Below are 72,089 nucleotides of genomic sequence, written 5' to 3' on the forward strand. Positions count from 1 at the left end.
TGTCGTGTTTGCACTTCATAAAGCGCCACACATTTTCAATGGGAGACAGGTCTGGACTATAAATAAGGTTTATCAGATTGAATATTAAATATCTTGTCTTTGTAGTGTATTTGATTGACTATAGATGAAAAGGATTTGCAAATTATTGTATTCTGTTTTTATTTACATTTTACTCAACGTCCCAACTTCATTGGTAGTTTGAGTTTGATAAGGAGATTTGTTCATTTCAAAATAGAATTTTCCAATAGATTCAGTGACTGATGTCAAATTGTAAAACAAAGTTCATTTAAGGGATAAAACTTAGGTAAAGAGGATGTCTAAATGTTGAGTCCCAGTAGCTGGGATAAACCACAGAAGCACATTGTCCCATATTTCCCGCTCTCTGTCCCTCTGTCTGCAGAGTCCTATAAAGGTCACTTTGGTCCAGTGCACTGTGTTCGCTTCAGCCCGGATGGTGAGCTGTATGCCAGTGGCTCTGAGGACGGCACCCTCCGGCTATGGCAGACTGCTGTGGGGAAAACCTATGGCCTGTGGAAGTGTGTCCTTCCAGGTAACTCTCCAACTTATTTTTTTTCTTCTAGCCTCGTAAGCTCCATCCACGTGTGGCCGTAAAAATTAGTAAAAAGTTTGACCAGTGACCGAACCAATCAGCGTTGGATTAGAGGTGGATTTAAGTGAGGAAACGTGAAGAGACTGTTGAGCGTAAACAACATGGCGGCTTCCATGGATGAGATGAGTGCAGCTATGGAGCAAGCAGCTCACTAACTCTTTTTTCTCTGGATCCTTCTGTTGAATATGGACCGGGCTCCTGAAATTGGGCCTTTGATCTGTAAATTCACGTTACACAAACGGAAAATATCCTTTACAGAGATGTTGTTTCCTTTCTGAGCTTTGCCTCCACGCTGTATGTAGTACACTTCGTTGATCTGATTGGTTGATTTGGCCCGTGTGTTGGTGATTGTTTATTCAATCAGCAACCAGTATTTTTACCACTTCCTAAGAGATCTCCAAACCAGCCTTCCAAACCAGATGGATATGCTGAGACAATGAGAACCATAGGAATCAATCCATCTGGTGGAGTCAGGTTAGCTTTTTCCCCCTTTACAATAGAATAACAATTTTTACCAACATTTCAATTTTGAAGTGAGAATATTAATTGACAGCCCTACTGCATCGATACAGTCACGTGACGACATCACATAACTTACAGCTGACCCGGCCAGTGGCTCAGCAGCCTCCACCTCAGGCTACTTTGCTTCTTTCTTTTATCAGTACTTTCCTGAGCCAGTAATATTGTGGCATATGATGTTTCTGATTCTTCCTCTTTTGACTGAATCAACAGAGGACCTGGGGGCAGAGAACTCTGAGCAGCTGTATACTACGACCCCTGAGATCAAAGCATGAGGAGAAAACGGGGCTGTTTGGAAACAGGTTGAGCAGAGAAAAGAGAGACAAAGGAAACGGGCGGAGGAGGGTTCCAGCGTTCTATCTAGCCCCAGCAAGGAGCAGAGTCCAGATCATCGTCATCCATAAGGACCTGATGTGGATGTCACAAACTGATTTTCTGCAGTCATACTGACAGTACGGACAGTACGGGCTGCAGAGTAAAGCAGTAGAGCTGTGAGTGTCACCGCTGCCTGCTTTCTCTCTGATTAGCCCAGTTCTGTCTGTCTGCTGAAAGACCCCCCCCCCCCCCCCCCCCCAAAAAAAAAACAAACAAACAAAAAAAACACATGATGCTAAGATTGGTTTTGGTTTCAAAATTAAAGTATTTGATGAGCTGGACCAAGGCTTATGTTTTCAGTTCATAGTTCCAAGAATACTATAGATAGCTGCAAAGTTTATGCTTACATTTCTTCAAAGGCATTGGTTTAAGTCTGGGCTGCTTCTGTACTGGTTGAGTATATGAAGTGTCCAAATAAATGAAAATATTGTTTTGTGACAAAGCAAAAAAAAAGAGAAGATGCGTCACTGTTTTGTTTTTTTTTGTCCTATTTTGGTTTCTGTCTTCATTTGTGTTCAGTGATGAAATAAACAAATGCATTACTGTTTTATTTTATGTAATGCTGAAAGAAAACGTGTTTTTTTCTTTTTTAATCCGTGCCAGATAGTGATGTCACATGGTTTTTTTTCAGAATTTTCAGAATGAATCACAGTTGTAATAGAACGAAAACTATCACAGTAGGGGTCATCTTCAATGAGCTAGACATCACAGGGCAGTAGCCGGTGTTATTTTCCACAGTCCAGAAATAATTTTTCAACAAATAAAAAGAGTGAAAAATTAAGAGACAGACGTATAATAAATGCATGGTAATATCGTTTGTTGATGGTTTACATACAGGGGGAACATGCTTTTTCCAGTGCCAGTGAAGCTGATAATCCTGTAAGCCATACACTAATACTTGGTTTAGTTGTGGATTTCCATGATTTGGCTATAGTGTATTTTGGCTTGTAGCATGCAAAAAATAATCATAGGTTTGCCTTGTCATGGTTTATCGGAAAAATACCAAAGATACATAGTTGGGGGTCTAGATTTTATACCTGCAACCTGCAAAATCCTATCCAACACCTCACTCCAAAAGGCCTAAGTCAGTGGGCAGTCCCATAGGCAATGGTATAGTGTGCCCTCTCGTGATTTCACTTTATTTTATTACAAACGTTATGTACAAACTGCAATTTATTCACCCTAAGCAGTAACTATTGTGTAACACGTAAAAGAAAACTACATTTAAAATACTGCAGAAGCGGGGCGGCCGGTGGAACAGTGGTTAGAGCAGTCACCCCATGTAAAGAGGCTGAAGGTCCTCGAGGCAGCGGCCGCAACTTATAAATACTTGCTTTATTTTGGAAGACATTTCTTATTGATCAGAATATGATAGAATATCAGCTGTGTCTGTGTGCACCAGTGGACAGGATTATGAGAAGACTCTCTATGGAGAATCAGTTCAACATTGCAGGGATTGTTTTTGTCAATCTCCAGCTATACCAACAACATACTGAAACAATGAAATGACCAGCCCAGAATCCAGATCTAAACCCCATAGAGAATCTCTGGAAAATCCTTGGCAACAAAGTAATGTGTAAGAAACCCACTACAGTTAGTGAACTGTGGAAGAGACTGAGTCAGAATGGACCAAGATCAAACCAGAGCAGTGTGAGAAACTAGTGATGTCCTGTGGGAGCAGATGTGCTGAAGTCATTCAAAGCTGTGGGCTTTACACTTCCTGTTCATTTCTGAATCCTATAGAAGAAAACATTGTTGAAATATTTTCTTCTGACACAATGGTTACTGTTCTCTAATTTTTTAATTTATTTTTTAACAAAATAAAGGTTTTTTGTTGAAGTGCCTTGGTTATTTAAAAAAAACATGCTGGTACAGCAGTGGTATAGACACAGTGGATATTACATCAAATTATGGACGATAAAAAATAACAGTATTTCAGAATAAATCAAGTATTTATAATTTGTTCTCGAATTGTGATTATATACAGTATATCTTGATTGAACAGTGTCAGTGAGGTGCGATCCACTTTCAATAGTTGCATTAGTTCGTTTAACCAATGAGGTAGGTCTTTGTAAGGGCCTCTGACCAGTAGAAGCCGGTTTCTACAGCCACTTCCGGCCTCCCCCCCCCGGTCCCCCTAAGTAGCAGCAGCCCAGTGCTTTACACACAGCCCGCTTTCATTTCTACATTCTTGTGAGTGGAGAGGGACGATAACACGTCATATTCATTTTCCCATTCCGCTCCTTCTTATTTCCCTCACATACGCCTCTCTCCTCTTTAGCTCGTATTGTTTTGCGAATGGAATCCATTTAGAGACGCCAGTTAGCCGTTCCGCTCGGACCAAAACCTCCTCTCCTATCCCACTCCCCTTCTCGGTGTTAGCTTGCTAACTTTCCCAGGCGTCGGTAACTGTCCCTCCATTCGCACGTCGACATGCCGGAGTACATGGACGACCCGTCTGTGCTCACCAAGGACAAGTTAAAGAGCGAGCTGCTGGCCCACAACGTAGAGCTTCCGGGCGGCAACCCCACCAAGGACGTGTATGTGCAGCTTTATCTGCAGAACCTGACCGCTCAAAACAAGAACCATATCACGGCCGCCACTCTGGACGTGTTCTCCAGCGACGAGGAGCTGCCGCCGCCCGTAGTCTCCAGCAGAAGTCGCTCCTCCGGCAGAGTGAGTTTTTTTCTTCCTTACTGAGGCAACGTTATCTTAATTGAACGTTATGGAAGCTAGCATAAGGAAGCTGGACGGTCCAAGTGTCGGGACTTTACTCCGAGTAACGTTCGTAGCGCAGGTACCGGTACACAAATATGAACTAATCACGGCTGCAACTAGCTCCAACTGTCCAAAAATAATAACAAAGAACATCTCAAAATCTTCACTCTTCCTGCAGACACCCTTATTTGATCAATTACTCATTTGTTTCAGTTTAAGTAAAGTCTGTCTCCCTTCTTCCCGAGGATTGTTTTCAGGGGTCTCCTCCAAAAAAAGTCTAGTGATGCTGTCTACACCACAGCCCATTGACATGCATTTACTTGCCACAATTCATAGTATCCTCAATGACATTCTTTTTCAATTGGACCCATTCTATACTCCTTAAGACCCCTGATGCCCCCTTGGTCCCAGTATGGAGAGTCCTAGCTTTAAACAAAACCCCTATAGTTGGGGAGCCAAAGTCTCAAAAGCTTAATAAAATGGGTGGAACCTTTTGTGTCCATTTTAGTATAGGCATCCGTCAGTGGGTCGGGTAGGGTGTCAGTAATTGTATTCCATTATTTTCACCAAACAGTATACTTATTACATAGAAAAAAATCAAAATCAAAGGATCTGTGATGTTTCACTACGAAGTGGCGATCAAAACGGTCAGAACCTCAACGATTTGAGGGGGGAAAAAATCATCTTTCACAGGATGCATAAACTTAAATGGACACAATTTTCATCTCATCTCATCTTCAACCGCTTATCCGGGGTCGGGTCGCGGGGGAAGCAGCTTTAGCAGGGGACCCCAAACTTCCCTTTCCAGGGCCACATTAACCAGCTCTAACTGGGGGATCCCGAGGCCTTCCAAGGCCAGTGTGGAGATATAATCCCTCCAGCGAGTCCTGGGTCTTCCCCGAGGCCTCCTCCCAGCTGGACGTGCCTGGAACACCTCCCTAGGTGCTGCTCCGATTCTCAGATTCGCCGGCCAAACTCGCGTTCCATCGTCCCCTCACTCGTGAACATGATCCAGAGGTACTTGAACTCCTTCGCATGGGGTAAGGACTCATTCCCTACCTGTAGTAAGCAATCCACCGGTTTCCTGCTGAGAGCCATGGCCTCAAATTTAGAGTGGCTCATCCTCATCCCAGCCGTTTCACACTCGGCTGCGAACCGATCCAGTGAGTGCTGAAGGTCACTGACCAACTATGCCATCAGGACCACATCATCTGCAATATTTCCAGCAGAGCAGACCCTGCTATTATTGGCTCTTAGGGTCACAGTTAACAGAAAAAAACACAAATAAAAAAACTTTGGCTCCCCGACTATTATGTGTCTGTTATAGTTTACACTGCCCCCCAAAAAGTTTTCTAGTTTGACTTGAGTCCAAACTAATGGTTTTCTAATGGAAACTAAGACACCTGTTACTGTGTATAAAAAAGGATCTTTTAGTGCAGATACACATCATTATCAAACAGTGCATGCAGCTGGAGATTGTTTTATTTTAGCTAAAGAGAAAACCAAATCAAGTCGACGTTTAGTCACAAACAGAGCAATGTGTGAATGGAACTTACTCCGTAATAATAATAAACAACAAAACACTCAATATAGGTGTAAAAAATCACCTAAAGAATATTACCTTCAACAAAAATTCAGTTTCTAATGCTAGTTCTTGTAGTGAGTTGGTTGCTTTTCTTCTCACTAATTCTCACTAAGGTATAGATTCATTTGGAGTCGTGTAATGTCTGTTTTGGGGTTTTTTAAAGCATCAGATAAAAATACTACTACTAATAATAATTCTGTCACTATTTGAGTTGTATTTTGTGTGCTGTAATGTTTAATGTTTGACTATTGTGTATAATGTTATTGTGTAAATTGTATTGTCACAACATAAAGCTATAGCACCCCTGGAAGAATAGCTTCTAGCTACGCTGAAGCTAAAGGGGATCCAAACAAACAAACATGTTGAGGTCTGCCCTCAGTGTTGTTAGTGACAACAAAATTACAGCAACCCTAGATATCTCTACTGATTAAAACATCTCAGTGGACAACGGGTGGGCTTTCTCCTCTCAGCCTCTTCATCATTAACTCTTTCACATGGTAATTGAATCAGTGTGTGTTTACACAGCTTTACCTGTTCCATGAAAGGAAATCACGCCCAGAAACTGTCAAAGCACAGATAAAGATGCTCATAGCTGCTGCTTTTGTTGGAATGACAACAATGTTGAGACTGCTTCGCTCCAACTGCAGGTTTTTGTGTTGGGTGGAGGGTCTCAGTTTCTCAGCAGTCCTCTCTTGTTTTAATAAAGACAACCCCCCTTCAGCCAGTGACTGGCTGCATACTTCAATAACCTTCTGAACTTCGTTTTAGGTTTGATTTCTTTTTATTTCAGGGGCCGTTCTTCATTGTGACTTTGTGTTTATGGTACCCAGAGCTACAAATATTTGTCATTGGGCCTCACTGAGTGATTGTGGGCAGGGTCAGAAATGACTGCTAACTTCTTCACTCACTGGCCAAGGTGGTGAGAAGATGAAAACAGGCAAAGACACTTATGGTTTCCAGCTTGCTCGGGGCAAGTAAAAATAATATTTGGGCAGGTTGAGCTTGTTTTCTGGTTGCCCGAACGGCCAAGTGGATTTTTAAGGGATTATTGTTAATATACAGACTTTTTATTGAAGTGTTTTAGAGACTGCGAAACAACCTGTTTGGATATATAGACATAGATTTGATATATTTGCAATCGAACAGCGCGCCACGGCCAGCAGCTCTCTTTTTCTTGCTCTCCTCTACCTCACTGCAGCCTGTGTGTGTGCTGAAAGTCTACGGTATGTCACACCGTGTGTGAGTGTTTGCGCAATTTCACTCTAACTTCTGGTTGATGCTAAACTCTGAGCTAGGGGTGTAACGTGTAATGTGTGAAGTATCAAATTAGTTGAGATGAAAAATGATCGGTCAAGCTTTGTTTTTACTGGCCAAGAAAAGAAATGGCATTTTTGTGTCACAAGGCTGTTGGTCATGTATAACCCTCCCTTCACCATAAATAACCATATTTTATTAGATCAAAAAAAAAAAAGAAGCAAACTGCCACATTTACCTACTGTGTCCTCTCTTCTAGAAAATCAAACACGACCAATAACAATTCCAGCCCTGGAACAAAAATAAGATGCTTAATATTCCAGCCAACAGTGGCGTGCACAGACTTTTTGAAGGGCAGGAGCGAAAAGAAGAGGGCCCTTTAGCACAGAGTTTAGCTTTGAAGAGCACACTTTAGCACACGTTTTGGCTCCCAGAGGGCACTTTAGCACACAATTTGGCTCCCAGAGGGCACTTTAGCACACAATTTGGCTCCTACACTTTAACACACGTTTTGGTTCCTAGAGGGCACTTTAGCACACATTTTGGTTCCTAGAGGGCACTTTAGCACACATTTTGGCTCTTACACTTTAACACACGTTTTGTTTCCTAGAGGGCACTTTAGCACACGTTTTAGCTCCTAGAGGACACTTTAACACACGTTTTGGTTCCCAGAGGACACTTTAGCAAACATTTTGGTTTCTAGAGGACACTTTAGCAAATGTTTAAGCTCCTAGAGGACACTTTAACACACGTTTTGGTTCCTAGAGGACACTCTAACACACGTTTTGGCTGCCATGAGGGAACTTTAACGTGTGTTTTTCAACAATGCAATGAGCAGCCCTTCTTACATGAATAACAAACAGTCCCTTACTTGCTTTGCATTGACTTTTGATGTACTATGCTTCTTGGCACCTTTTGACCAAAGGTTGAATTTATGCCATACACTACAAAGTAGGGATTTATGTAATGTTTTTTTATAAGAATGCTTGTTGCGTTGTCTTGCTGCTTGTAGTTTAGATGTTTACATTAATGTCAATCTTTTCAAATGCAGAAACTATGCATCCTATTTTCTGAACTTGTGAGTTGTGAATTTGTTTGTGTACTGTTAGGTGTGGCTGGTGGAGAGGATGAATAATTCTGATGAGGAAAGGGATCGGTGTTTAACACAACCTATGACAATTCCAGCCATGGAACAAAAATAAGATGCTTAAAAGTCCAGTCAACTGTGGCGAAAAGGGCATAAGTAGCACTGAAGAGGGCACTTTAGCACAGCGTTTAGCTTTGAAGAGCGCACTTTAGCACACGTTTTGGCTCCTAGAGGGCACTTTAGCACACATTTTGATTTTGGTTGAAGAGACGTGTTAACCAAGACAGCCCCTCCGAACCCAAAGCTTTCAGCATTTCTGGACGAATCTCATCAATCCCTGGGGCTTTGCCACTGTGGAGTTGTTTGAGTACCTCAGTGACTTTCGCCAGAGATATTGACATGATTCCCCATCAGCCTCCAGCTCTGCCTCAGCAGAAGAGGGCGTGTTAGTCGATTAAGGAGTTCCTCAAAGTGCTCCTTCCTCCGCCAGATTACCTCATCAGCCGCTCGGATTTAGATCAGGGAGGCCGTTCCTCCCAGGTCTGGTCCGGCGAGACTGCTCACCTTCACGTAGGCATTTGGGCTTGCGTTTTAATGGCATAACTCTCCTTTCTCTCAGTCCATGGAGTGAATGCTTGGCCTATATTGACTCTGGTTTTTGCCCGTCTCCGCTCACTCAGCTGCTGGGACAAATAACGCCTCCTTCACTGAGGCTCCAAAGCAGCTGCAGGATTGGCAAACTCTATTTCACCCAGTGCCAGCCTACAGTAGCTGCACCCAACAACAGACAACCCTGGCAACCAGCAACGCCCAACGCTATTGGCTGCTACAATGGAAACAGAACGGGACAGAAAGTCATTGTCAAACTTTCCCCTCAAAACGCCCTCCTGGGTGTATTTTATTTTTTTTAAATATGGCTTTTAATAAAGTCCCACGTATTTAACCTTTAAATCAAGAATCGCCCTCTTGACTTTGTCCATGTAAGTGGAAGCTTTCTGCCAGTGCCCATGTTGAAATTAATACAGGCATGAACGGTGTGTGATGAGTTTCTTCTCAGTTTAAGATTGTGTTTTGAACTGATAGAGGAATGTGTTTTCTGTGTAAAATCTACCCAGTGTAGCTTAAAACGGCAGAGGAAGGGGAAGTTTAACAGCAGCTGGGACTGTTATCCTGCCGGGCAGGGCCTCTTCATTGAGGAAATACTTTTCTCAGGAAGGTGTGCGTGCGTGCGTGCGTGCGTGTGTCTGTGCGTGTTTACAGGCTGCAGGTAAGGGGTGGTGGAGGCCATGCAGTTGAAAAGATCATTCTTAACATTTTTGAAATGCTTTGGAAGGCTTGAAGTTTCTCCCTTGTTATTGCTGTCTGTGTTTGAGACTTAGAAGAATTCTCTGTGTATTAGGAATGTGTGACAGCAATACAACCTGTGGTCAGTCTGAGAGTAAATGACTACACACAATCCATTGGGTTTGTTTTTTGTAAAAATGTGGGCGCTTTAGTACAGCTAAAGATTTCAAGGAAACTGTGGAGAGAGAGGGGAGAGGACCTGGGCCGCTGTGGCGAGGACTTTTAGAGCCTACCCACACTGTCCTTCTGGCCGGGGCCAAAACCGTTTTTTCAGCTAAAGCCTAGTACCTTTAAGCAGTGTGAGTGCACCCGCTCCGCGCACAACTGCGCGGAGCGCCGTCCACGGCCCGCTTGAAAGAGGTGGGCTTTAGCGGAGCCGTTTGCACATGTACGAGCATGAGCGTGCGCACGTGTACGAGCACGAGCAAGAGCCCTACGGCAGTAGCGTTATGTCCGCCTGTTCGGACATGTAAATAGAAGGAGGGACCATGCGCGGACATTTAACAACAACAACAATGGCGGTGAAAGGTTCACGATGGTGTGATGCAGAGGTGGAGTGTTTACTGCAGATTTGGTCGGATGAAAAGATTCAAAAACAGTCCACAAGACGCACAAAAACTCAGAGGTCTACGGAAAGATCTGGAAACAAAGCCACACACACGCGACCAATGCGTGTGACGTGTTACGGCGTGATGGCGTATGGACAGCAAGAAGAATGGGCCGGCCCTGGCGGTGTGAGTACAAACGGGGCTGGGGCGCGGGGGGGAGAGGGAGGGGGGACAAGTACCCTAAAGTCTGGGTCGCGGTCCGGGAGGACAGTGTGAGTACGCTCTTAGGCTTTTGACAGTGTGAACAGCACAAGTCCCATTGAATCTGACATTTTCCAATCACAATTTGCCAACTTTTAAATGTGCTACTGAATCAGAAACGTATCGGATTTTTTTGAATGAGACCGCAATCTGAACAGTCAGGTCGCATTTATTGTGACCCGCGCTGCACATGGGAATTGTGCATTAAGACCTGCAGTGTGAACGTAGCCTAAGCCTCTGTATAAAGGGTGCCTGCTCTTACCACTGAGCCCGTGAGCATGTCTCACCCTCCCACTACTCCAGCCAGGCTGCAGCGAGGAGTTGTAAAGGAAAGTCTGACAGTTTGGAGTGCATTTACTCCAGATCTCAGGCCAAGTTGAGCCGTGAGCTCATGGTTTAGATATGCCTTTAAAGGCCAGGGTGTGGTCTGCAGAGGAGGGATCACAGATGCCTTGTTCCCTCCTCCTCTTCCCCCGCTCTCTTGAGCTCAGGCTGCTGTTATTTAATATGAAACAGCCCGGCTCACATCCAGACCAAACCCCGCCCAGGGCCCACTGAGAGCCAGACACAGACCAACACAACCTTTCTCTCTGTGCGTCTCACATTTGTTGCATGCTGTGAACCTTGCAGCAGCATCCTCACCACTGAAGTTGAACATATCCTCTTTGCATTCCTCACATTTTCTGTTGATGAGTTACCAGCTGACTGAGTGCCTTTATGCCCAGATGTTCATTTAAAAATCATGGTCCATTTGAGGGTTGATCTTTTGTGGTCAGACAAAGAATTACAAGAAGTAGTTTTGGCATGGTGTTTCAACTTGAATGCGCTGCTCTACCTCCACTTGGGATGGGTTTCGTTAAGGTTTTTATAATACCAGTATTGATACTGATACTGCTTTTCGATACCCGTACTTTTCAGTACCTTTTTAGATACTACGCACCATAATTTGGTGCAAAATACATGTTTTTATCAACAATTTTGAAAATAACAGCTCTAACTTCAGCATCTCAGAAGCATACAGAAATATAAAGCAAATAACATAACAGTAATAATTGACTGATCATCTTGCCAATGGGATAGTTAAGTAATGTAAATTTAAAACCACAATTTATACCTGTTTCTAACAGTGTCCTGCTGAGTTAAAAACCACAGTCTTATTGTTGTTAACTTAACTTGACTCACTTATAACCAAGCAGTCTGAAGTGTGTAGAGGTCTATTGTAGACTACTGTGTTTTTCAGGATATTTAATGAAGGTAAACACAGTTTACGGCCCTGCATAATGCCATTACGCACAGAGCTGGCCCCCTAACATCTAGATACTTTCAGGGCGCAGTGTATGTCTGAAAGGGGCTTCTGAGTCTGTTATACAAACCATGCCCATGTCCATTTTGGATTTAATGATTTTACATTTAACCCCAACTTAAGTAGAAACTTGGTACTGTTTGATTCTTTTTAGACTTTTCTTAGCACTTTTTAGTCTTTTGAGACCATAATGGTTCAAAACATGGCAACATGTGTAACATCAGCTTTGAGTAAAACATTTTATGCATGCATACTTTATGTAGTCAGAGGCAGAGCCTCCTTCTGCCGAGCTGAGGAGGAGACACATTTTATTTCAGAGGCAACTGGCTTAACAAACACACACAGTCATTTCCTGTAGGCTGGTGTGTGAGGGGCAGCTTCAGCCCAGCGTGTTGTTTACTATCATTATACGCCTAAGGCATCTGCCCTATAAAGTTGTTTTTTTTCTTTTTCCCTCTGGCTTTACTTCATCTTAGGAAATTCAAGGAATCAACTCAAGTTAAAGTTTCTCTTCTAAATCTTGTGTTTGTATGCATGAATACACATGCCTCCACATTATGGAAGTAAATCTGTGTCATCGGATTTTGAAATTAAGAAGCTATTATATTTCTAGCACTGAATATTTATGCATTGAAAATATGTATCTGAATGTTTTGACTCTGAATTTAACTCTTTATTTACCAATGTTCATAAATCCAAGGTTAAAGAATCCAATGTTTAAAAAAATAACGTTAAAGAATTCAATGTTAAAAAATCCATGGAAAAAAAATCAACATTAAAATATTCAACACACCAAATTTAGATGCAAAATTCAATGTTTAGAATTTTGTGTTGACATCCGTAAAACCAAGGAAGAGCGATCGATTCAAGATACTACTCACAGAGAGCTGTGATAGTAGATTCTAGTTGGCTAATTCCACCACAAACTATAGATGTATAAACATAATAATCTATGAGTCACCATGCTTTCATGCTACACTTGTTAGTTTCTAATTCAAAGTTAAGTTTAAAGTCAGACTCACTCAAACTCAACTCTGACTGTAAGAGAGAGAGTTTGCTCAGTTTGTTTATTGATCATGCCTGAAGCTAAGTAGCGGTGGATATTGTTTAAATGTTGTATGTATATTTTTTAAACAGGCGATCATTTTTGTCCATTGAAAGCACTGCTGTGTATAATCAGTAACCTGGTTAACCGGTTGCCGTAACTGTCTGAAAGCTCAGCAAACAGCTTTAATCTGAAAGAATTTACTTAGCGAGGTAAAGGAGGATGTTTGGAGATGAACTGGTGGGCAAGTTGGGACATTGGGGTGTGAATTGTGAGCTGGGGCTACAGCTATCCATTATATTAGTAATCAAGTATTGTAGACTCTAGACTTGCTAGACTTACCTTGTGTCTAGGGATGGGCATCGTTAAGATTTTATTAATACCAATACTGCTCATTGAAGCCGATGCTTATTGAAACTGCGCTCCATAATTTTTTTTTTTACAAAAGTGAATCACTGACAGTCTCTGACATGACCTCGATAAGTTCTTTACAAGAGTACAGTTTATCATAACATAACCAACATTACTGCCCTGTCCTCCTCCCTCAGAAAGCCACAAAGAAAACTGACAAGATTCGGCCGGACGAGATGGACGTCACTGCGCTGACCGATGAGGGCCTGAAGGACGAGCTGCTCAAACACGGCGTTGGCCCGGGGCCCATTGTGGGTTAGTGCGCACATTAGAAGAAACAGCATCAGGGTCCTTTGAGTTCAAAGACTGAGGGGAAATCTGCCCTTTACACACAGATACATGACTGCACTTCAAACATGCAGAGGGATCTTCTAATGTTGGCCAAGTCGCTAACAACAGCTGTGATAAAAGAAGTAAAAGACTTATAGCTAAAAAGGTACTGTTGGGTACCTGTACCTAATCCAGGTATCAGTGTCACTTCAAATGTGAACCATACCCAACCCTGGCTGCTTACATGCTGCTTTTACTCCACAGCCAGTGTAGATGAGGTGTAAGAGAGACATGAGAGTAATACTATTAGAGATATTACCATGTAGTCACAAATATAAGACGACCCTGACTATAAAAAGACCCTCCTTTTTAAGAATCATTTTTGGAAAAATACTTTTTGACAACTAAATGTTGTTTAACAAATGGAGTATTTTCTCTCAATCTAGTGTCCAGTTCCAAACCCACCGTTCCGATGACCAAAACAATATGTCCAATTTTTTTCTTACACATTATGTTTTTAAGATGCAAATGAGCTGTTTGCCACCTCTGGTACTATTCTAACATTGTGCGTTGTCCCTGTCAAATAAACAATCAACTAAACTAAACTAAAAAAAATTTTTTTCTCGAAGCAGAAATAATCCTCTTCGTTAACCGTTAATAACCAAGTGATACCCCCTGCGTCTAATAAAGCAATCTCAGACATCGGACTCTCCCATGTTTCTCTGCTGCTTTAATCACCACTATATTAAAATGGCATCAGAACTCCTCAGACTTTTGAGACACTTTTTCCGGGCGATCACTGTCTTCATGTTTCAGGCCCCTGTCACAGTAAGATAGATGTCTCTGTAAACTGTGTTGTCATTGGCAGCCCATCATGAAAGGAACTTGTTTTAGAGATTTTTGGCTCCATCTGTTGTTGTGACTGTATATTGACATGTAACGCTCACACTGTGACTCTGTGTCTATAGAAGCACTTACTTGGCCTTTAAAATCTAGACCCCAAAAATATGAGGACCCCCTTTTCCAGGTGGATTTCAAGGGAAAAACACTGTCTTATATTCGGGAGAATATGGTAATTCCAAAGCTTTAATAATGGTAAATATCATGGTGATGGAATTAATAATGCTGAAATGAACTTAAACACCAACAAGAAACTAGTTCTCCATCCTGAGGAGGCTGGGCCCACACCCGCACCACACCTTTGGACCCTCTCTGGTCTTCAGGATGGTCAACACAAAACTTCTCAATTCAGAGACATTGATAGGCCAAGTCGTCTTGTGCAGGCTCAATGAATGTCTCCCATCTTCTCATTCCCTCAGCATCCACCCGTAAACTGTATGAGAAGAAGCTGCAGAGGCTGCTGGATGACGGTCCTGTACAGCTGCCACTGCCAAAACTGGTTCTCACAGACATACAAGTCAACCACAATGGCAACTCTGAATCGGACGTGTACAGTGACAAGGAAGAGGGTAAGAACAGTATTACTAGTCAGTACAATAGGCTAAAGGTTTATGTAATAGTTAGATTACCAAAAATATTTACATTATGTATTTATTGTCCAGGGACTTTTACTTTAAAGTGCTTTATCAAAATATATGTGTATAATATTACAACCCCAATAATCAATTGAATACACTCTGTGAAGGCAACATTAACGCTAAAAGGTACATACAGGTTTGGAGCATCTACTGCCATCCAATCAACATCTTTTTCAGGGACGTCCCTGCTTATACAGGTTATGGTCGACGTTTTTTAATGATGTCGCCTGCTGATAAGATAAGATAAGATAAGATAAAAAATTTTTTATTGTCTGTCACAAGCGACAGAAATTCGTTTTTGACAGGGCAGGTTCAATTTACACAAAATAAATAGATACATACGAAACAGACAGTCCCAAACAATGACAATACATAAATGCCAAAAGACGCAAGCAGTGCAAAGGGGTGACTGACAGCGTGCTCACACTGTCCTTTTGGCCGCGGCCAAAACCAGTTTTTCAGCTAAAGTCTAGTACCTTTAAGTTGTGTGAGCGCACCCGCTCCGCGCTCAACTGCGGCCAGCGGACCGTCCACGGCCCGCTTGAAAGAGGTGGGCTTTAGCGGAGCCGTTTGCACATGTACGAGCACGAGCGTGCGCACGTGCACGCGCACGAGCCCTACGGCAGTAGCGTTATGTCCGCCTGTTCGGACATGTAAATAGAAGGACGGACCATGCGCGGACATTTAACAACAACAACAATGGCGGTGAAAGGTTCACGTTGGTGTGGTGCGGAGGTGGTGTGTTTACTGCAGATTTGGTCGGATGAAAATATTCAAAAACAGTCGACAAGACGCACAAAAACTCCGAGGTCTATGGAAAGATTTGTAAACAAAGCCACACACGCGATCAATGCATGTGACGTGTTACGGCGTGATGGCGTGTGGACAGCAAGAAGCATTGGCCAAGGCCCTGGTAGTGTGAGTACAAACGGGGCTGGGGCGCGGGGGGGAGAGGGAGGGCGGACAAGTACCCTAAAGTCCGGGTCTCGGTCCGGGAGGACAGTGTGAGCACGCTCTGAGTGGAGTGAGATATGTTGCCTATTTGTGACTGTTCAGTGTGGTGATGGCAGTGGGGATAAAATATTTTTTATAGATGTTTTTCCGTGCCAACGGGACCTTGTAGCGTCGACCTGATGGCAGTAAGTCAAAGGATTGGTGGAGGGGGTGGGTGGTGTCCTGTGTGATTGTATTGGCTTTCCAGAGTACTGACCGGGTGTACAGTTCAGGTAGGGGTGTTTGGGGAGAGCCAATTATTTTGCTGGCCACTCAGCAGGTGGAGGCGGTGTTGGGCCTTCTTGTACACAGAGTCAGCATGATGTGAGAAGGACAGTGATGGGTCCAGCTCTCTGCCAAGGTATTCAAAAACCTCAACCTGTTCAACTGGCTGACCGTTGATTTATCAATGTTGATTTCCAGAGATATTTTCTGAAAAGTTATAGCCAAGGTTTTCACTGCCTGATGGTAGTCAGACAGTGCTCTTGTGTCCGTCAAATGGGCTACTAGGGCCATGTCGTCTGCATACTCTAAAAGAGTCATTCCTTCTCCACTGCACAAGATGTTGTTGGTGTAGACAGAGAAGAGAACGGGGGGTAAAACACATTCTTGGGGGAGACCAGTATTTAAAACCAGTTTGCTGGATTTAAAACCATTCACCTGCACTTGTTGCGGCCTCTCCTGTAGAAAACTTTTACTAAACTTTTACTTTTACTTCTACTACTAGAAAGTGCAGCAGTGTGAATATGTGTACAGTATTAAAAGCAGAGGAGAAGTCAATAAATAAAATCCTTGTGTGGGGGTGTGATGAGTCAAGTTGTCGGGTCACGGTGTCCAAAACGGTCAGAGTTGCTTCTTCCAGCTACCATGCTGGAGAGAAGGTTACCTACAACTCTTTCCATACATTTGCACAGTACCGATGTCAGGGCAACTGGCCTAAAATCCTTTGGGTCCTTGGCATGTGTCTTTTTTGGAATAGGGATGATGGTGGTTTCCTTCCACTGGTGGGGAACAAAGCTTGCATCCAGAAGACTCTGAAAGAGCTTGGTGAAAACTCCTCCTAGCTGAGTGGAGCAGTTCTTAAGCACTCTGCCTCTGAGCCTGTCAGGGCCAGGGGCTTTGTGTGGGTTCACTCGGCTCAAAATAGAGGCCACCAGCTCCTCAACTATGATGAGAGCCTGGTGGGGTGGACTGGGGCTGGGGAGGGTCCAGCTTGTTGGTGTACTGCTGCTGTTGAACCTGCTGAAGAAGCTGTTACGTTGCTCTGCAAAAGAGGTGGGGTCTGAGCAGTTGATCCCTGCAGGTTTGGGGGCTCTTCCCATCATGATGTTCAACCCCTGCCATGCCTCCCTTGCATTACCAGAGTCTGGCTTCAACCTTGTAATTTATTTTGGCCATCTGAGCCTTCCTTCTGAACTCCTTCTTTAGTTCCCTCACCCTGTGAGTGTCACCGTCCAAAAAAGCCTTTTTTTCTGAACAAACACATTTTCATGTCCTTGGTGACCCATGGTTTATTGTTTGGATGAATTGTTATTTGTTTAGTAGGAGTGACAGTGTCCTCACAGAATAAAATGTAAGAGGTGATTACATCAGTCAATGAATTAAAGTCATTCCCACAATCGTTAAAAAACAAGTCCCAATCTGTCAATTCAAGGCATCCCCTCAATGTTTCAGAGGTCTCATTTTGAACATGAATATTTTTTTTAACTGGTACTCCCCTTTTAAGCTGTGACCTGTAATTTGGCAGCAATAAAATAACTTTGTGGTCAGAACGACCAATGGGGGGACAAGCTTTTGAAATGTATGCATTTTGAATGTTACTATAGCATAAGTCAAGTATATTGTGCAATCTAGTGGGGACTGTAACATATTGCTCCAGGTTTGGTAGATGTGTGTTGATGTTACATTTGTTAAAATCCCCCTGTAGAAATACTGGTTGATCATCAGTTTGACTGACAGCTCTGTTGTAGCTGTCTGCTATGTGTTCGGCAGCCTTTCTAAAATCAGGTCCAGGTACATATACTAAAACCACAGTTATCTGGGAAAATTCTCGATGCAAATAGTGTGGTCTAAAGGACACAGTCATTAGTTCATAATGCTTGCAGCTCTTGAGTCTCTCTGACAGTGAAGTTGGTTGCCCACTAAACCGGACATAGTACATTTTCACAATCAGGTCCACCATAAATGAAAAAGTTCCGAATATAACTACGGTTGTATGAATCCTGGATGACCACCAGAGGCAGTGCTTAACGCTGAATATCTTCTGTCTCGCGCATGCGCAGGTCGAGTATTAATATCAACAAAGTCACATGTGACCTCGGATGACCCCCGGCTCGGGTATAAGTTCCGGTGTCATCCACGAGATCACTTCTTACAGAATCTTCTCGCGGTTCACGAGATTCTGAGTGACCTGGAATTCTTGTGGTCGTCCAGGATTCATAGAACCGTAGTTACATTCGTAACTTTCGTTCTATTTCATCCTTACTGACCTCCAGAGGCAGTGCTTAACATAGGATGACTCATACCAACACAGTTCGGAAGTGGTATGTCACTCCTAAAGTGGTATGTCACTCCTGAAGTGGTATGTCACTCCTGAGTTGGTATGTCAATTCTCATTTGCTCACTATTAAATTAGGACAAAAACTATATTTGCTTAAATGTTGTACTATTACTGTTGTACTATTACTGTGCAAATAGTTAATTTATGTTGTGGTTGTGATTTAATACCCTGTGAGTGTCTGTTGGCCAAGGCAACTCCCATTTAAAAAGCCAAGGCTTTTGAATAATTTACTGTAAAACTATGCTGACATACAGTATGACCCGCTTTGTCAAGCACTCTCTCTCCTTTATTTCCTCCTCTTACACGGTCATCCTTGTTTTCTTTCCTAACAGCTTTCTCTCATTTGTTCCCAAACTCTTTTTTCTTCATTTCTTAATAGCTTTAATTTCTTAAAGTCTACAACCAATTACCTTGTGCATCATATCGTGTGTGTGTGTGTGTGTGTGTGTGTGTGTGTGTGTGTGTGTGTGTGTGTGTGTGTGTGTGTGTGTGTGTGTGTGTGTGTGTGTGTGTGTGTGTGTGTGTGTGTGTGTGTGTGTGTGTGTGTGTGTGTGTGTGTGTGTGTGTGTGTGTGTGTGTGTGTGTGTGTGTGTGTGTGTGTGTGTGTGTGTGTGTGTGTGTGTGTGTGTGTGTGTGTGTGTGTGTGTGTGTGTGTGTGTGTGTGTGTGTGTGTGTGTGTGTGTGTGTGTGTGTGTGTGTCCTACCTGACTCACTCTATAAGTGCACTAAACTTCTCCTTGTTGGCCAAATACTTTCACTAGTTTTGTATTTCCCAGAGCAAATCCCACTGAACTAAATTTAGCATCAACATAAATTGGATTACTTATTCTAGACCTGTACATGCATGTAAACTAAAGCTATTTGCATGGGTTTGGCTAAAAGAAAATGTTGGTTTTGTCAATACGACTAGGTACTTTTGTTATATTGATTAAGTATAATTGCATCACTAAAAAGAGATTAATATACAATTTAAAAATTTAAACTAAAACTAGACTAAAATGCTCAGACTTTTAGTCGACTAAAACTAGACTGAAATGCTCAGACTTTTAGTCGACTAAAACTAGACTAAAATGCTCAGACTTTTAGTCGACTAAAACTAGACTAAAAGTAAAACAGGCCGCCAAAAACAACACTACTGACAGGCTCTACGCAATCACTCAGCAGCTGAAGGCGGCAAGGGTTCAGATGCCAAATCCAATCCCCCAGCTGTCCTCTCTGGAAGGCACCAGTGTGTCCGGCAACGAAGTCTGTGGAGCAGGGGAAAACGGGTCCTGGCAGGCCAGAATGGGGCCACAAAGAGAAACCTGTGACCCTGACGAAGCACCCTGAGAAGCGTTTGGAAGATCAGGAGAAGCAGTGGGAAGGCATAGAGAAGGCTGTCCGGCCATTCATGGGCCAGAGCATCCTGACCCAGAGGGCTGGTCGTCTCCGTTAAGTAGAACCAGAGCGGGCAGAGGGCTGACTCCACTGAAGCAAAGAGGTCCACCTCTGCTCTGCCGAAGAGACCCCAAATGTTGTGCACCCCCTCTGGATGAAGCCGCCACTCTCCTGGTGGAGGCCTGCGACGGGAGAGGAAGTCCGCGACCTGATTCTGATCTCCCGGTAAATACGCCGCTCGTAGGCTGGTCAGGCGAGGGGCTGCCCATGTTAGAAGAGCCTGGGACACCTGCAATAACCGTGCGGACCTGGTGCCCCCTTGATGGTTTATATGAAAAACCGCCACAATGTTGTCCGACCGGACGAGCACATGCTTGCCCCTGAGATATGGCAGGAAGTGCTTGAGTGCTAGGTGCAAAGCCCGTAGCTCTAGCACATTGATATGCTCCGTGCAGTCCTGAGCAGACCATTGGCCCCTTACTGTCCTGCTCTGCCACACCGCGCCCCATCCGGAGAGGCAGGCATCCGTCGTGACGGGTTTGCGACGAAATGGAACAAAGCCCATGGGCACACCTCTCGTCAAGTATGACTCGTCCCTCCATAGCAATCCGGCATGAAGGCACTGCTGTGACGCCCTGAGCCTCCTGTGTCTGTGCCACTTGGAAGCGTGGAAGCTGTTTATCCATCTCTGCAGTGGTTGTGGTGACAGCAAGCCGAAGGGAATAACAGCCGAGGCGCCAATTTGCCCAAGAGGCAGAGGAACTGGCTGTAGGGCAGAACCCTACCCCCTTGGAAAAAGGAAAGATGATGGAAGAAATTGCCCATGCGTCGAAGCGAGGGCCGGGCCTCGCTGTGTCCAGATCCACACCAATGAAGGTTATGGTCTGTGAGGGGATCAAAGAGCTCTTCTCCCAGTGCAGCCTCAGACCAAGCTGAGACACATGAGAGAGAAGGCAAGCTTTGTCCTCGGCAGCCTAAAGCCGGGTCGGCGCACAAATTAACCAATCGTCGAGGTATGGCAGGATCTTCAAGCCCTGCGACTGCAGAGGCGAAAGAGCTGCTGCAATGCAGCTAGTGAATACCCGTGGGGAGAGTGTGATTAGGCACAATAGGAACATGAAAATAAGCAGCCTTCAAGTCGACTGAGGTGAACCAGCCTCCTTCGGCAACGGCATGAAGGACACCTGCTGTGCGTAACATGTGAAACGGCAAGACTTTTAGAAACTTGTTGAGTTCCCTTAGCTCGAGGACTGGCCGAAGCCTGCCGCATTTCTTTGTGACCAGGAAGTAAGTTGAATAGAACACCCCGGGCTGAAGCAGGGGGTCCACAGGCTTGATTGCCCCTTTGGTCAGGAAAGCACATAACACCCGCACTAGGGCTAGGTGTTTTTGCCGGGTCGTAGATTAATCCAGTACGGTGAAGATGGTAGGGGCCGGAGTGCACCTGAAAAATTCACTAGCAGGCGCTGGCTCCTCCTGCTGCACAAATGATGGATCCAATGGAGATCTCGTGGATGACACCGGAACTTATACCCGAGCCAGGGGTCATCCGAGGTCACACATGACTTTGTTGATATTAATACTCGACCTGTGCATGTGCGAGACAGAAGATATTCAGTGTTAAGCACTGCCTCTGGCGGTCAGGAAGGATGAAATGGAACAACTTTGTGCATATTATAAATTCACAATAATAAACAATCGTTGCCAATATGAAGGTCTTAAAAGTCTTTTTTGCTGTGCAAATTACACTTTGTCAGAGTCGCTGCCTGTATTACAGTGAGACAATGTATCTATAAAGTTTAAAGTCGTATATTTTCACTGCACTGAAATGAACAGGAAAATAATGTTGAGAATAAAAACCTGTGCTTTATAAACTAAACCCACCTGCACTTCAATAACAAGTGTAAGTGTGACCGACTTTACTGTGTTTTGTCAGAAGTGACAGCAGAAGCAGAACCTGTGGCAGAGTCTGAACCAGTTCCAGTGGTGGACAGACTGGTGAGGAGCAGGGGCAAGGTATCCGTCACCACCTGCAGCAACCAACACCACATGGTAAGAAATCACTTTACAACAACCCAACTTCAGGGTTATCCCTCAACCTAAGCTACTCACAGTAAAAAACAAATTTGCCTGTCAGTCAAGTGAACAAAATATATCTTGTAGTGTAATCCACGACAACAACACCTTATTTACCCTCACAAATTGCGTTGAATCAACACCTCGATGTCTCCGCTTAAACTGGCCGCCACAAGTCTTAGATAAGACCAGAGCCATCACATTAGATTGCATTCAAACGTTTGGCTGACCCTATTATTTTTCCCAACACTTGTAAATTGTTGCACTCATTAACCTGTGGTAGGCAGTTTATTTTTGGTGATATTGGGAATAAAATCCATAATAATCTTCCATCAAATTGTAGCTGTGTTCTAAGAGAAAACAAGACTTTTGCGGCTCCTCTTGGCTCTGTTTTAGGATTTGAACATCTAGGCTGTAACAGGAGAATTTGGTCAATCACAAGTCATTTCAGAGAGAGAGAATGTTCGGATTGGCTCAGGACTATTCAATTATCACTATAACTCATATATGTTATCATTAGTTTTATAAATTATAACATTTGTAGCCATAAAAACTTCATCAGTAATACATCTAATTGTATCACAGCTGTTATTACCACTACTCATCATTGATCATATTTACCACTATAATTATTATCATTGTCATATTCTTATATCACCTTAGCTGTACTTGTTTCTACTATTCTACTATATTAACATACAAGTCATATTCACATTACTATAGATATTATTATAGTTACTGTTACTTTCGTGGTTGCTTGCATCTCTGGAAGAGTGTCTCTCTCTGTCTGTCTGTCTTTGTGTCTGTCTTTGTATCTCTTTCGCCATCTGCCCGTCCTCCATAGAGCTGGGTCTGCTCCACGTTCCTGCCTGTTAAAGGGAAGGTTTTCAACATCACTGTGTGCACAAGATTGCTGAAACTTCTCATTGGGGAATTGTTGCGTCTCTGAAAATCATAAATAAGTCATAGTGTGGTCTTTACCTACTCTATATGTAAAGTGTCCTGAGATAACTTTTGTTATGAATTGAATGTAAATAAAATTTAATTGAGTTGAATTCCATTCAATCTCATCTCAAGACATTCTACATATAGAGTAGGTAAAGACCACACTTCTCCATCCTGTGGGCCCACTACTCGCAGGAGAAACCGCTGGATTTGGGTGCACTGCTGCACGGGTAGCAGTGAAGGTGAGGGGCCTCGACGACCAGACACAGGCAGCAGAGGCTTGCTCTGGGGACGTGGAATGTCACCTCTCTGTCGGGGAAGGAGCCGGAGCTTGTGCGGGAGGTGGAGCGATACCAGTTAGATCTGGTGGGGCTTACCCCCACACACAGTCTCGGTCCTGGAACCGTACTCCTGGATAGGGGTTGGACCCTATTCTTCTCTGGAGTTGCCCAGGGTGTGAGGCGCTGGGCGTGGGTGGGGATACTCACAAACCCCTGGCTGAGCGCTGCGGTGTTGGAGTTCACCCCGGTGGACGAGGGGGTTGCCTCCTTACGCCTGCGGGTGGTAGGGGGGAAAACTGACTGTTGTTTGTGCATATGCACGGAACAGCAGTTCAGAGTATTCGGCCTTCTTGGGGACTCTGAATGGAGTCCTGCATGGGGCTCCTGGAGGGGACTCCATAGTTCTGCTGGGAGACTTCAACGTCCACGTCGGCAATGATGGAGACACCTGGAGTGGCGTGATTGGGAGGAGCGGCCTCCCTGATCTAAATCCAAGCGGTCGTCTGTTATTAGACTTCTGTGCTAGTCACGGATTGTCTATAACTACCACCATGTTCGAACATAAGGATGCTCATAAGTGTACGTGGTACCAGAGGACCCTAGGCCAAAGGTCGATGATTGATTTGGTGATCGTATCATCTGATCTGAGGCCGTATGTTTTGGACACTAGAGTAAAGAAATGGGCAGAGCTGTCAACTGATCACCATCTGGTGATGAGTTGGGTCATTGGGGCATTGCTGAAGCTGCAGCGGTGAGCTGTGGCCTCAAGGTCTTAGGTGCCTCAAGGTGGTCAGGGAAGCTGTCCCACTGAAGAAGAAGGCCTTCCGGGATATGTTATCCCAGAAGACTTTGGAGGCAGTTGCTAGGTACCGACTGGCCAGAAGGGCTGCAGCATCTGCTGTGTCAGAGGCAAAGCAGCGGGTGTGGGAGGATTTGGAGAAGGACTTTTGGGCGGCACTAAGGCGCTTCTGGAAAACCATTCGACATCTCAGGAGGGGGAAACGGGGAACCGTCCAAGCTGTTTACAGTAAGGACGGGACGCTGTTGACCTCAGCCGATGAGGTAATCAGGCAGTGGAAGGAGCACTTTGAGGAACTCATTATTCCGACTAACACGCCCTTTTTTTGTAGAGGCAGAGCTGGAGGCTCATGGGGAATCATTGTCAATCAATCAAGTCACTGAGCCAGTCAAACAACTCCACTGTGGCAAAGCCCCAGGGATTGATGAGATTCGTCCAGAAATGCTGAAAGCTTTGGGTTTGGAGGGGTTATCTTGGTTGACACGTCTCTTCAACATTGCGTGGAAGTCTGGGACGGTGCCAAGGGAGTGGCAGACCGGGGTGGTGGTTCCCATATTTAAAAAGGGGGACCAGAGGGTGTGTGCCAATTACAGGGGTATCACACTACTCAGCCTCCCTGGTAAATTCTACTCCAAGGTGCTGGAAAGGAGGTCCTATAGTCAAAGCCTCCGATTGAAGAGGAACAATGCGGATTCCGTCCTGGACGTGGAACAACGGACCAGAACTTCACTTTCGCAAGGATTCTGGAGGGGGCCTCGGAGTATGCCCATCCAGTCTACATGTGCTTTGTGGATCTAGAGAAGGCATATGACCGGGTCCCACGGGAGATACTGTGGGAAGTGCTAGGGGAGTATGGGGTGAGGGAGTCACTTCTGTGGGCAATCCGATTCGTTCCTGGTGGGGGTTGGCCTCCGCCAGGGGTGCGCGTTGTCACCAATCCTGTTTGTGATTATCATGGACAGGATATCGAGGCGTAGTCGGGTGGGGAGGGGTTGCAGTTCACTGGGCTGAGGATCTCGTCTCTGCTTTTTGCAGATGATGTGGTCCTAAGGGCATCGTCTGTCAGTGACCTTCAGCGCTCAGTGGATCGGTTCGCAGCTGAGTGTGAAACGGCTGGGAAGAGGATCAGCACCTCTAAATCTGAGGCCATTGAAACCGGTGGATTGCTTACTTGCTTAGGATTGGAGTCCTTACCCCAAGTGAAGGAGTTCAAGTACCTCAGGATCCTGTTCACGAGTGAGGGGACAATGGAGCGTGAGTTTGGCCGAGAATCGGAGCAGCTGGGGCGGTGTTGCAGTCACTCTACCGCACCATTGTAACAAAAAGAGAGCTGAGCTGGATGGCAAAGCTCTCAATCTACCGGTCGATCTTGGTTCCTACCTTTACCTATGGTCATTAAAGCTGGGTCATGACCGAGAGAACGAGGTCGCAGGTACAAGCGGCCGAAATGGGATTTCTCAGGAGGGTGGCTGGAGTCAGTTTTTGACACGAAGTGTCAAATAATTTTTTGGAAATGACACAATATCATCAACTAACTCTTTCTTTGACTACACACTGCAAACATTAGTCATAACTCTCCGAATATAAGAAGAGGGAAAATAAAAACAACGAAAAAACATTAAAACAAAACAATTCTATTCACACCATTTCTTCATCTGAGCCACTATATAGGTTTCCTTGCTTTATTTTGCCTCATTTGATGCCATGGACGCCATTTTCTTCTCTCTTCCATGTTCTTCTGGTGTCAGAGGTTACCAGCACTTAACACACTGTCGGAAAATAAGTCTTTACCACTGTCTTATTTCTTTTCTTCTTTAGCACCATCATCTGCAATGGCATTGCTCTGTTAAAACTGAGTTGTTACAGTCAGTGTGAACTCTTTTAAATGTAATCAGGTAAAAGTGTTGGAGACAAAAGGTTAAGGACGAGTGGTCTGGAAACAATAGGTTTTCCTCCTGTCTTGGCCTGTCTCAGCTCTGTGGAGGACGGCCATCTGTTTTGACCGGTTGGGGAGGAAGAAAAGGGGAGAGAATGATGGAAAGACAAAGACAGACAAATGACAGAGAGACAGACACACTTCCAGAAATGCAAGCAACCAAAGAGTAACAGTAACTATAATAATATCTATAGTAATGTAAATAGAACTTATGTTATCTCAGTTAATACAGCATAATAGTAGGAACAAGCACATCTAAAGTAATACAATATGAAAATAATAATTATGGCAAACATGATTAATGATGAGTAGCGGCAATGGCAGCTATGGTACAGCGTGATATACCACTGATGGTGTTTTTATGGCTACAAATTTTATAGTTCATAGGACTAGTGACAGTATATATGACTAATAGTTATAGAAGTAGCAGGAAGCGTCATGCAGAACCACGGCAGCAGACGACAAAGCACAAACAGCTCCGGGGAAGAAGTTGAATTAGTAACATGCATTGATGAGACATGAATGATACAGACAGAGAGCAGAGAAGGTCAGAGTATTAGGAAAAGGATTATCCCCCGGTAAACTAAGCCTATAGCAGCATCATTAAGCAGAACAAAATCAGCTTAAAAATAACAACATAGCTAAGGGCTCGTAAGCCCTAGCTGTAAGCTTTATCAAAGAGGAAAGTTTTAAGTTCACTCTTAAATATGGGGACAGTGTCTGCCTCCTGAATAACACTTGGGAGTTGGTTCCACAAGAGAGGAGCTTGGTAGCTGAAGGCTCTGCCTCCCATTCTATTTTTGGAGACTCTAGGAACCACAAGTAGCCCTGCATTTTCAGAGCGCAGTGATCTAGTCAGGTAATACGGTACTATGAGCTCTTTAAGATACGACGGAGCCTGGCTAATAAGAGCTTTGTAGGTAAGGAGAAGGATTTTAAAATTCTATTCTGGATTTCACAGGTAGCCAGTGCAAAGAGGCTAATACAGGAGAAATATGTTCTCTTCGATTTGTTTTAGTTAGTACACGAGCTGCAGCATTTTGGACCAACTGGAGACTCTTAACAGACTTATTGGAGCAGCCTGATAATAAGGAGTTGCAATAGTCCAGCCTAGAAGTAACAAATGCATGGACTGGTTTTTCTACATCGTTCTGAGACACTGTTCCTAATTTTCGCTGGTGTTAGTTTTATGTGAGAGTCGAAGGACATATCCTGATCAAAAATAACACCCAGATTCCTTAGCACCAGTGCCCAAGAGCTAGGCTAACAGAACACATTTCTAGATAAACGGGACTAGGAGTCAATTTTAAGATTTTTTTTTCTGGGAACGGAAGTCATTTTTTAATTTAGTAACAGGAAGAGGCGGGAACACTGATAATTGCTGATAATAAACAACTGATATTCAACACAGTACCATGCACATAGACTGTAAAACACCGACCTCACGGCACGAATCCTCCTCCTGCTCCAGATTAGCATCTAGTGCATGTGTCATCCGTAGCAGGCTGTATTGCAAGTCATGGTGCAAGTGAAGCTATTTAATTAGCATAACAGAGCTAACAAGGTGTGTTTCCAAACCATCTGTTGGTACAGTCAATCGAAAAGCAAACCATCTTGTCACTTATAGTAAGACCACCACACGAATGGTCGCAGTCCGGGTTGAGATAATGGGGTTAGCATGCTAATCCTGACAACTAGCCTCTGAGGAGAAGTGAGGGCCAGAAGCTAGCTGTCACTGCCCCTAATTATTCATAGACTTCATAACCTCCAATAAAATAAAAACTAGCATGGTACAAAAAAATTCACCCCCTCAGTGTCTAAACATCGTGAGAATATTGTGAGTGCAGTGTGTTGTGTTTCACGGAGACATGACTGCATTCACACATCCCGGGACCACAGCTTGGCGATGCCCGGTTTCAGCACTGTTCGGGCGAACAGGGACGTGACAAGCAGCGGAAAGAAAAAAGGAGGAGGGATTGCACTGTACGTGAGTGAGAGGTGGTGTGGTCCCGGACACGTTCGCGTGGGGAAACGTCTCTGTACCCCGGACATTGAACCGTTGACTGTGGGGATGAGGCCTTGTTATTTGCCCCGGGAATTCACGTCTGCCATCATTATCGGTGTGTACGTTCCTCCTTCAGCTGATGCAGCGCTGGCCTGTGACGTCATCGACTCCGCTGTTGCCCAGATACAGACGCTGCATCCTAACATTCCCTCTCTCTGTTTTTTTTGTGTTGTTTTGTATATATTATTATTATTGTATATTTTGCATATTTTGTTGTATATATTATTATTGTTTGTTTATAACACACTGTGCACTGTATATATACACTATGTATATATTGGATTCTATTTATGTTATGTACAAAGTTTTTATTTGCTGACCGACTACTGCTGTTACAAAATAATTTCCCAGTCTGGGATCATTAAAGTCATTCTATTCTATTCTAACATACAGACTAGAATGTTTTTTGTAAATGTGTTGCATTTTTCTATGTAAAAACCCTTATTGATACCAAATACTATATTGTACTGTATCTAGTGTATTTAGTATAATAGCAAGTTCTACCTTTTTCCTTTTTGTACATTTCTGAACTTTTATATTTCATAATCTTGTCTTGTGTTAATCAGGCAGGTTCTTTGACTCATGCTAAACAGAGACCACGACTGGCTGCCAAGCCATTCAGGCCTTCCCCTCCTCAGGTTCAACTCTCCAAAGTCAACCCAGTCATCTTTAGCTTCATGTGTAACATCTCACCCATTAAGAGACAGGAGTCCCACTGGCGTCTGTCAGAGCAGTTTGAATCTAAACTCAGCAGTGTCTCTGTAGCACAGGTACAGCTCTACTCATGTATCTGTGCTGGCTCAATGTCCTACTTTTCTATTTTCTATCCTTCACGCATACTTCTTACTGACACTTGGATCAGAGTGGTGCATTGTCTGTGGTTAAACATGAGGTGCTGAAACTGTCACAGTCTATTGTTCATTGTACAGGGTTGCTTATGATCCATGGGTCAGATGTGTGTGCAGTTGTTGAGGCTCTCTGCAGGGACAGCTGTGTGACAGTTGAACTGTTGGCTCGTTAAACAACCATTGATTCACAGTCCCACACGTTGTTTGTGGTCAGGAGGTGTGTGGCCCTCCAGATGAAATCACCAGCTTACTGTCCACATGCAGTCCTTTGAAGATGCTCAGCTGCACATCCACACTGACCAAGACTGTTTGACTGCAGGTGCTGTGATCTGTGTCACAAGGTGCTTCTGTAGTTAACATAGTGGTTGGCCCAGCCGGTTTGTGTGAAGTGGTCACATGATGAAAGGTGTCTAATGTCAAACAGGGCGCCCTCTGCAGGTCCAAACGTGCTCCTACAGGTGACTGGAATGGGGAATTTTCCCTTTGCAGCTGCCCTCACTCTTACCATGTTTTTTCTGGCTTTCAGGTGGAGAAGATTGCAGCCAGCGAGCAAAAAACAAACGTGGAAAAGGATGTTCTGAAGGAGCTGTTCCCCAATGACATCAATAGTCCAACAGGAATCACGTAAGTAACCAGGGGTTATGTTTATCAGTTAATACTTTTTTTGTCTAAAAAATCATCAGCCTAATGTAGGGCTGCCCCGAAATGTTGGGTCAAAGATGTGACAAGCCTTTTTTGGGATTCGGATACATTAAATTTTACAAAAAAAAGATTTGGATACATAAATAGTATATAAATTGAAACTTCAATATCAACATTATTATTTCAATTAGATTTAAATAAAATCAAGTGTAAAAATATTAATAAAATAATGTCATGAAGTGACAAAATTGTCATTCAGTGTAATGGTCCGGACTTCAGTTTGACTATTTCATCCTTAAATAATATGTAAAAATACTAAAAAAAAATACATTTTAACTTTCTTGGCACATTTTTATGAGTGTTTGGATTGCAATGTCAAAAGGCCATTGAGTTATTGTTATGTTTTGATATTGAAATCATTAGGGGACTTTTGTCCCAAATAGTCAGTTCATTAGAGGTCATTCAGTGTAATGAGATAAAGAAGCCAATTTAAAATCATATTAGAAACTGATTGCCATGTGACAATCTGTGACATCATCAAGTTGTGGTAACTTGATATAGAAATCTACGTCATTCAGTGAAATGCCATAAAACACTTTAAGTGTGTTTAGTACATAACTGTTATAAACTTTGTAGATCAAGATCATTGTTTTGTATAAATGGCTTACAGTTTGCCTGTTTACTTATTAAAATGTCATTCAGGTTATTGGATATCATTCAGTGTAAAGCAGTGGCATTCATATAATGCAGTAATAATATTATTGTTATTATTATTATAGAATAAAATGAATGAAACATATTACCCTAATAGTAACTTTAATTTGCATTTCAATAAACAATGTGTTTAAAGTTATTCATTCTAAAATGTTTTTAAACTTTAAAGTCACTTTTATTGATTTTCTAGATGCCTTCCAACAAATCAGCAGTGGCAAAGCACTGAGAGAATATTAACGCAGATCCAATAACTGTTGTGTCTGAGGCCACGTTTTCACTTAAACATTTTTTTATTTTTAAAAACAGAGACTTTTCCCTGCATTTGTGCCCTTTGGGTTTGTTTTCTAGAAATCAGAGTAAAAATGTATGTTGTCTTCTGTTTTTTGCTCAGAAAATATTTGAGTCACATAATATACACTATAATGTCCAGAAAGAACAAAAAGTTTTTTGTTCTTGAATACTTTTTTTTTTGTTGGAGGCTTAAAAAACCCAGTTTTGTCTTTGACCCGGTCGTCATTCAGGTCCATTAGTGGACGGATCGTTGCATGTACAGGCCAAAATTTGTGCACGTCCCCCACACTGAGCAAGACGCATGTTAATGACACGTCAGCATTCCATCGCCAATTGGCACAACCATGGTATCTATTATTGGTTTAGGCTACTATTAATGAAAAATACACTCTCAATCAATCAATCAATAAGGGTAAAACAGGACCAGGAGTGACACATTTTGCTGAAAGTGAGTTTTACAGATGGAAAAAAAAATCAAATAAATAATCTCTGTGAATACGATAGGGCTCCCAGCACAGCTGGTACTGTCGTGTATTCTGACTCTAAAATCAGTGAGCACTGAGGGATATTTTTATCCAGATATCTTGAAGTCAGGGGTAAAGGGAGTGTTCTTTTTTGATCCCCACCCTTGTTCCACCTAGTGTGCTGTGATTGGCGGATTACTGTGACAAGATTGGCTGGGTAGTTGGCTAGCGAATTAGCTTGCTAATTCCACCACATAGACTACTGTGGATAATGTGTTTCTATGGTTCCACCTTGATTTCATGCTACATGGGTTAGTTTGTAATTCAAAGTACAGTTTAAAGTCAGTCAAACTCCACCTTTTGAACTGCAGTCAGAGCTCCAGCGGGATAGTTGTACACTCAACAGCAACTGCTTACTGCTCGTGTTAGGAGCAGAGCTGTGTCAAAGACCCTTTCCCCATCAAGGTTTCCCACTACATTAACCTAAACCAAACTTTAATAAACACCAGCCCCCACTGATGAAGACACCCAGGGCAGTTGGGTCTGTGACCAACACCACACTGCTGGAGGAAGTGTTTCACCTTGACTCATTCTGACTTTAAACTTCACCGTGAACCACAAACTCAGAAATGTGAAGTTTTTACGACACAATGCTACTGGTAACTCACTCACTCATCTTCAACCGCTTATCCGAGGTCGAGTCGCGAGCGCAGCAGCTCTAGCAGGGGACCCCAAACTTCCCTTTCCCGGGCCATATTAACCAGCTCTAACTGGGGGATCCCGAGGTGTTCTCAGGCCAGTTTAGAGATATAATCTCTCCACCTAGTCCTGGGTCTGCCCCGAGGCCTCCTCCCAGCTGGACTTGCCTGGAACACCTCCCTAGGGAGGTGCCCAGGGTCCTTACTAGATGCCCGAACCACCTCAACTGGCTCTTTTCAACGCAAAGGAGCAGCGGCTCAACTCCGAGTTCCTCACGGATGGCTGAACTTCTCACCCTATCTCTAAGCGAGACTCCAGCCACTCTCCTGAGAAAACCCATTTCGGGTTTTCTCAGGAGAGTGGCCTCTTTCTTTTGGTCATGACCCAGCTTTCATGACCATGATTGACCGATAGATCCATAGCTTTGCCTTCCGACTCAGCTCTCTTTTCGTCACAACGGTGCGTTAGGGCGACTGCAATACCGCCCCCGCTGCTGGCTGGGACTGGTCAGATGGAGCATTATTGAACCGACTAGCCAGCATTACAAGGCTGGCACCAACGGATTTCATAGGTCGTTCTAGTTTCTTTTTCTTAAATATTGATATCGGAGCATTGGATGAAAATGGATTTTAATCAGAATTATTTTTGCCCTTCTAACATTTATAATAAGTCAGCGTGAACAAGAAATGGCCTAGAACTTAAAGTTGTAATCAGTGAGAAATGAGATAGGATGTTTCTAGCGGCCCTTGTGGCGGTAAGATTTAATTGTAGAGGAGCCTCTGGGACCTCATCTCCCAGAATTCCTTTGGAAACCAAACAGTGTCGACTGTAAGACGTCAGTAGATTGGCAGCTCTCACCTGAGCGATGTGGCGTGATGCCTTCATGTGTTCCACACTGATAGGAGGTCCGTACAGAGAGAAGGGGAACGACATAATTTGCTTTGCATTTGCTGTGCACGGAAAGTTGCCACAGACACTCAGATCTTATTTCTCGTCAAAGCAGCAAATACAAGTGCTTTCATTAGTTGGTCATATGATCAATCACCATTGTTTTAGGTCACTCAATATTGAGTTTATACTATTTATACTTTATGGATAGGAACTTAATAAATAATTAACTAGATGAAAATCTTATGGAGGACAAGTTTAATGACAATGAGGGATCTTTTACACATCTATACAACTGTTGGCAGTTTCAGAGACAAAAATAACACATCTCACCCTCAATGACCATTAAATCTTTGTCCCTTGTAGCGCCACCTGTCGACGACCCATCAGAGGAGCTGCCCGTCGCCCAGTGAAGTCCAGTGACCTGTGGAATGATGAACACTTCCTCTTCTCTCCACAAACCACAGACAAGACAGCCAGCTCTTCCTACACAGGGAACCGCACTGTCAACAGAGTCACCAGCCTGCCCCCCTCCATCTCCTTGTCCTCCAGGCTTCTGTCTGTAGCTCCCCCTGCAGGTCAGACCAAAGCAGTGCACCACAGGGTGTCTGTGTGGCTAAAGCTGTTGCTCCTGGCCGTTGTGGCTACTTTCTTGTTTTTGGTTTACCAAGCCATGGAGACCAACACTATCAACCCCTTCACAGGCCCAGATACACAAGTTGTCAGTGGCAGCACAGCATAGAGAGCACAGAAAGTGCTGTGGGGCGGTGGGGGGATGTTAGAAGCCTGTCCCCTATTATAATTATTATTTTTTTCCAAGTGTGAATCTGCATCATAGTCATTTTTCCATGAGTGCTGTGAAATCTCCTGACGTCCAAGCCCTTTTCCCCCTCAACATTTATTCTTTTCTTTTTTCCTTTTATTTCTAAATCATGTGCCAGGGAATCTGTAAGGGGAAGCGATGTAACCGTTTCATCGACACAAGGATCTCCATGACGTGCTGTAAAAGGACAGTGCCTCGTGCGCTTTTGTTGTTTTGCTCTTTGACGGACAGTCTGTGTCGTTAGGACAAAGCCAGACACACAGTAATTTTCAGAGAACATGAGGACTCACTTTTTATTACCATGTTAACATTGTGTGTGTGTGTGTGTGTGTGTGTGTGTGTGTGTGTGTGTGTGTGTGTGTGTGTGTGTGTGTGTGTGTGTGTGTGTGTGTGTGTGTGTGTGTGTGTGTGTGTGTGTGTGTGTGTGTGTGTGTGTGTGTGTGTGTGTGTGTGTGTGTGTGTGTGTGTGTGTGTGTGTGTGTGTGTGTGTGTGTGTGTGTGTGTGTGTGTGTGTGTGTGTGTTTTAGGTGACAGGGATGCTTGTTAGTAATCCAAATACTAATACATAAAGTCCCACACAAATATTTTCTTAATGTTGTCTTCTAATAAATTGAATGTCCCTGTATATTCACTTTTATGAATAATGAATATCCCCTCAATAAACTATGAAGTTGTATCTGCCTGGAAGAGCGTTTTATTCATTTAATTCAATTTTACTATACATTTACTATAGTAATGTGAATATGACATGTTATGGCAGTTAATACAGTAGATACAAGTACAGCTAAGGTGATAGAATATGATAATTATGGTGGCAAACATGATCAATGAGTTGTGGTAATAACAGCTGTGATACAGTGAGATATATAAGTGATGATGTTTTTATGACTATAAATGTTATGATTTATAAAACTAATGATAGTATTTATGAGTAATGGTAATAATAGCAGCAGGAACCATCATGCAGGACCACGGCAGCAGGCACCACCAAGATCAGCAGAGACCTGAGAGACCACAGAGAACAAACAACTCCCGGGAAGAAGTTGAATTAGTAACATGTATTGATGAGACATGAATGATACAGACAGAGAGGAGAGAAGCTCAGAGGACCAGGAACAGGATTATCCCCTGGCAGACTAAGCCTATAGCAGCATCATTAAGCAGAACAAAGTCAGCGTACAGGCTCTAAGAGAAATTGAATGCCAATAGCAACATAGCTAAGGGCTTGTAAGCTTTATCAAAAAGGAAAGTTTTAAGTTTACTCTTAAATTTGGGGACAGTGTCTGCCTCCTGAATAACACATGGGAGTTGGTTCCACAGGAGAGGAGCTTGGTAGCTGAAGGCTCTGCCTCCCATCCTACTTTTGGGGACTCTAGGAAGGACAAGTGGCCCTGCATTCTCAGAGTGCAGTGATATAGTCAGGTAATACGGTACTATGAGCTCTATAAGATACGACGGAGCCTGACCAATAAGAGCTTTGTCGGTAAGGAGAAGGATTTTAAATTATATTCTAGATTTTACAGGTAGCCAGTGCAAAGAGGCTAATACAGGAGAAATATGTTCTCTTCGATTTGTTTTAGTTAGTACACGAGCTGCAGCATTTTGGACCAACTGGAGACTCTTAACAGACTTATTGGAGCAGCCTGATAATAAGGAGTTGCAATAGTCCAGCCTAGAAGTAACAAATGCATGGACTAGTTTTTCTACATCGTTCTGAGACACAATGGGCCTCATTTATCAAACGAACGTACGGCAGAAAAACGTGCGTACGACCATTTCCTGGCGAACTTCGGCATTTATCAATTTGGACGTGAGCGGGAGCTACGATCAAATCTCACGTCTGGTCTGAGGTCGTGTACGCACATTTGAGCCTGTGTATTTGCGGTGCAGCACAGCAAAATCTGTCTGAAAATAATGAACAAACCTCAGCTGTCATTAAGCATAAGCAGTCACACATTAAGAACAGATCAAAACGGATTCTTAAAACGAATAAAAAAATAAAAAAATTGTGGTTGGAGCGATTTATTGTACACAAGTGCGTCTGAAGGCACCATCCATGAATGATTACGCATTCATCAATCACAAAAACTACCACTCGATAAAAGAAATGTACAGGTGATTTGTGATGCCATGCTGTCGCTTTTAAACGTGGTGGCCAGGTGGCCGGGGGGGACACGCAATTCTTTTAAATATCAAAACAGCTGGGCTCCAGCCCCCCGCGACCCCGACATTGAATGAATGTGTTGGCGCGTTGCTGCAGCAAGACGCAGTGCAGAGCAAAATTAATCTCCTTGGTTCGTGGCTACCCTCGATAAATTGCATTAAATCAAACAAGGTATCAGACGATTAACATCTTGGTATGGTATGACAAAGGTTATCCTCTTACGGAATACCTAATGACCCACCGGTAGCGCCAGTGTTGTGCCGTATTCAGCACCCCGGCCGTGAAATGCACCCCTCGCATTATAGGTGATATTCTGGATCAGAAGGCTGTTGTTTCCACCTATAGGAGTAGTTTATATACAGGTAACCCACAACGGTGGGACCATTGATTACTTACAGTCTTTAAACTATTTTAAAGAGTTAAAATCACAAACTTGGATAATAGTGAACACAAAACAACACCTTTTGTATGTTCTGTGGAAATATACTGCAGCCATAATTACAAAATGAATTAAATGGATCTTTTGAATATCAGCTATAATGCGGGGGGGGGCATTTCACGGTAGGGGTGCTGAATACGGCACACCTGTCCAACAGTGCGCACACGCGCACTCGGGTCTCAGTGGAGCGCTGCTTCGGTTTGACTCCCTCCATTATTTTTTTCCATACGGTGTTTTTATGGGCCCCTTTTATTCCACTCTTAAGACTGCCAAAAAGCACGTCCTTATTTTGCTCCATCTCGGATGTCAGAATGCCGATCTGTGTGTCGGAAAAGTTTCTTTTCTAACCAGCGTTTCTCCTCTCCATGTTTGACCTCAGTGGGCGAAGCCTCCGAAACAGGAATATTTACGGGCGTAACATGTTAAAGACGATCGAATTCAGCCACCGCATTTATCAAGGCCCGCTCATTCATACGCTGAGATTGGTCAGATACGAATGTTTCATAAATCACACGTGGGTCCTTTCCTACGACCAATTATGCATTCAGATCTGCGCCCGTTTCCACGCAAGTTTGATAAATGAGGCCCAATGTTACTAATTTTCAAAATATTACGCAGGTGAAAATATGAAGTCCTTATCGTCACTTGGAGTGAGCTGAATCATCTGCAGCTCAACGTGACCAAAACATAGGAGCTCATTGTGGATCTGAGGAGGGTGAAAACACCTGTGACTCCTGTCTCCAACCAGGGGGTCCATGTGGACACTGTAGAGGAGTATAAGTACCTCTGGGTGAACTTCAATGATAAGTTGAACTGGACTAGAAACGCAGAGGCTGTCTACAAAAAGGAGTGGGACACCCTGACGACCTTGGCAGAGAGGAAGATGCTGTCCAGGCTCCGGTCTATACTCAACCACAGACAATCTTTGATCTTGTATATATTTCTCATCTCATCTCATCTTTAACCATTTATCCGGGGTCGGGTCGCGGGGGTAGCAGCTTTAGCAGGGGATCCCGTACTTCCCTTTCCCGGGCTAATTCAATTCAATTTTATTTATAGTGTCGAATCATAACAAAAGTTATCTCAGGACACTTTACAGAGTAGGTAAAGACCACACTCAATGACTTATTTATGATTTACATAGACCCAACAATTCCTCTGTAGAGTACGGTGGCAACGAAAACCTTCCCTTTAACAGGCAGGAACGTCAGACAGACCCAGCTCTGTGGAGGACGGCCATCTGTCTTGACCGGTTGGGGAGGAAGAAAAGGAGAGAGAAAGAGAGAAAAGACACACAGATGGACAGAGAGAGACAGACAGACACACTTCCAGAGATACAAGCAAAGCCTAACAGTAACTATAATAATATTTATAGTAATGTGAATATAACGTATATGTTAAGACAGTTGATACAACAGAATAGTAGAAACAAGCACAGCTAAGGGGACAGAATATGAAAATGATAATAATTATGGTGGCAAACATGATCAATGATGAGTAGTGGCAATAGCAGCTACGATACAGCTACAAATGTTATAGTTTATTAAACTTGTGATAGTATATATGAGTAACAGTGATAATAGCAGCAGGAAGTAGGACCACGGCAGCAGGCACCACCACGATCAGCAGAGACCTGCGAGACGACAAAGCACAAACAGCTCCGGGGAAGAAGCTGAATTAGTAACATGCATTGATAAGACATGAATGGTACAGACAGAGAGGAGAGAAGCTCTGAGTATCAGGAAAAGTATTATCCCCCGGCAGACTAGGCCTATAGCAGCATAATTAAGCAGAATAAAGTCTTATCGTAAGCCCTAGCTGTAAGCTTTATCAAAAAGGAAAGTTTTAAGTTTACTTTTAAATAAGGGGACAGTGTCTGCCTCCCGAATAACATTTGGGAGTTTGTTCCACAGGAGAGGAGCTTGGTAGCTGAAGGCTCTGCCTCCACTTCTACTTTTGGAGACTCTAGGAACGACGAGTAGCCCTGCATTCTCAGAGCGCAGAGAACTAGTTGGGTGATGTGGTACTATGAGCTCTTTAAGATACGACGGAGCCTGACCAATAAGAGCTTTGTACGTAAGAAGAAGGATTTTAAATTCTATCCTAGATATTACAGGTAGCCAGTGCAGAGAAGCTTATACAGGAGAAATATGTTCTCTTCTATTTGTTTTAGTTAGTACACGAGCTGCAGCATTTGGACCAACTGGAGACTCTTAAAAGACTTATTGGAGCAGCCTGATAATAGAGTTGCAATAGTCCAGCCTAGAAGTAACAAATGCATTGACAAGTTTCTCTGCATCTTTCTGAGACACAATGTTCCTAATTTTTGCAATATTACGCAGGTGAAAATATGCAGTCCTTGTTGTTAGTTTTATGTGAGAATCGAAGGACATATCCTGATCAAAAATAACACCCAGATTCCTTACTGTGGTGCTGGAGGACAACACAACATCATCCAGAGTAACAATGTCTTTAGTTATTGAGTTTCGGAGGCCTTTGGGGCCAAGAACAATAACTTCAGTTTTGTCTGAGTTTAACATCAGAAAATTGCAGGTCATCCAGCTTTTTATTTCCTTAATGCACATTTGAAGTTTATCTAACTGATTGGTTTCTTCTGGTTTGATTGACAAATATAATTGTGTATCATAAGCATAACAATGAAAATTTATGGAGTGCTTCCTTATAATATTTCCTAAGGGAAGCATATATAAGGTGAAAAGAATCGGTCCAAGGACAGAACCCTGTGGGACTCCGTGCCTAACTTTAGTGTGCATGGAGGATTTGTCATTAACATGTACAAACTGAGATCTATCTGATAAATATGACTTAAACCAGCTCAGTGCACCAGTCTCTGTAGCAGGATGTGATGGTCAATAGTGTCGAAGGCATCACTAAGATCTAGTAAAACAAGTACAGAGACAAGTCCTTTGTCTGAAGCTATTAGAAGGTCGTTAGTAATTTTCACCAGTGCTGTCTCAGTGCTATGATTTGCTCTAAAACCTGACTGGAAATCCTCAAATATCTCATTATTTTGTAAAAAGTCACACAACTGATTGGCAACTAATTTCTCGAGGATTTTAGAGAGAAAAGGAAGGTTAGATATAGGTCTATAGTTGGCTAGTACCTCAGGATCAAGACTGGGCTTTTTAAGAAGAGGTTTAATTACAGCTACTTTAAAAGACTGTGGTACATAACCTGCTGATAAAGACATGTTAATCATATCTAATACAGGAGTGCTAATTAAAGGTAACACTTCTTTAGGTAACCTAGTTGGAATAGAGTCTAGGAGACAAGTAGAAGGTTTTGATGCTGAAATAGTAGAGGTTAATTTGTTAAGGTCGACTGTAGAAAAGCAGTCCAAGAATATATCAGGTCGTACAGTTTGTAAGGTTCCTGGATTTGATGAAAAATTGGTGCCAAGCGAGTTGATTTTGTCTCTAATAGTTATAATTTTGTCATTAAAGAAGGTCATGAAGTCGTTACTACTGAGGGTTATAGGAATACATGGCTCAATAGAGCTGTGGCTCTCTGTCAGCCTGGCTACAGTGCTGAAAAGAAATCTAGGATTGTTCTTATTCTCCTCTATTAAAGATGAGTAATATGCTGCTCTGGAATTACGGAGGTCCTTCCTATAGGTTTTAAGACTTTCTTTCCAAACTAAGTGAGATTCCTCCAGTTTAGTGGAGCGCCATTTACTTTCCAACTTTCGCGATATTTGTTTTAATTCACGGGTTTGTGAGTTATACCACGGAGCTAACTTCCTCTGTTTTATTATCTTCTTTTTTAAAGGAGCAACAGAGTCGAGTGTTGTTCTTAGAGAGCCTGCAACACTTTCAACAAGGTGATCAATTTCAGAGAAACTTACGTTAGTGCAGGAGTCTTGAATATTAGGATATGGCATTAAAGTAAATGCAGATGGAATCGCTTCCTTAAATTTAGTTATAGCACTATCAGATAAACATCTAGTGTAGACACTTTTACCCAGAGGTGAGCAGTCCTGTAATATGAATTCAAAAGTTATTAAATAATGGTCTGATAAAATAGGATTCTGTGGAAAGACTATTAAGTCATTAATCTCCACACCATAAACCAAAACAAGGTCGAGGGTGTGATTAAAACAGTGAGTAGGTTTATGTACACTCTGACTAAAACCAATCGAATCTAATAGAGAGATAAACGTGATACTGAGACTATTATTATCGCTGTCCACATGAATATTAAAATCACCTACAATGATTACTTTGTCAGATTTAAGGACTAAATTTGACAGAAACTCTGAGAATTCAGACAGAAATCTAGAGTACGGACCAGGAGCACGGTACACTATAACAAATATAATTGGCTGCACAGTTTTCCAGGTTGAATGTGAAAGACTAAGAACAAGACTTTCAAATGAATTATAATTTAGTTTAGGTTTAGGGTTTATTAATAGGCCTGAGTCATAAATAGCTGCAACGCCTCCTCCTCGACCACTGCCTTGAGGAATATGAGTATTAATATGACTGGGAGGAGTGGATTCATTTAGGCTAACATATTCTTCGGGACGCAGCCATGTTTCGGTCAGACAGAGTAAATCAATATGGTTATCTGATATCAGATCGTTTACGAATACAGCTTTAGATGACAGAGATCTGATGTTTAAAAGTCCACATTTTATTTTCTGATATTGTTGCATTGTCGCAGATTTTGCGTTGACTTGTATCAAGTTTTTCTTTATAGCTCCTCTTCTGTTCATTTTTGATCTGTTTAATTTAAATGATCGTGGGGCAGACAGTGTTTGTATACTAAACTGAGCTGGAAAATGCTCCACAGGGAGCTCAGAGAGGTGTGTAAGACTGCCACTCTGCTTCCTGGGCACCTGCGATAAGGGCAGCGCAGAGAGGTGTATTAAACTGCGACTCTGCTTCCTGATCCCAACACTGGGTTGTCATGGTTTTAGACCGCTAACAACTGCGTCCAGGTTCTTAGATATGAGAGCGGCACCCTCCAAAGTAGGATGAATACCATCTCTCCTAATAAGACCAGGTTTTCCCCAGAAAGACTGCCAATTATCTACGAAGCCCACATTATTTATTACACACATACCTCAGTGACTTCTGCCAGAGATATTGACAATGATTCCCCATCAGCCTCCAGCTCTGCCTCTACAAAAGAGGGCGTGTTAGTCGGATTAAGGAGATCCTCAAAGTGCTCCATCCACCGCCCGATTACCTCATCAGCTGAGGTCACCAGTGCCTCGTCCTTACTGTAAACAGCTCGCACGGTTCCCCGTTTCCCCTTCCTGAGATGTCGAATGGTCTTCCAGAAGCACCTTGGTGCCGCCCGAAAGTCCTTCTCCATGACTTCTTCGAAACTCATCCCACACCCGCTGCTTTGCCTCTGAGCAGAGGCTGCAGCCCTTCTGGCCAGTCGGTACTTTGCAACTCCCCTTGAGGCACCTAAGACCTTGAGGCCACAGCTCACCACTGCAGCTTCAGCAATGGAAACTTTGAACATTGCCCACTCCGGTTCAATGCCCCCTACCTCCACATGGATGCCAGAAAAGTTCCGTCGGAGGTGTGAGTTGAAAATCTCTCGGACAGGGGCCTCCTCCAGACGTTCCCCGTGGTCTGTTCAGAATCTTCTCCCATCATCTGACCCAACTCATCACCAGATGGTGATCAATTGACAGCTCTGCCCCTCTCTTCACTCGAGTGTCAAAAACATACGGCCTCAGATCAGACAATACGATCACAAAATCGATCATCGACCTTTGGCCTAGGGTGCTCTGGTACCACGTACACTTATGAGCATCCTTATGTTTGAACATGGAACATGGTATCCCCACACTCGCCCAGCGCCTCACACCCTGGGCAACTCCAGAGAATAATAGGGTCCAACCCCTATCCAGGAGTACGGTTTGTGAGACTTTATGTGGAGGTAAGCCCCACCAGATCTAACTGGTAGCGCTCCACCTCCCGCACAAGCTCCGGCTCCTTTCCGCCAGAGAGGTGACATTCCACGTCCCCAGAGCCAGCCTCTGCTGCCCGTGTCTGGTCCATCGAGGCCCCTCACCTTCACTGCTACCCGTGCGGCAGCGCACCCGACTCCGGTTCCTCCTGCAAGTAGTGGGCCCACAGGATGGAGAGGAGGGAGGTGCCACGTCACGTTTTCGGGCTTTGCCCAGCCGGGTTCCGTGGCAAACCTGGTTCGTTTGTGCATCTTTGTGAACCATTCTTAGTCCAGCCCCTCGCCTGAGACCAGTCCGCCATGGTAGACCCTACCAGGAGCACTAGGTTCAAGATAACACAGCCCTCAGGTTCACAGGGACACGCAAACCTCTCCGCCACGATAAGGTTATGGTTCCCGGAGAGGTCTTGTATATATTGCACTTCTGTAAATATTAATTTCTGTAAACTTAAATTTGAGGGGTTTTTAATATATGCTGTCTTTCACAAAAATAATTTCCCCCTGGGATTATTAAAGTATTTCTTATTGTGATTCTGGTTCTGATTCTGAATCTGATAATGGCCCGAATCCTCCCGGTGCTCCAGATTAGCATCTAGTTTATGTGCCATTGATAGTAGCAACCATCTTGTCACTAATACTAACACCACCACACTAATGACCGCATTCCAGGTTGAGGTGATGGAGTTAGCATGCTAATGAAGCTAATCCTGACAACTAGCATCTGAGGAGAAGTGAGGGACAGAAGCTAACTGTCACTCAAGAGGCCACGCCCCTAAGTATTCATAATCTTCATAACCTCCAATAAAATAAAAACTAGCCTGGTACAAAACTATTCACCTCAGTGTTGCCATGGAGATATGGCCTACACATACAGACTAGAATGTTTTTTTGTCCCAGGCCTTACACCGGTTTAATGATGCTGTGAAAACGGCCTGTTTAACATTGGGGTGAATGAGAAACTGCTCTGTTATGAAACCTGCCCCTAGTGGACACTCAGAGAACTGACGCTTTGGTACTTCAACTAAGGACATCACTGTCCTGGGGGATTGGTCCAGAGCTTTTATTGTGAAAGGTAAGAACAGAAGAAGTGGACCTATCTATGCTGCCTTTGTCAAGTGAAGGCTAGAAGTCAAATCGTTTTCGTCGTCTGATCCATAGATGAATGAGGTCTAGCAGCAGACCCCTGTGTTGTTGTTTTATAATCCTCATCAGTAAACCAAAACCTGATTGATTGATGCTCATATGCACACACACGCGCGCGCGCGCACACACACACAGGCATGCATACACACACGTGCGTCATAGGTGCGCTCCGGAGACTGTATAATGAATATAGCACTAGCATTCATTTCTTAATTTATTTATTACTTTTTTACCCGTTTAGATTTTTTTTATGTCACTTACTCAGTTGCTTATATTGTATATAACTTGTATTATCTTGGATATGATGTATGCCAGTTTGATTGTGCAAAAAACCTTCCTCCAAGCACCGCCTTAATTTAATCCGACCGATTTGTGATTGGACCAGAGATGTTGATTGGCAGTTTTGTGGCGTTTCCTGACGGGACTGAGCATAGACATATAAAGAGTAGACGCCTCATCGAACGTTGGGCCTATTGGCGCTGACGAGCGGTGGGGCCGCCATCTTGGACCGGTCGCCCGCTCCACTCAGTGTAAGTACAGGACACGGTTCGGCGTATTTTAATATTCATAGTGGGATTAACAGTAATAGAATATTCTGATATATGATATATGTGATGTATGATAGGTGTTTTACAAACACTATAAATATAAACACAACAATAGAAATAATTTATAGAGTATTAATAGGCTATATTTCATACGTATGAATACATAAATCTCTCTCACTCACTCACTCACTCTCTCTCTTTCTCTCTCACTCACACACACACACACACACACACACACACACACACACACACACACACACACACACACACTCAGAGAAAATTAAAATACATATAATTTAAGAGTATCAATACAATTAGGTCAGAGAGAGAGAGATGACATTTTGGACACATCTAAATACAAGTCAAACAGACACACTTCCATTTAAAGCACTAAAAAAAAAAACAAGAGCCGAACCCTATATGTTTATAAATATTCAGAAATGGTCCATGCTCTGCCAGTCGCATAGTCGTGGTAGTGGAGAGGAGAGGGAGGGTCCACATTTGAGCGAGTGTGTGTGGTATAAAAATATATATAACATTTTGGTGATCGATCATTTTCACACTGTTTTGTTCTTGCACAATTACCAATGAGAGTGTAGCTCTAATTGGTAAAGACAGTGATGTTGTAGGAGTACTTTGTATCTAAATTGACTGTGTCCTTTGTTTTTAGGCAAGGTCTAATTATGTGGATGTCTTCTTTATTACATATTTTAATTATGTAGTAATTGTTTTTAATGTGCAAACAAAAACCGGTATAGTTCAGTAATATCCATTTTAAATTATACAAACCATTTAAGATTTTTCCTTAGTTAAATAAATGTATGATTTTTTCTTTTCAGACTGTTTCAACTTCTGTGGTACAACTGAACTAAAAAAGCCTGGACTCATCAGTTCTGCTTTACAAACATGTGACGTTCGTCCTGCTTTCAAGTGGAGATGTGGAGAACCAAGTAAAAATGTGTGGAGCATTTAGTTCAGCTGTGAGAATATCGGGCACAGAGTGGAAATACATGTTCACGCTTGCCTCGTAAATCTCTAATTCATTCTTTATAATAAACCCCACATCATGTTGCTCCTGTTTGATTAAACAGTTTAACAGCAAAGGATATTGATCAGATTCTGCCACTTCTCCTTTGATAGTCTAAACTTTAAAAAAAAAAGTGACATGACATGAAAAATGATCTCATAATTCATGTCAATGTCATGTTCAATTTAAAAAAAAAAAAAACTGAGAATATCTGAGGTGACCTGAGATTAACTGTCTCTGAAGTGTCTTCCTCTCATGAAACCACAGCACATCCTCCGCTGACCTACTGCTGGAAATGCAATCCATTTACACTAGACCACATGTACGACAACCCCTCTCCTCCCTGCTTCTCCTTTCATATCTACACAGGCATGCACACACACATCTGGCCGGGGGGTGAATTAACTAACATTCCCACAGAGGCTAATCTCCATGCCTCTACTGTGACAAGATAATAATAATATAATAAGGGACAGCAGCTCCTCTGGCAGCTAAATATGTATCTACCTGCCACAGCCTGAGGGAGTCACTATAACATTCAAAAATGCATGGATTTATGTATAATTGTTTAAAACTGTACTGTACCGTACTGATTATGAATTGTAATATTGTTATATTAGATTAGAGCAGGAATACGCTGCACAGTGCTCTGGCATCTTGTTCCTTCTGCTGCTCAACTCATAGGCTCAACTAGTCAATCATAGAACTTATCTGGTAGGATGACCGGTCCAAGATGGCGGCCGCATTTCTCGCGGCCCAACGTTCGATGCAGCGTCTACTCTTGGACTGAGAATCAGACGGACCCGCCCATGCTTCTCCGTGACGTCACGAAAGGACAAATCTGTTTATCGCGAGGTCATCCGGTCTCTCCGAGTAGCCGGTTGCAGCGAAGCGGAGGCGCCATCTTAAGACACTGAGAGAGTGAGTCTTATTGTTCATTCATAATAGCAATTATTAAATATTACATCTCCGCTTCTTTATAGAGTGCATATTTTGCGGGACCGTGGCTTATGTTTTCCGTTTTGTTTTTCCAACTTTAAACTCTTGTGTTGACAAGTGACCTTCCTCATTGGAGCGGTCCAGTTAGCATAGCATGCAGTTTAACGCTAGCATATAATTTTAGCATCAGCTATGTTAGAAAGCGGCAGCCTCAATGAATATGTAGCCAGGCAGCTTTGGGATAATGCACGATGTTACTGTATACGCGTTGCTTATTGATAGTTAAGTGATATGTGGCCTCAAAAGGGTAGCATAGCTAAATCATTTCCTGTCCACGGTCAGTGAGATATTAAAGGAAGCTAACCAGCACGTGACGTGCCTCAGTTCTTTCTGTATGTGCGCTTGCGCGCATTCAGTCACCTCTGCCATTTAGCTCGAGCACACAGCTAACCTGTTGCTCATTTCAGCGTAGCTCCGCCAGCAGGCAGGACATCACCATGTACCCGACCGCTTTGACGCAGCTGGCCCGGGGCAACCCATTCAGCGCTCCCTTGTTCAGCCTCCAGAAAGTGGAAGAACCCCAACAAAGTCTTCAAGGACAGAGGACCCGCAGACTGGCAGCAGCCGCCACCGCAGAAGGTAACCCCTGCGCGCAGAGTTAGACACAGCAGGCTGGCTTAAGGGCTAGCATTAGCTGGGTTAGCATTAGCTGAGCTAGCCGACCAGATCTGCCCATATACTATACATTTATAATTAAGTACGATTGCCTGTGTGCGGGTTTTACGTTAACGTCCAACTCGTTCATCACTATTAATCATGAGGGATAAGATTCTGAAGGCATTTAGCTGCTAGGCCTCAGCTGCATCCAAGCTGCCTGTGGAGGACACCGAAGGACAAAGTGGTATCTTGCGTTTGTGCTGCGGCAAACGGTATTTGTCGTGTCGCACTTAGTTGTTAATTAAGGATGTAATATGAATTAACACGTTTTAGTGGAGCATCGGTAATTAACTTGTATAAAGGCAAACTAGTCGAGCAATGCATTTGGTCCCTGACTATGACCGACTCAGGGGTCAAGAACAAATTGTCCTAGGTTGAAATGTTTGGCAGGTTGCTAAAGAGTACCCACTCCCCTGTGTTTAGTGTCGTATGTCTGTCGTTTAGGTCCACAAGGTTTCTGTTCCAATGTCCAAAAGGCTTCAGCCACCAGTCTTGAACTTCTTCCCCTTCACTTATCAAGGCAGCTATTTGATGAAGAGTACTTCGAAAGTTGTGATTTCAGTTAAAGCTCTTCATTCAAACATGTATTAAAACACCTTGATGAAGCCCACATACTTATTTCATAAAGCTGTTCTATTCTAAGTGTTTGCCTGTCTACCCCCCCCCCCCGCCCCTGCCCTTTTTTAAAAAACTACAGTAAGCCTCTGGCTTTACCGTTCATCTGTAGCAATTGTTTTCACAAGTTCACCTGGTACTCCTAATGTAGCTGCTATTGTCAGCTTGGGGTGGGGTTGGATCAAATTTGTTCAAACTAGAGGGCATATGGGGCTTACAAACCTCGATTGCTTCTGGATTTTAAGTCATCACCCTTCGGAGTTTTAGGTTTGTCTAACTGTTTTTGAAAATGTATATACTACCAATGCGAGTGAGAAGGAATCTTCACTAGAGTCACTGCGGCCAAGTGAGCCGTCATTCGATTCTCCATAGTCAAACCAGCTGTCCCGATATGTAGTGCACCTGCATTGTGAATTCACTGAAACTGCTCTGAGGAGCTGACATGAAGGGTCTGCAGTATAAAACTCTGACATGAAGGTAAACAATTATTGTTCAGTTAAATACTAATAATAATAAAACCGTTTTTCCAATGATTAAGTTCACTTCAAGTGCATTCTAGATGACCTCAGGTTTCTTTTCACAAACTTACAGAACTTTTAACTGTTGAATATCAGAAGAAAATGCCCATGGATATTTCCTGTACAGCAAAAACTTAACATTATATTAAAAATTAATTTAATTCTACTTGAGCCCTCACTTAATGTAGACCCTATGGAATCTCTTGTTTGTTTTTTAAATTCTCTATTTTGCCCTAACTGTCCATGATTCTGTTATAACTATAGGGCCCTACCATAACACTGCCTTCAAACAGGCACTTGCCACCGGAGCTAAAAGCTTTTGAGGACACACTGAACATGTTAAACTAGTTGAATTCTTTAACACTATTTAGACATCCAACTCCTCGAAGAAGTGTCATCCTTTTCTAAACTCAGAAGTCCTGTTCTTAAAGCCTCCCCTGTGTTTCCTCAGAGGGAGACAGTTGTGAGTTCGGCTCTCAGAAGTATTTGGTCCTGTGTGGCTTTGGTGGGATTCTGAGCTGTGGCACCACACACACAGCTGTTGTTCCCCTTGATCTGGTCAAATGCAGATTGCAGGTCTGTCTCTCCGGCTCGGTGTTTTGTGTTTTTTAACGTTGCATCCCATCCACCCGTGGCTGTATTTTTGTTTCTTTTATGAAAATGCACCAATTTGCATGGAACAAATCGCATCAGCCCAGTTGTGAAGTTTCTTGTCATTGTGTATTGATTCTAAAGTATTGGAGTGATCATAACATGGTTGCATGGTTCTGCACCAGTGTCTGTGTTTGATTTTTACCCACCTCGTCTCCCTCTGACCCGTATCAGATCATACTAGAGGACACAGGACAGGTGTGACAGATCTGAGGGAGAATGTCCTGTATGTTGACTGTGCTATTTGACACTATCAGGTGTTTGTTTTGATTGTCTGAATATAAACAAATAAAATTAACTGAGATATGCTGACCAAAAAATTAGGTGAACATTTGCCTTTATTGATGGTAATCTGTCTGTTTAACTCAACCTGAAGTTTATTCCTTGAATAATTATTTTAATCACAAATTTTTAGGACCACCGTGCTGCATTTTGCAGCCAATGAACTACAAATTTAGACTTGCACCACTACAAAACAAGTTGAAATTATACAACAGATTTACAGTGATTTCTACCTTCTAGGCAAACAACTTAATCTTTTAAAGTAATAATTTAATTTCCTGTAAATTAACTTGCCGTGTTTACAAAAGTGACTTGAAATCAGTGACAGCATCCAGGGTAGGAAATATTTGGAAAATTGTGGTAAACCTTTTGAAAAAGAAGTGATTGCATTAGTTTGTAGTGAATGGTCCAACTTGCAAACCACCACTCCAGGAACGTTCATACTGAAATGTGTGCAATGGTTTTTATCAACTTTTGGTGTGTGATCCTAATAAATGGTTGCATGTTCGTGGCAGAGCCTGACTATAAATGGAGAGTCCTGGCACTGAATTTAAACTGTCCACAGTTGGGCATGGCACATGGACTAGTCTCAAAGGTTGGGCAGTTTTTTTGCTGCCACAATACAGAGACTTCCATTTTTTTTTGGCTCTGCTTTGGTGTTGATTTTGTGTTGATTTTTGTCCTGTGCTGCTTGTGACCCTGCATGTTGCATGTATATTGTGTGTCCCCTCTCCTCTACCACAGAGGAAGTCAGCTGCGAGTTTGGCTCCTCAAAGTACTATGCCCTATGTGGCTTTGGGGGTATCCTGAGCTGCGGCATCACACACACAGCAGTGGTGCCCCTCGACCTTGTCAAGTGCCGCCTGCAGGTGTGTATTGAAGCTGAACCTCACAGTAGCAAGGAGTAGTCCCTCCAACTTCTCAGCCCCTTGGCTTCATTTTCAATCTTCAGTCTAATTGTATAGAACTTTGAACTGACAAATAATAAACTAGTTCAAAGTGCTGTGCCAGACTAACCCCATGCAGCATTTTGCTGTTGCTGATTAGCATCACGGTGGTGTTATTAATTCCTGCAAAGATTTTTCAACCTTAATGGTTTGTATACGTTTTAGTTTGAGTCACTAAGAAGTAGTAGGTGTTCACATTTCCAAGTGACGTGAATTGGAATTTGAAATTGTCTGACACTTGTACCAGTGTTTTATACCTGTAAAAGTAAATACTATACAGAATCTCCCATAGATAAGGTTGTACAGTAAAAATCGATTCTTATGCCACACTATTGTAGGCATGGCTCAATTTATAGGTCTCCCTTGGATGTCACATCGCCCATTACAATGTTAGAATTTTGATTAACAGTAACCAAGTTTATCTTGAAATTTATTGAGCTAGTTTAGCCTAAAACCCCAAGTCCCAGAGTTTCAAATGGTCTGATGACATGCTTCATCATTGTTAATACTCCTCCTCAGGTGGACCCAGATAAGTACAAGAGTATTGGCAACGGCTTTGCATTGACAGTGAGGGAAGATGGTGTTCGAGGCCTGGCAAAGGGCTGGGCTCCCACCTTCATCGGCTACTCCATGCAGGGACTGTGCAAGTTTGGCTTTTATGAAGTGTTCAAGATCTTCTACAGTGACTTGATGGGAGAGGTGAGTCCAAATACAGCTTTCAGCGCACAGCTCTGACAGAGAACAACACATATTAATCCTTGTCAGTCTGCTTTACCTTGTTTGGTGATGAGGTGTTATACTCAAGGTAGCCTAACTCACCTGATGTAGGCCGATTGTGGAAAGCCTGCCATTGGTTGCTTATTTCAGACTATTTTCCTCCCTTTACACTATTTTGGATCTATTTTGAAAGAATGCTATTGCTGCATAGATGTCTTCGCACCACCCAAGACAATTGTGATTGGGGTAACGAAATACCCCCCTAACCAGTATGATAAGTGGTTAGACCTCTCTCCACCACTGACGCAGCACTGTGCAGACAGGTCTGGCAATGCAAGACTACAACACGCCCTAGTGAAAAAATGGCATGTTCTACACTGTAGAAAAATGAAATTAACTGTGTTTGATATAAAAAATGCCTTTTAATTAAACCAAAGTTGAGCGCAGCAAGGAGTTGTAGGTGCGAATCAGCATTGTCCTAATCTCCGTGCGCTGTTAAACTATGTTCTGTCTGCTGATCAAAAGGAACCAGTCTTAAACTTATATCTGGACGTTAAAAGCACCAAATTACTTGCTTTAAAGATTTTTTTGTTTGTAAAATTAAGAATATAAATATATAATTTCCGTGATGCTATTTAGGTCGAAAGTGATAGAATCATGACGGTGCTGTGAGCCGTGCGAGTAAAAAAAAAAGAATGTCAATGAGCAGAGGTCACTTCCCTTTTTGTTTCCGAGGGATCTTCTTCCCGTGGAAGATCTTTCTCTTTTGTATTTATCCCTGGACAATGTTCTTATGTATGAATTTGCAGGGCTTGAGATGATGAAACTTTCTGCTGCTGAGTGACGCAAGGTAAACCTGAGCTGTGTATGTCTGTCTGACCATTTGTGCGTTTTTTTTTTTTTTAAACCAAAAGGAGAACACCTACCTGTGGAGGACATCCCTGTATTTGGCTGCCTCTGCCAGCGCAGAGTTCTTTGCAGACATTGCTCTGGCTCCCATGGAGGCTGTCAAAGTTCGTATCCAGACCCAGCCAGGCTACGCCAACAACCTCAGACAGTGTGTCCCCAAGATGTTCGCAGAGGAGGGACTCTGGGCGTAAGTGTACTCTTAAATCATTGATAAATGGAAAATCAATTCTTATGACAACACGCTCCTTAGATCCACCTCTGGAGGGCTCTGTTCTCTGAGCAGTGCTCCTCAGCAGCTTGCTGGCTGTACAGTTGGAGGTGCTTGAGTCATTGGCGTGTGAGAACAGTCTACCTGTCCCCCAGCTCAACTGCAACACTGGCAACCCTGTCATCTATAGACGGGGAGCTCCTAGTGCTGTAAGGCTGAGGGACGGATACACTTGACATTGTTAATGCATAAACAATAGTCATTGTTTAGTTATCATCATTGACTGTCTTTCTTCCAAGAGACAACAGGTATATGATTGCCCTGGAAAAAAAATGTCAGTAGTGACAGGGACACACTGACAGACTGGGAGCTAAGAGATGAAGCCGAGAGGAGCTTCACACAGACACCCTGCCCCGCTGTTGCACAATGTTCATAAAGCACTAATAAAACGTGAAATAGTATTGTTTTTAACTGCAGGGTACTGCGGTACCTTTCTAGTATCTGTTTACCGTGCAACACTACCAGCAACTGGGAACTTGATGAGCTGAGTTGCAGGTGACACTGTAAGCCTGTTTCGAGATGACACTTGCAGTTCACACCGCTGCAGCATTCACCTGCAACGTTGTAAGTGGCTTTTGTCTTGTGGAGAATCTCAGGTCTCAACTACTGTGTGAGCGACATATTTACTCATTTTAATCTCTGCATCTGCGTGCAGGCTCGTCTCAACTGTGTTTTGGGTGTAAGTGGGACCTGAAGAGTTCATCTTCTCTTTGTTTTGTTTTTTCCAACAATACATGCAAGGCTAATGCCCAGAAAAAGACTGATTTTATTGATTTACATCGCAAGCTGAGGGATCGGTACAGGGACTACAGAGAGCAGCATACTCTGCTCCGGTTTAATCCCACTGACTCCCTTCACCCATGCGCCGCAGCGGGGGAGCAAGACACAGGAAAGCCTTAGGTATTGAGTAGCTGCAGTGTTTATTCATGGGCAAACTAACCTTCGCTGTACATTTGTCAACAATTCTACAACAAACTTTCCTTCTGCTCAGCTTGCTGATACTTGTCAGCCCTGAGTACTGTCTCGCAACCCACCAATTGTGTGCTTCCGATTCGTCATATTTTCCGGGCTTGAGTACTTGTGCCTATGTTTGTACCAAATCACTGTAAAGTCAAACCGCTTTACTCTACGAAATATATCTTTTAGAGGTTTAAGCCCACAAGTCAGATGGACTGTCTTAAAACCTGTTGCACAAAGTTCAAAAAACGCTTCTGTGGACCCATGCCGATGATATACTAACCATCCAGTGCAATGGGAATCCCCCAAATGTTTTTTGTAAATGGTAATGCAGTGTACAGGCAGGATGTGAACATTGTATCAGTTAATTTGAGCAGCCTTTTTATGCTGTGTTGAATCTCCTCTCTCCTTTCACTCCAGTTTCTATAAAGGTGTGGTGCCCCTGTGGATGAGGCAGATCCCCTATACCATGATGAAGTTTGCCTGCTTCGAGCGAACTGTGGAGCTGCTTTACAAATATGTTGTTCCCAAGCCCCGCAATGAGTGCAGCAAATCTGAGCAGTTGGTGGTCACCTTTGTGGCTGGTTATATTGGTGAGTAAAAGGACATCATAACCGGACACTGCAACTCATGGTGCACCCAGCCAGAACACCAGATCATCCGTTACGATGCAGACATAATGAAATTGTGAAGGGTTTGACAATTTCCAGCAATATTAAATTAAGAATATTTCTTAGTAATGCAGCTAGCTACATATTGGCAGTCATGTCAGTTTCTTGTGATTCCAGTAATAACGCGTCATTCCTTGTGAATTTGTTCTAAACATGTTGGTATAGACAGTGAAGTTATAGCAGCTGATTGGCAGATTCTAATTCTCTGTTTTTTGTGTGCTCTGTGTGCAGCTGGTGTGTTCTGTGCCATCGTGTCCCACCCTGCTGACTCTGTGGTGTCTGTGCTGAACAAGGAGAAAGGCAGCACTGCTGCCCAGGTCCTCAAGAAGCTGGGACCTAAAGGTCTGTAACAACACTTATCCACACTAACTTTAGCAGTAGTTTAACACAAGGTTTTGATCAACACGCTACTTAGATCCACCTCTACCACCAGTTCGAGGTGCTTGAGTCATTGGTGTGTGAGAACAGTCTACCTGTCCCCCAGCTCAACTGCAACACTGGCAACCCTGTCATCTATAGACTGGGAGCTCCTAGTGCTGTAAGGCTGAGGGACGGACACTGATAAACAGATGCTTTGCTGTCACCTTAGAAACACTGTAGCATCCTGATGCTATAACAGAAACCGCCACAGAATACAACATTTAAAGTGAACCAAGAATAAATATTGTGAAGTATTTAAGTTCCCCTCCACTGAAATGTTTTTCTTGTTCGTACATTTGAGCTTCACTGTGCAGAATAATGTATGCACAGTGTTACAATAATCTGCTGAAAGTGGAATGTTTCTGTGCCCATTTAAACTCTCAGAATCGAGCTCTGTAACGCCTACCAGAGGGAAGAAGTTCAGTTTGTTTGCAGGGTGTTCATTTGTCAGATGAATAGAGCGCTGTGCGTAATCCCGCTGTCTCAGCCTGACAATTTTCGGAGGCCAATACTGGTCCAATATTCAACTTGCAACTTCATGGTGATAAAATAAATAAATGAATGAATAACTACAATTAATAGCAGGAAAATAAATTGATTGATTATAGTCTGCTGTGATCACACCGCCAGTGATAGAGAAGCAAGAAGTGCACTGCTCACTCATATTTGGACCATTGTGCGTTAGGAGCGTCAAGGCTGTTAGGTAGCAGCTGGCAGCTATACCCTTCTCTGCTGTTGTGCTAAATGGTAAGTGATGCTAGTGCCAACCAGAGAGCTGAATGCTTAAAAGAACAGAAATGAACTCTCAGGTGAAGTGTGTGGCTTTAAAAGAGCACACAGCTCCACAGAAAACTGCGGCTCTCCTGTAGATCAGACCGGGATGCGCTAATGGGATAAGCTTCAATGACTGCTTTCTTCTGGATTTCTGGCAGACTCGATACCTAAAGGCACGTTGCTGCCATCCACAGGACAAAGGTGTATCGATTATATTATAGTCATATGAACAGTCCGGACTACATCAGTGGCAGTTGTTGTTATCCCTTTTCAACTCGCATATAGATGGATTTTCAGGTAAAGCGAGGAACGTGCCGCCTGTCTTGACGTCAGGTCTTTAGATTGACTTTGTATGTAATTGCACTGCTTGTGTTGCTGGCGGTGTGATCACAGCATAACATGAACAGAACTTCTGTTTTTAATTATTCCACAGTTTAACCAAGGTGTTTCTGTTTTGCTGTAAATTGATCAATGTACCCACCCATTGTGAGGTGGAGGAAATACTGAAAATACCTCAGCCTAAAGAATTCCAATACCAATTGCATCTCTTATGCTAGCAATGTGTCTGAATCGTGTGTCTCTGTCTGTCCTTTTCAGGTGTGTGGAAGGGTCTGGTTGCCCGTATCATCATGATTGGTACTCTGACCGCCCTGCAGTGGTTCATCTACGACTCTGTCAAGGTCTACTTCCGCCTGCCCCGCCCCCCTCCCCCTGAGATGCCAGAGTCCCTGAAGAAGAAGCTTGGCCTCACTGAGTGACCCTCCACTCAGCTAACATACATCATGTGAATGCCCTCAAACTTCCAGAGCGCACTCAGCAGTTTTCTATATTTATGTCCTCACCCCCTGCCGCTCTGCACAGGCCACAGGGCTGCTACTACCAGTGTAAATGAATAAACAGAAATGGTCAAGGAGAAGTGGTGGAGTTGTCGCTCTTGGATAACGAGTAAGACAGAAAATATTCCTTTGTAGAAACACTCGTCTGGTTTTATCAGTTCCTGTCATTAGAAAATTGTTGAAATTCTAATAAAAGAATTTAATTCCCTGAAAAAATTGGCTGATTTTTAAAACATTTTTTAAATTACATATGTTTTTCTTTTTCAATTATTTCATGTAATCAGTTCAGTAGACAAGACATGAGTTATACAGGTAATGCAACTTTGTTCTGTACTTTCTTTTTACATTAATGTCAATATCTGCAGGATTTGTTTGGTAATGTTAGGCACTATTCTGCCTTAACTGTCAAATTTAGTCCTTAAATCAAAGTAATCATTGTAGGAGATTTTAATATTCATGTGGACATTGATAATAATAACCTTAGTATTGCATTTATCGCTCAGATGCGATTGGTTTTAGTCAGACTACATAAACCTACTCACTGCTTTAGTCACACCTTTGACCTTGTTTTGGCTTATGGTGTGGAAATCAATGACTTAATCTTTCCACAGAATCCTGTTTCATCAGACCATTATTGAATAACTTTAATTCATATTACAGGAGTACTCACCTCTGGGCAAAAGTCTCTACACTAGATGTTTATCTGATTGTGCTGTAACTAAATTTTTAGAGATAAAAGGAAGGTTGGATAAAGGTCTATAGTTGACTAGAACCTCTGGATCAAGACTGGGCTAATTAAGGTTTAATTACAGTTACTTTAAAAGACTGGTACATATCCTGCCGATAAACACATTAATCATATCTAATACAGGAGTGCTAACTAAGGGTAACACTTTAAGTAACTTGGTTGGAATAGAGTCTAGGAGACAAGTAGAAGGCTTTGATGCCGAAATGGTAGAGGTTAATTTGTTAAGGTCAATTGTAGAAAAGCAGTCCAAGAATATATCAGGTCGTACAGTTGTTTCTAAGGTTCCTGGGTTTGAAGAAAAATTGGTGCCAGGCAAGTTGATTTTGTCTCTAATAGTTGTAATTTTGTCATTAAAGTAGGTCATGAAGTCGTTACTACTGAGGGTTATAGGAATACATGACTCAATAGAGCTGTTGCTCTCTGTCAGCAGGGCTACAGTGCTGAAAAGAAATCTAGGACTGTTCTTATTCTCCTCTACTAAAGATGAGTAATAGGCTGCTCTGGCATTACAGAGGGCCTTCCCATATGTTTTTAGACTTTCATGCCAAAATAAGCGAGATTCCTCCAATCTAGAACGCCATTTACTTTTGTAAGTGTTATACCAAGGAGCTAACTTCCTCTGTTTCACTATTTTCTTTTTTAAAGGAGCAACAGAGTCGAGTTGTTTGTAGTGAGCCTGCAACACTGTCAACAAGGTGATCAATTTCAGAGAAACTAATGTTAGTACAGGAATCTATTACTTCATGTAAGTAATAAAGATGTCACATGCCATCAACAGTTCAACACTGGAAAAATGACAAAAGTAGAATAAAGGAAGTTACAAAGTAATAGGAATCAATTGCAAGGCCAGTTTCAGTCCTTGATGTATCAAAAATTCAAATAATATAACTCCTGACATCCTCTCGAATCTCTGCAATGACTGTCCTGTTGTCCCACATTTCCTAATCTCAAAGGTGCTTAGAATTAAGCCATTCTCATGAGGTTTTCTTTTTTGTTTTGTGTTTACTAACTTCATCTAATTGCATGTTGTCAGCAAGCCAATGTTTTTGTTTTTTGTATATGTTAAATTAGTGAATAATTTCATCTTAATATGAGTAAGCTTATGTTTCACTTTCAGATGAGTGCCTGGAAGTGGAGCGATTCTAAAGCCTGAAATACACTGTACGATTTTGTAAACATTCCTGTTTAATGCCAACTCGCACTGTACGAGTAAATCAGCCGTGATGTGAGGCACAAGCTCATGATTTCTGTGCTCACACTGTACAGTCCTATCCTCGGGTACGACCTGAGTGCTCACACGGGCATTAAACAGGAACGATTGCAAAATTGTACACTGTATTCCAGGCTTTAGAATCGCTCCACTTCCAGGATCACATCTGAAAGTGAAACACGAGCTTACCCGTAGTAAAAGGAAATTATTCACTAACTTTACATGTGCAAAATAAGTCAGCAGAACAAAAATACAATGGACTTTTAACAGGATAGGCAACGTGTCTCATAAATCCAAAGGGAATGAACTAACAAGCAATCCATAGGCTACATCCAAAAGATGTCTGGTTTACGTAAGTCGAGCAAGGTTTTCAATCATACTGAAAGACTGAGGTTCATTTTTACATTTTTTATGCTGTGGTGGTGTCATATGAATGTAGAAAAACTGATATGACCAAATAAATTTCACACACAAGGTAAACATACCGGGTGTATAGCCGTACTCTTTCCGAAGCAGAAAATAAGAGCGACCTAATTTGTGTTTTAATGAAAGCGGGAGACTGAAGCCTTTGCTTTGTTTACATCGAAGCCGAGCAATCAAGCCGGTAAGATCGGGTGTAATCATAAAACCACCACTCCGCTGGTTAATTTTTAACCACTTCCTTAAAAACTGCGCACGACGGGAGGAGGTTTAGCACAGCAAACCAGGCTTGCATGGTTGCCCTTGTGTGATAGGCTACTAGCTAAAAGTTTAAATGTGGCAGCAAAAACATTGCTGTTCTGTGAAAGTAGACCTAGACACCCAAACAGACCCACGTGAACCCGAGCTTGTGCTCTTAATGTCACTAAGCAGTCCATAAGGCTCAATTAAAAATGGCCGTACCTCCTCCTTGACCTGCTGGAAGCCTATCCGCCAAAGTACTGTTGTGTTTGAAATCGAGGTTGATTTGCTTGGTGGCCATTAGCGTGAGAGGATCCGCTCTGCCCCGATACACCGGATGCTCAGGTCTGAAGACCCGCCGCTTTTCGATATCGATTACGGTTCGAAATTTCCGACATTGGGGTTATCACATCAGAATGAGTTAAAATGTTATTTAAAAGTCGAATTGCCTCATTGACACGGTCCCGGTCCACCATCTTCACATGTTAACATCCATGCAAATTGGTCATCTTACAGAAGGCAGGACATTGTCCTTGGGATCCCGCTGGAGAGACACATTCGGTACCTACACCCGTGATGAGCCAATCAGAAACTGGAAATTCAAGTTGACCTCCGTTTCAATCAAACTCTCTCACACATACGACTATACTCACACACATCACATATTATTCTCTCATACATTCACTATTATGTTGTTCCATCCATAATATCATGTAAGAGATTATGAACATGTGAGAGCAAATATGAATTATTTCCTAAATGGCCTCCCATATGATGACGTCACGTCACATAGGAACATGAAATGTATTCGTTCTCATTAGGCTTTTTCTAGAGCCTTTCACTGAACAATCTTACAATAAACTGTCGAACTCTTGAAACTCCATTTCAACAGACACCAATGTACATTTTTCAGTAGCTGAGGTCCCATGGGGTCTACCTGGAACCGTATTACAGGGTTACCAGACCTAGGCAGTGTCTCAGTTTGCAGAAACTAACAGCAATTTGCTAACTAAGCAGCCAATCATGTAGATTGTTGCGTACTGCCGTGAACTAACTCTGTGACCAATGACATTAGAGAAGAAGTGTCTCCCCGCTTGTCAGAGAATACGTTTGAGAAGCTACTGGAGAAGCTTTGTGATGTCTGAGTGTCTTATTTGAGTAACTTTTTTTTGCCATCTATCAGTTAAATGGTTGCCTTGGTTGTGGTAAGCTAGCCCCTGTGTCAATATACGTAGTTCTGTACTTTTGTTAGTCTAATAGAAATATGGCTTCATTAATTATTTGGAAGATGATTCATTCCTATTTACTGGTTAACCTTTTGATTCTGTCTGTTAAGGAATATTATTTGGACTTACAAAGGACATTTCTGTTGATGAGTGTGTGATATGTATAGTAACAAAAAAATTATATATGCTAACGTAGGCAGGTTATCCACATACAAAGTAATTAATATGATTTTATCAGCTACGTCGCTGCTACGTCAGCGCATGCATTGAGCGCACCTCTGACACATGACTTTGCGTATGACATCAGAGGTTGATGTGACTAAATCTGCATTCTCCATTAAAACAAAGTATTTCTGCAATTTAAATCATTCAATATTGTACAACTGTAAGTAGATGAATATTTATTTTATATAATGTGTAATGTAATAACCGTCTTTTTACACAAACATGTCAGCACTCAAATGTGTGTAAGAGTGTGCATAGATTCTGTTCTGTTCTCAACTGAGAACAAATCCCAAATAAGAAAACATCGGTGATAGTCAGAAATCTCATGAAAACTGAGTTCAGAAGAAATTAGGAAATAGTATTCGGTGGAAAGACCATTAAGTCTTTAATTTCCACACCATTAGCCAAAACAAGTCGAGGGTGTGATTAAAACTGTGAGTAGGTTTATGTACACTCTGACTAAAACCAATCAAATCGAATAGAGAGATAAACGCAATACTAAGGCTATTATTATCAATGTCCACGTAAATATTAAAATCTCCTACAATGACTACTTTATCAGATTTAAGGGCTAAATTTGACAGAAACTCTGAGAATTCAGATAGAAATTCAGAGTACAGACCAGGAGCACGGTGCACTATAAGGAGTATAATTGGCTGCACAGTTTTCCAGGTTGAATGTGAAAGACAAAGAACAAGACTTTCAAATGAATTATAATTTAGTTTAGGTTTAGGGTTGATTAATAGGCCTGAGTCATAAATAGCTGCGACACCTCCTCCTCGGCAAGTATTAATATTTAGTTATTGTTTGATTTATTTTACGTTAGTTTTATTTTGATTTGATTATGTTAGCTTATTGTTACTCTGACCCTTTCCCACCTTTGTATTGAAACTGTTTCACAATAATTTCCCTTGGGATAAATAAAGCTTCTTGAATCTTGAATCTTGAATCTGACTGGGAGAAGTGTATTCATTTAGGCTAACATATTCTTCATGACACAGCCAGGTTTCAGTCAGACAGAGTAAATCAATTTGGTTAACTGATATCAGATCATTTACTAAAACAGCTTTAGATGGCAGAGATCTGATGTTTAAAAGTCCACATTTTATTTTCTGATTTTGTTGCATTATTGCAGATTTGGTGTTAATTTTTATCAAGTTTTTCTTTATAGCTCCTCTTCTGTTCATTTTAGATCTGGTTAATTTAAACAACCGTGGGGCAGACAGCGTTTGTATATGCTACTGAGCTGGAAAGTGCTCCACAGGGAGCGCAGAGAGATGTGTAAGACTGCAACTCTGCATCCTGATCCCAACACTGGGTTGTCATGGTCTTAGACTGCTAACAACTGCGTCCAGGTTCTTAGATATGAGAGCGGCACCCCGTCTGGCCCGGGGCCCCCAGACGGAGCCAGGCCCAGACGGAGGGCAGTTGCAAGGTACCGACGGGCCAGAAGGGCTGCAGCCTCTGCTGTGTCAGAGCCAAAGCAGTTGTGTGGGAGCAGTTCAAAGAAGTCTTGGAGAAGGACGTTCGGGCGGCACCAAGGTGCTTCTGGAAAACCATTCGACACCTCAGGAGGGGTAAATGGGGAACCGTCCAAGCTGTTTACAGTAAGGACGGGACGCTGGTGACCTTAGCTGATGAGGTAATCAGGCGGTGGAAGGAGCACTTCGAGGAACTCCTTAACCCTGACTAACACGCCCTCTTTTGTAGAGGCATAGCTGGAGGCTGATGGGAAATCATTGTCAATATCTCTGGCGGAAGTCACTAATGTAGTCAAACAACTCCACTCCAGAAATGCTGAAAGCTTTGGGTTTGGAGGGGTTGTCTTGGTTGACACGTCTCTTCAACATTGCCTAGAAGTCTGGGACAGTGCCAATGGAGTGGCAGACCAGGGTGGTGGTTCCCCTATTTAAAAAGAGGGACCAGAGGGTATGTGCCAATTACAGGGGTATCACACTACTCAGCCTCCCTGGTAAAGTCTACTCCAAGGTGCTGGAAAGGAGGGTTTGTCCTATAGTCGAACCTCAGATTGATGAGGAACAATACAGATTCCGTCCTAGACGTGGAACAACGGACCAGCTCTTCACTCTCGCAATGATCCTGGAGGGGGCTTGGGAGTATGCCCATCCAGTCTACATGTGCTTTGTGGATCTGGAGAAGGCATATGACCGGGTCCCCCGGGAGATACTGTGGGAGGTGCTGTGGGAGTATGGGGGGGTCACTTCTGTGGGCCATCCGATCTCTGTACACCCAAAGCGAGAGCTGTGTCTGGATCCTCGACAGTAAGTCGAATTTGCGCCAGGGGTGTGCTTTGTCACCAATCCTGTTTGTGATTTTCATGGACAGGATATCGAGGCGTGGTCGTGGTGGGGAGGGGTTGCAGTTCGGTGGGCTGAGGATCTCGTCTCTGCTTTTTGCAGATGATGTGGTCCTGATGGCATCGTTGGTCAGTGACCTTCAGCACTCACTGGATCGGTTCGCAGCCGAGTGTGAAACGACTGGGATGAGGATCAGCACCTCTAAATCTAAGGCCATGGCTCTCAGCAGGAAACCGGTGGATTGCTTACTCCAGGTAGGGAATGAGTCCTTACCCCAAGTGAAGGAGTACCTCGGGATCTTGTTCACGAGTGAGGGGACGATGGAGCGTGAGTTTGGCTGGAGAATCGGAGCAGCCACTTGGTTGTGACAAAAAGAGATTAACCGGTCAATCTTCGTTCCTCCCCTCACTTATGGTCATGAAAGCTGGGCCATGACCGAAAGAACAAGGTCGCGGGTACAAGTGGCCAACATGGGTTTTCTCAGGAGGGTGGCTGGAGTCTCCCTTAGAGATAGCGTGAGAAGTTCAGCCATCCGTGAGGAACTTTGCGTTGAAAGGAGCCAGTTGAGGTGGTTTGGGCATCTAGTAAGGATGCCCCCTGGGCGCCTCCCTAGGGAGGTTTTCCAGACACATCCAGCTGGGAGGAGGCCTCTGGGAAGACCCAGGACTAGGTGGAGAGATTATATCTCCACACTGGCCTGGGAAGGCCTCGGGATCCCCCAGTTGGAGCTGGTTAATGTGGCCCGGGAAAGGGAAGTTCCGGGTCCCCTGTTAGAGCTGCTTCCCCCGCGACCCAACCGGATAAGCGGTTAAAGATGAGTGAGTGAGTGACCCTCCAAAGTAGGAAGAATACCATCTTTCCTAATAAGACCAGGTTTTCCCCAGAAAGCCTGCCAATTACCTACAAAGCCCACATTATTTACAACAATGTCATCACTAGTCAAGTTGGCAGGGGACCAGAGAAAATTACATAGTTTGTACACACCGATTCCACATTAACATAAGTGACCTCCGATTGACGTAACCCGGTGTCATTACCGCCGATGTGAATAACAATCCTACTTATTTACATTTTATACGTCCAGTGTTGTTTTCTCTGCAGGTGTGAGTGGAGAAAACTTGTTTGAAACATGAACGGGTGGAGAGTTAACCATGGGCTTTGACTTATAACTCTGCGTTCTTCTGCCAACAGTCCCCTAGGGCCCTGGCTGCTTAGAGATTGCCGGGGGAGGGCTAGCAGGAGCTAACGCTTCACTATGTGGCTTCGCACCGGCTAAAGTTATAGGTGGCCGGCTAGCTACAATAGCATAAGACTGAGCATCCATGGTGCGGAACTGTGCCTCTAACTCACTGAGCCTCGCCTCCAGTGCTACAAATACACTACAGTTATTACATTTACCATTATCACTAAAGGAGACTGAGGAGTAGCTTCTAAGATACTCAGAGCAAGAGAGAGCAGGGGAGAGAGCGGGGGAAGCCATCACCAGCCGTGAAGCTAACTGCTAAGCTTCAATTTGTGACATTTCCATACGTTGTCCAGTGCAGATGTTTTAAGGTTGCCAGGGGTCCGTTTCACAAAGCAGGTTAAAAAAACTCTAACCCTGAACTCTGAGCTGATCTACTCTGAGATTCGGTTCCAGAACAGCAGATTTGCGTTAGGTTGATCAACTCAGAGTAGTTTGACCTGGAGTTAAGCGCTTTCACCACAAGTAAATAAAGACAGCATCAATTGAGCCCTGATTCGACGAGTCACCATAGCAACGGGGAAGCGGAGCGCTACGCAACCACTGGAATTGGAAATATTAATGCGCTCATACGGAGAGTTTGAGCATGTTTTCACCGAAAGTGTAACACCACTGCAGCAGCAAAAGACAGGGAGACGGTGTGGGAGAACATTGCTGCTCGGGTCAGTGCGTAAGTTTAAACGTAGTGGCTGTGGCTGTTTTATATGTTGTATAAAAAATTTGCAAAAAAATGCAGCGCAACACAATATCTGCTGGGATGTGAGAGCATGACTTTGGTTGTTAATGTTGGAAATGTAAGGACGGATAAGGCTGTGTATGTAAATGATGGACTGTGACATGAAACGGTGTTGTGCCGAATTGCAAGAAAAGCTGGGATTCTATTTAGGAAACGCTAAGTCAAATACATTCAACTTGCTCAAAAGATCCATTTCATTCATTTTGTAATTATGGCTGCAGTATATTAAGGACGTCTATGCGCGGTCTGATAATCATCTCCCGACGAATATTTAATTCTCTGTGCAGTAATGCTGCAACTTCATCCACGGGATCGTTATCAAAAGGACACGCCATGGTAGTGGAAATATTCACCACCTAATATAACTTCTAATGTAGGCCTACTGACTGATTTTTGCAATGATTTTCTGAAGAAACAGACGACAGAACTATACTACGCCAAAACTCGCCAGCTGACTGAATGAATGAGGAAATCAAACACCGTGTGTGGCTGAAAGAGGGCGGAGACAGAGAGAAACTCAACGGTCACCATGGTAACTGACCGAGAGGTTAAGTTACCTCTCTTTGTGAAACAGGCTAGAGTCTGTCTCTGGTTTGAGTTACCTTCATTCGACAACAGTATTTAACGTTAGCCAGTCTTCAGCTGGAAGTCTTTTTTTGAGTGGAGTGGAATGGATTAACTAGCTCTCCACTCAAAGTGATTCCTTGTTTCTGTAGCTGAACAACAGAAAATCCTCCACTAATGGCTGCTACCATGGAGACAGAATGTGACAAGTCATTGTCAAACCCATACATTTAAAAAAAAAAAAAAAATTCAAATTACATTTTTTTTAAATTTAGCTTTTAATAAAGATTCTACATATTCAACATTAAACCTAAAACTGTATGGGATGTCTTTGAAAATTGGCAAAAAGGTTGACATACTTTGTAGTTATGGGTGTCTGACAACTTTCAGACAGTGAACGCTATTGTCCCAAGTGGGAATATGGCAAATGGAATTTCTCAGGTAAAATGTCACTACCTCAAAATTTTAATTTAGTACAGTACTGGCAGAATTGGTTTACACATTAGAGTGACTGTTGCCTTCTCTGGTTGTTCTTGTTTTCAGCCACTAGAGTACTGTTGCGTTCTATGGAAAAGTGGCTCCTTCAGTTGATTTGACAGAGATGCAATAAGTATTCAGATCCTGTCCTTAGTGGCAATAATGTAAAAATGCTGTCTTTAAGTGAAAGTCTGAATGTCAGTCTCTGAAAAAACCTGAATTGAATTTAAAACTGAACAAATGTATTTCCAGACTTCACATTGTTCACATGTTAGATTCACATCTAAACAGAAATGATGAAAGGAATAATGTTTGAAAAATCTATTTCTGACTCCACATTCATCTCTGCTCTGCTCCACTAGAACACAAATGAAGGGTTTGGAGTTTCTTACACATACGCTGAGGATCAGCAGGCTTTAAAAAAAGGGCTTCATATTTTCATATTCATCCATATCAGTTAATCATGCATAAAGTAGTCCCCTACACTGGGAGAAAAGGAAGATGGAGAGAAGAACTGGGGTGAGTAGACTTTACATGATGACCCTTAAAATGATGATTTACTAATATAACAGTTCAGTAAAATGATTATTTACTAATATAACAGGTCCTTAAAATGATGATTTACTAATATAACAGTTAAGTAAAATGATGATTTACTAATATAACAGTTCAGTAAAATGATGATATACTAATATAACAGTTCAGTAAGCACTAATACTCTGTTGACTGTTTAGGACAAATAAACAAGAAATATAAGAACAGTAATGATTTCATGTGCAGTACTTTTTGAATGATATGATTAGCCTCTACGAAGTTGTGATTTATCGTGGCATGGTATGAGCTGCATACAGGCAGAAAAACTCACTTTTGTGTCCCCCCCAATCCTGACATCAGATCTGCACCCCTGACCCCCCGGATGTTAGAATTGGCTAATGTGTGTGCAAAGCATAATGTGTAAATGGAAGAAAGATGAGAGATCTGTCTGCTGCTGCACTCAGATCTGCATCCCCTAATGCACCCGGGTTACCCCCCCCCCCCCCCCCCCCACACACACACACAGTGGGAAGACGTACCTCTGCTGTTATTACTGTCCATTTGTTTTCTCATAAAATAGGCAGTACACTCTTTTTAGAAAGAGTATGCTTCTCAGTGCATGTGTTTGCGCATTACCAGGATTGATGACAGGGTAAGGTTGCAATTGGTCATGGGAAATGGATTCCATTAATGTGTTCCCTTGTAAGATCATAATGTTGTTGCTGCCATTGAATAAAACATTAACATTATGGGGGATAAAAAAAGGTTTCCCAGAGCTATGACCTGTACATCCCCTCTATGGGTCTCATCCCATCAGTAATTTCCACATTTAGTGATAACCTGTAAATATGTGTAGTCCAGTCATTTGTTCCATATTTGTGATCTGCAAGCCTGTCTCTTCCCTCATTAGCACTCTTCTTGCTGCTGACTGGACTGGGGTCTATTTTAGGGCTCCATCTCCAGCATGCCTAACTGCTGATGGAAACAGCCGTGGGCTCCATCAGAGACAGATAGGCTTCAGGTCCAATATAAACTGTTTCTATCACACTGTGCCAAGCCAGAGTGAGATATTACAAACCCACAACCCACATGAACCTCCAGCTTGAATGCTTTTTCAACAGGAGTTTTGCCCGCTTCTAAGGCTGAATCATTTATTTCTAAAACAATTATCTATTTTGTAGCTTTATGAGCCCATCCTGATCCCAGCCTAGTCTGTTAACGTGGGGCAGAGAAAATTTGGAGAAGTTTTCCAAGCGACCGAACCAATCAGCGTTGGTTTTGAGGCGATATTTTAAGTGTGACACACCGAGAAGTGACTGTTCAGTGTCAACAACATGGCGGCTTCCACGGATGAGATGAGCAGCTATCGAGCAAGCTGCTCACTAACTCTTTTTCCTCTTGGATCCTTCTGTTGAATATGAACCGGGCACCTGAAATTGTGTCTTTGATCAGTGAATTCACGTTACACAAACGGAAAATATCCTTTACCAACGTCCCCAAAGCGATTTCAGTCAAAAGCAACTGGACTTGGTTATTTGTCTAGGAAGACTGTGGGATAGTGTGATACTTGCCATGAACACATAGTCACGTTACCAGTTGATTGCCTGCAGCCATGTGACCAGGTGTTAAGCAGGTTGTCTGTGTGCGGCCAACACTCTTTGTGTTAAGTATTTTAACCTGTGTGGAAATGCTAACAGTACATGAAATATATTTTAAGTAGATTTTATTTATTTATGTTTCAGTTCAGGACTGGCATGAGCACTGAAACAATATACATGTGTTTATCTGTATTTGTAAACATATTTTTAGCTTGTGGTATTTATAACTGTTTCCTTTTTAATAGTTGATGCACTGGATTGCTCTCTCTGCTCCCGCATTATTGATTACGGGAGTTTGTTTACCCTTGCAAAGGTGGCTTATATTTGTAATACCTTTTTTTTAGTGTTTTACTTATGTGCAATATCTTGAACTTTGGGCTGGCAAACTAATGCATTTTTGTGTTTTCCTTAAAGGACCAGGCCAGCCACAGTTTTCTACTGTTAATTTTCTTGGCTTTTAATTTGATTGAAGGCTTGAGGCAATTGGTGTATATTTTCTACCATACTTGATGTCCTGGGTGGTCATTTGGATGGCGATGTCATTTAATGTTCCTGTTTTCTTTTGTATCTACAGTTTGACTCTGTGAAAAGGCCGGGTCGACATTGACACACAGCCTCCTTCTGTGGTGGGACTGCACGGGTGACACTCTAGTGGTGCGTATATTTGATCGTGACACCGCATGTAATTCATCGTGATAAAGCATATGTACATAGAACTTAAGTGTGTAGTGTGATTTTGCGTGTCGTGCATGAGTTGCTGTCTCTCCTACAGTCATCTTATGGTTGCATGTGTGTATGGCTGACCCACCCTTATTGTGAGGAGAACTGATTGACTTTAACCACCCAATGAGGTTGTTGTGGCAATTGCCTCATGCCTATGTTTTATCTACATACTGTAATAAAGCCAACTTAACTTCTGCACAGGATACTCCTGGTAAATTTTTTCTGCTAGGGGAGGTCAGAGTGGTTCATAAATTGCATTGCTCCTTTAGCGGGAGGTGGCGTTGTCAGACATTCTTAAAGGTAGTCTTAGAGCGTACTCACACTGTCCTTCCGGACCGCGACCCGGACTTTAGGGTACTTGTCCCCCCTCCCTCTCCCCCCCGCGCCCCAGCCCCGTTTGTACTCACACTGCCAGGGCCGGCCAATGCTTCTTGCTGTCCTTGCTGTCCATACGCCATCACGCCGTAACACGTCACACGCATTGATCGCGTGTGTGTGGCTTTGTTTACAAATATTTCCACAGACCTCTGAGTTTTTGTGTGTCTTGTCGACTGTTTTTGAATCTTTTCATCCGACCAAATCTGCAGTAAACACTCCACCTCCGCATCACACCAACGTGAACCTTTAACCGCCATTGTTGTTGTTGTTAAATGTCCGCGCATGGTCCGTCCTTCTATTTACATGTCCGAACAGGCGGACATAACGCTACTGCCGTAGGGCTCGTGCTCGTGCTCGCACACGTGCGCACGCTCGTGCTCGCGCATGTGCAAACGGCTCCGCTAAAGCCCACCTCTTTCAAGCGGGCCGTGGACAGCCCGCTGTTGTGCGCGGAGCGGGTGCACTCACACTGCTTAAAGGTACTAGGCTTTAGCTGAAAAAACGGTTTTGGCCCCGGCCAAAAGGACAGTGTGAGTAGGCCCTTAGTACCAGGTACTACAAGACGTTTCACCTTTCATCCAAGAGGCTTCATCAGTTCATGTACGCAACTGACCAGGCTGGGACTGGTCCAGCTATCTGGTGTGGAGATGCAGGTATTTAACCTTTCACAAGGCAGCTAATGTCACTGGAACCCTTTGCGTTCCAAGTGCCAACGACCGTTGTTGGAGTGACAGTCAATGCTGGGAAAGTGGTCTCGACTTCATCCGTGCTCTATTGAGTCTTCATGACAGTCGTTGGAGTCACAGGAGGCCCTTTGTGAACAGTTGTTGTTTGAGGTTAGATTGTTGAATCTACTGGGAAAGGATGAAAAGGCAGCATTGTAAATTGGAGATATGTGGTGTCTCAGACCTTCACCTTTGTTTAGGGGTGGTTTCTCTACTTTTGCATATATGGCTTCTTTTCCTCCTCTTTCAAACCATCTGTCCTCTCTGTCCAGGATGCAGACATTGTTGTCCTCAAAGGAGTGGGCTTTCTCCTTGAGATGGAATTGGACCGCAGAGTCCAGGCCTGGGGAGTTTGCTCTCCTGTGTTGGGCCATGCGTCTATGCAGTGGTTGTTTTGTTTCTCCAATGTAGAGATCTTTGCATTCCTCATTGCATTAAACAGCATAAACCAGATTGCTTTTGTGGGTGTGTGTGGTGTCCTTGGCATGTACTAGTCTCTTTCTGACTGTGTTACTGGGTTTGAAATACACAGGGATGCAGTGTTTGTTGAAGATCCTCGTGAGTTTCTCTGATACCCCAGCCACATACGGAATGACTGTTGTTTCTTTTCTTTTTCTTTTTTTCAACCACTTTGGTTTTCTTTCTGGAGGCAGCTGCCATTTTCACAAAGGTCCAGGTGGGGTAACCACAAGTTGTGAGGGCGACTCCTAGGTGTTTGTGCTCTTCGCCTTGGGCCTGTGAGCTGGTGGGTACGTTATCAGCTCTGTGTTCAGGGCTCTGATAACTCCAAGCTTGTGTTCCAGGGGGTGGTGGGAGTCCAACAGGAGATATTGATATGTGCGAGTAGGTTTTCTGTATATGCAAATGTGGAGGCTCCTGTCATTCTCCATATGGACGTCAGTCTAAGAAAGGCAAACTGTTGTCCTTGACTTCTTCTCTGGTGAACTTGATGTTTCTGTCCACTGAGTTAATATGGTTTGGTAAAAGTTTGCACCTCTTTGGATTTGATTTTAACCCATGTGTCGTCCACATATCTGGTGTTATTCCTTTGAAGGATTTCAAAGCCTTGTCCTCTACCTCCTGTGTGAGTCGCTCTCTTACTGTGGCCAGAGCCTCCATGGTTGGAATACAGGTGAACAAGGAAGTCACGTCGTAGGATACCATGGTTTCATCTGGATCCATTTTTGGTGAAGGTCTGAGACACAACTTATCTCCAATTTACAATGCTGCCCTTTCATCCCTTCCCAGGAGATTCAACAATCTAACCTCAAAGAACAACTGTTCACGAATGGCCTCCTGTGACTCCAACGACTCAATAGAGCACTAACGAAGTCGAAACCAACTTCCCACCAACAACTGTTACTCCGACGGTCGTTGACATTTGAAGTGCAAAGGGTTCCAGTGACATCATCGGCCTAACCCTTTTGAAAGGTTAAATACGGATCTCCACACCAGATAATTGGACCAGTCCCAGCCTGGTCAGATGCGTACATGAACTGATGAAGCCTCTTGGATGAGAGGTGAAACGTCTTCCTAGACAAATAACCAAGTCCAGTTGCTTTTGACTGAAATTGCTTTGGGGGTAATGATGACCTTGACAAATGAGAACATTCACAGGCCTTTACCGACATGTTGTTTACCTTCTGAGCTTTGCCCCGGCGCTGTTAGTACGTCATACGCTTCGTTGATCTGATTGGTTTATTTTGCCCGTATGTTGGTGATAGACAGATGGTTTATCCAATCAGCAACCAGTATTTTCGCCCTTTCCCAAAAGATCTCCAAACAAGAGTTCCAAGATGCATATGGTGAGACAATGAAAATCAATCCATCCGGAGGTGTCAGGATATCTATGCAGTGTGGGTCATGATTATTACTAGCTGTGTGTGTGTGTGTGTGTGTGTGTATGTCTGTGTGTGTGTGTGTGTGTGTGTGTGTCTGTGTGCTTTTTAATACTTTTGTCCCAACAGACTCTGGTGGTATCTCCCTGATGAAGCCCCCTCACGCCACAACAGACCTTCTAACTGTAAGAGTAGGAAATACTCCAAAGATTTTGTCAAATGGTAGTTTAAATATACTGAAATGTATCACTCATCTTGGATGAAGAGGAAACTGTATCTGCTGCCTTTACAGAGGGGGATCCAGAAAGGCCTATAGAGGTAACATCTCGATATGTTGCTGGTCTTTCTATTTACATTTCTTAACATTCTGGTGGAATATAGAGTGACCTTCAGCCTACACTGAAGTATTAACACATTGTCATCCTTTTTTAACAGGGCACAGCTGGGCAGCAGCAGGAGGGTCCCTCAACTTCCACTGCACAGACTGACACAGTTAGATGGATGTTCAGTAAACACCAGAGATTCATTCTGTGGAATTTATGTGCAACTGTATAATGTCCTCGTATGTATTCCACGTTACCACTCAAAGACATTTACAAAATTCACCTGCTGAAAAAAAAAAACGACAAAGAAATGCAGACTTGGACCGACAGATTAGGAAGGAGACCTAGAAATTGAAATATTAGAGCACAAGTTAGAGGTAGGTGCATGGCCACAGGTGAAAATTAATTATGTTAACTATTGGAACATTAACTAAATTAGCTGTTGTATTTGCAGGAAATAAACCAGACCAAATTAAATGTGTATTATGTCTTTATTTGACTGCTATGGTGGTGATTGTGGTGACTCAATCACTAAAGTGATGATGGCATATGGTGTCTCTGACTGCTCTGCTGTCCGGCATAGCTAACAGGTGGATGGGGTCATCATCAGGGTCTTAAATTTGTAGGTAAGGGTGTTGCTCTCCTCTAATAGTGGCAATATTATGAAGAACAACACATGCCACAATAATATAACAGGCCCTCTCAGGGGTGACTGTCAGGATTCTGGTCCTGTCAGTCTCTTCCCTCTTTCTTTTGTGAGTTTGTCTCCCTCTGTCAGTTTCTCCCTGCATGTGTCATTCCCTTCGTGTTTGTCTGTTTGAGCTGGTAGGCGTGGTCCCGCCCAGCTGTGGCTCATCTCCTCATCAACGCCTGGATAAATAGCCGGAGGTGACTCACGTCTGGCGCAAGACCGTTATTGCTATTTCGTGGTTCGTGTCTCTCGCCTGGTTGGCTACCTACTCTTTCTAAACCTATTTTCTGTCCAAGTTGTGTTTTGTGTTAATCGTTTCTTTTGTTATAGTTTCCCGAGTTCCTGTTTTCCTCTACCCGTTCGTGTTTTCGTCTCCTGGTCCCCGCGTTTGGTTTCCCCTCGCCTCCACTTGGACCCTGTACCTGTCTTCCCGTTCTCTGGTTTTTGGTTGTTTCTCGTTTTTTTAAATTAAATATCTGTTGAGATCTTACTCGGTGTCCTTGTCTGCATTTGGTTCCTGCTCCTCAGAGTTATTCCCCGTACAGTTCATGACAGTCACTCTGAGGTAACGTAGGCACTGGAATAGGGCTCTCAGCAGGCCTATGGTCATCTCAACCCGGGCTCTCGTCCTGCAGTGAGCCCGGTTGAAGTTCTGTTGGGGGCCTGGTTCTGGGTCAGGGTAAGGGGTCAGCAGCCTAGGTTGGCCCAGCAGATGGCCATCAAACTCTCTGTAATGTATAGTGGATACATTAGAGTATATTAAAAGGAGGGAGAAAAGTGAATTATACAGTATTGTGCAAATCTTATCTTGCAGTCTGTTGCTCAGGTTAGACTCCTGATAAATCCTTGAGTCATGAACAGACCCAGGCCGCCACGTTGGAAATGATGTATGCAGCATCACATACGATCTTGACAGTGCAGAGAATGAATGATGTTGAACTATTATGCAGTCTTTAACATTTTGAAAAAGTAGTAAATCCACATGTACCTGCACATTTATGCTGTGAATGGACTTCCTATTCACATAATCTGCTTCATTATGGGATGGAGCCGTGATGGGGATGTGTGTGCCATCTATGCAGCCAATCACACTGGGAAATCCTGAAAGGAAT

The 72,089-nt window shown here is 43.1% G+C and overlaps 3 protein-coding genes across 5 annotated transcripts in view; all 3 read left to right on the top strand.

Moving 5' to 3' along the window:
• Nucleotides 1-1,693, top strand: part of strap (serine/threonine kinase receptor associated protein) — a 21,521-nt gene extending 19,828 nt beyond the window's left edge. The window contains exons 8-9 of the mRNA XM_083934797.1: nt 401-550; nt 1,343-1,693. Coding sequence (XP_083790923.1) covers nt 401-550; nt 1,343-1,404 — 212 coding nt within the window. The 3' untranslated portion in view covers nt 1,405-1,693. The remainder of the gene's footprint in view (nt 1-400; nt 551-1,342) is intronic.
• A 2,003-nt stretch (nt 1,694-3,696) lies between these two features.
• On the top strand, nt 3,697-33,643 carry tmpoa (thymopoietin a). Its single transcript, XM_083934894.1, has 6 exons — nt 3,697-4,180; nt 13,198-13,315; nt 14,650-14,799; nt 21,735-21,850; nt 29,275-29,372; nt 32,813-33,643. Exons 1-6 carry the CDS (start codon nt 3,938-3,940, stop codon nt 33,186-33,188), a joined length of 1,101 nt encoding a protein of 366 aa, XP_083791020.1. The 5' UTR covers nt 3,697-3,937; the 3' UTR covers nt 33,189-33,643.
• Nucleotides 33,644-45,398: 11,755 nt separating this feature from the next.
• LOC310962686 (solute carrier family 25 member 3-like) lies at nt 45,399-54,976 on the top strand. 3 transcript variants are annotated; one of them, XM_083935205.1, is made up of 8 exons: nt 45,399-45,460; nt 45,946-46,117; nt 47,780-47,904; nt 49,728-49,907; nt 50,840-51,021; nt 52,480-52,652; nt 52,962-53,072; nt 54,522-54,976. In XM_083935205.1, the coding sequence occupies exons 2-8, from the start codon at nt 45,976-45,978 to the stop codon at nt 54,680-54,682; spliced, it is 1,074 nt and encodes a 357-aa protein (XP_083791331.1). In that variant the 5' UTR covers nt 45,399-45,460; nt 45,946-45,975; the 3' UTR covers nt 54,683-54,976. The 3 variants fall into 3 exon arrangements, with proteins under 3 accessions (XP_083791331.1, XP_083791333.1, XP_083791332.1); XM_083935207.1 differs by lacking the exon at nt 47,780-47,904 and adding an exon at nt 49,006-49,130; XM_083935206.1 differs by having other exon boundaries at nt 45,951-46,117.
• Nucleotides 54,977-72,089: the final 17,113 nt, after the last annotated feature.

The sequence above is a fragment of the Echiichthys vipera genome, assembly GCF_963691815.1.
Source record: "Echiichthys vipera genome assembly, chromosome: 20".
Taxonomy (NCBI): Eukaryota; Metazoa; Chordata; class Actinopteri; order Perciformes; family Trachinidae; genus Echiichthys; species Echiichthys vipera.

Bases quoted from the DNA above. Each gene is read 5' to 3' on its own strand.
- tmpoa (XM_083934894.1), top strand. From the start codon at position 3,938: ATGCCGGAGTACATGGACGACCCGTCTGTGCTCACCAAGGACAAGTTA. The intron at 4,181-13,197 runs GTGAGTTTTTTT...CTCCTCCCTCAG, and splicing joins GAAGTCGCTCCTCCGGCAGA to AAAGCCACAAAGAAAACTGA. The intron at 29,373-32,812 runs GTAAGTAACCAG...TGTCCCTTGTAG, and splicing joins AATAGTCCAACAGGAATCAC to CGCCACCTGTCGACGACCCA.
- LOC310962686 (XM_083935205.1), top strand. From the start codon at position 45,976: ATGTACCCGACCGCTTTGACGCAGCTGGCCCGGGGCAACCCATTCAGC. The intron at 46,118-47,779 runs GTAACCCCTGCG...GTGTTTCCTCAG, and splicing joins AGCAGCCGCCACCGCAGAAG to AGGGAGACAGTTGTGAGTTC. The intron at 49,908-50,839 runs GTGAGTCCAAAT...TTAAACCAAAAG, and splicing joins ACAGTGACTTGATGGGAGAG to GAGAACACCTACCTGTGGAG.